The sequence below is a fragment of the Mustela erminea genome, chromosome 7 (assembly GCF_009829155.1).
Source record: "Mustela erminea isolate mMusErm1 chromosome 7, mMusErm1.Pri, whole genome shotgun sequence".
Taxonomy (NCBI): domain Eukaryota; kingdom Metazoa; phylum Chordata; class Mammalia; order Carnivora; family Mustelidae; genus Mustela; species Mustela erminea.
In genome coordinates, this window is record NC_045620.1 from 87,066,738 (window position 1) to 87,138,826 (window position 72,089).

At 41.3% G+C, this 72,089-nt stretch overlaps 1 protein-coding gene and 1 long non-coding RNA gene across 3 annotated transcripts; one reads left to right on the top strand and one right to left on the bottom strand.

Annotated features, from left to right (window-relative positions):
* Positions 1-20,297: 20,297 nt before the first annotated feature.
* On the bottom strand, positions 20,298-46,442 carry LOC116595686. The gene is made up of 4 exons (XR_004287821.1): positions 46,305-46,442; positions 38,781-38,878; positions 25,485-25,629; positions 20,298-21,670 (listed from the first exon to the last, which is right to left on the bottom strand). It is a non-coding gene; the product is annotated as an uncharacterized LOC116595686 (long non-coding RNA).
* On the top strand, positions 31,943-57,710 carry PLEK (pleckstrin). Of its 2 annotated transcripts, none has more exons than XM_032352304.1 (9): positions 31,943-32,101; positions 41,658-41,813; positions 42,062-42,243; positions 43,880-43,971; positions 47,000-47,184; positions 48,801-48,905; positions 53,688-53,771; positions 54,651-54,720; positions 56,023-57,710. In XM_032352304.1, the coding sequence occupies exons 1-9, from the start codon at positions 32,060-32,062 to the stop codon at positions 56,160-56,162; spliced, it is 1,056 nt and encodes a 351-aa protein (XP_032208195.1). In that variant the 5' UTR covers positions 31,943-32,059; the 3' UTR covers positions 56,163-57,710. The 2 variants fall into 2 exon arrangements, with proteins under 2 accessions (XP_032208195.1, XP_032208193.1); XM_032352302.1 differs by having other exon boundaries at positions 32,045-32,101; positions 56,026-57,710.
* The last annotated feature ends 14,379 nt before the right edge of the window (positions 57,711-72,089 follow it).

Genomic DNA, 72,089 nt, shown 5'->3' on the forward strand with positions numbered 1-72,089 from the left:
CCTTGCTTCGTGGTTCTCACCACACAACATGGCAGATTTCAAGAGAGAGAGTCAGAGAGAAAACATCTAAGGCAGAAATCACAGTCTTTATAACTACATCTTGGACGTGACATACCATCACTTATATTGTACGTTATTGTCACATGGGAGGGGGAAACACAAGGGGTGACCATCGGGAGGGGAGTATCACTGGGGGCCAACTTGGAGCTGTGTCCCACAGACACAAAAGTGTTCACTAAGACTGGTCTCCCTAGGAAATGTCAGGTTGAATCTGAAATCTTCCTAATAAGGAAGCCCAAAAACATACACATGTTTTCGTTTGAGCAAATAGTATTTTGGGGTGGGGGGGTGGTCCCTGTGCTACAAATATTTAAAACATGGGTCAGCAAACAATAGCCTTTAGGCCAAATTTGACTCTGCCTATTTTTGTATGGCCTGTGAACTAAGAATGGCTTTACATTTTTAAGTGGGTGGGGAAAAAAGAAAAAGAATAATCATATTTAATGATGTGAAAATTACATGATTCAAATTTCAGTGCCCATAATTAAAGTTCTGTTAGAACACAGCTCTGCTGGAATGCATGTGTGTGTGTGTGTGTGTGTGTGTGTGTGTGTGTGTGTCTGTGTGTAATGGGGGGGAGGCAACTTCCTAGAATTTAGTTTGATACAGTGCATTTTGCCTATCCAAAAATACAATATAGTAAGCAGTGTTTCCCAAATGTATTTTGACTGCCACAACCCTTTCCTCAAAACTAATATTAATATCATGGAGTATTCTCGTGTTGCATAAATGGGTGTTCCCATAAGTATTGAGAAATACTACATTGGATACACATTTGAGGATAATGCATTTTAGGTCTCATGTGTTGAGAGTACAGAACAGATTCACACCATTCACCATTAATTTTTTAAAAATAAACAGAATCAACCTTTGTTTTGCTCTAATTGTGTGTAATGTGCTTAGGGAGACTATGGCCTCCTGCCCAGTGTGGATTCCTTCTTCTCTCCCTCCAGTTGGCTCAGCCATCTTTGGTGGGGCAAGGGGCAGGAGGCAGCAGACAGCCACATTCCTTAGCAGCTGATGCCTGCTCAGTAAATCCACTAGGAGAAGGAGAATCAGTCCATGGTTTCTTTCTCACAGCAGTGGTGTTAGGTGTGGAGGCAACCTAAATTCATTAACACTTGGCTGTGACTACACAGGAGAGAGAGAAAACAACAACAAAACAATAACAACAATGTGGTGCAGCGGTTTGAAATGTTTCCTTCTATTCACCCTGATTTTATGTTAACAGAACTACCCCATACCCATTTGTACTGGCTACCTGGCTCTGCCCCAGTCCATGCAACCTTAGTGGGATTGCTGAATACAGTGCTTTGTGCTAACCAACACTCAGGACAAAAAGTAGTTTGGAGATGAGTCAGCCAATGGCCAAGTTCTGAGGAGACTGTCCGTGATTCCTGTTGCTGGAGGCTGAGAGCCACCAAGGTTACTGTCGTTTGGAGGCCTGGGTGTTCTACCTGAATGATGGGAACTCTCCAGGATCCTTCTAAAAAATAGTTTTTACTGCTTAAGTAAACAAATGGTAGTGGAATTTGCCACCCCAAAATATGACACAATATTTTGGCATAATTAATTTGAGCCAAAGGTAACTGAGAGGAGGGGATACAAGGAAAGCTCTCTGCCCTCTCCCCATTTGCCTAAAAAAGCAGGACATACATTTGTAAGGATGTAACCCTTTCCTCTCTCTACCATGTATGTAGGTCAGGAGTTAATTACTAAGACAACTCTAGAAACTTACCAACCAAGAGAGGCATCCGAGGAATCTACACAGCAAACTTCACTGAAAATTGTTCTTTCCTAAGGTACTATAATAAACCCAAGCTCTAACCTCATCTTTGAGTTTCTCACCACTGGGTACTCCATGGGTTAAGTGTAGTGCCTATGTTAATAAACCTCTCTTTTCCTCTTGTTAATGTGTCTTTTGTCAGTTTATTTTGCAGGGCCCCGGCCAATGAACATAGGATGAGTAAGAGAAAAAGAAAAATTTCCTCCCTCACATAAGTCAGAGTCAGTTTTCCTGTCTGGCAAGGAAATAACAATAGAGTTGGGGTGGGAGTGTGGACAGTACAGTCAGAAGATATAACTAAGGTTTTAATAGTAATAGGGTTTTTAAAAAATTTTTCTTGCCTTTATTTCCTACAATAAATAATGAATATGTATTACTTTTATGATAGGAATGAAAGAGGAATCAAGTTATTGTTCTGAACAGAATCAGAGACAGAAATGGGATCTAGGATGTACTGGTTACCACAACTGAGCTCTTAGTGTAGATCTGATTTTTCTGGAAGTTAAGGGGAAAAGTTGAGACAGGAAACATATGGGTTATTTAGTCTGATAAAAAGAAGCAAACATATTTTTCTAAAGAGAAAGGTTTTTTCCTGGCACTGAATATAAGGAGAAATTTTTTAAATGTGTGGGTTCTTGTTTAAGGTACACTGAGTAATTTAATAGATATCTTCAAGTGTGGCTTTGCAAAAGACAGAATGTTCTTCTAGCCCATTTTTTAATATTACTATGCTCTATAAACTAAGAGGCTAACATAAAATCTTTTTTAAAAAAATATTACTTATTTATTTGACAGAGAGTTAGCAAGAGAAGGAACACAAGCAAGGGGAGTGGGAGAGGGAGAAGCAGGCTCTCCGCTGAGCAGGGGGCCTGATGCAGGGCTTGATCCCAGGACGCTGGGATCATGACCTGAGCAGAAGGCAGATGCTTAATGACTGAGCCACTCAGGCTCACTTGCTAACATCAAATCTCAATACGTTAAAGACATTTCTGCAACAGGCCAAAATAATAAGATCAAGGTAACTTTAATTGTTCAGATACTACTTAATGTAAGTTATTGACCCTAGCTCTCACTCTCATCTACCTCAGAGTCAAATTTAGAATTTCATGACCTCATCCATAGTAGATCCAAATCACATTCTTTTTTCTTCTTCTTCTTTTTTTTTTTTTAAGATTTTATTTATTGGGCGCCTGGGTGGCTCAGTGGGTTAAGCCGCTGCCTTCGGCTCAGGTCATGATCTCAGGGTCCTGGGATCGAGTCCCGCATCGGGTTCTCTGCTCCGCGGGGAGCCTGCTTCCTCCTCTCTCTCTCTCTGCCTGCCTCTCTGCCTACTGGTGATCTCTCTGTGTCAAATGAATAAATAAAATCTTTAAAAAAAAAAAAGATTTTATTTATTTATTTGACAGACAGAGATCACCAGTAGGTGGAGAGGCAGGCAGCGGGGGTTGCGGGTGGGGGAGAGGGAAAGCAGCTGCCTGCGGAGCAGAGAGCCTGATGTGGGTCTCCATCCCAGGACTCTGAGATCATGACCTGAGTCAAAAGCAGAGGCTTAACCCACTGAGCCACCCAGGTGCCCCCAAATCACATTATTCTTAAAAATGGATATATTTCTGGTCAGTTTATGATTCACATTTTTTACCAAACAGTGGAAACTTAATAAAACTCATTCAGTAGAGTTTGTTTCTCTTCCCCAGTTACAAGGGTAACTTCTCTTCTCCAAATCACTGCAATTCCTATGAGGTCCAGACAGCTTTTGTCCTCAGCTGAGGACAATCTAGCTCCTGTCTATTTTATTTAATAAAGTAAAAGCCTGGTTTTGTTCATGGAATAACTACTACTTATTATTCTCAAATAAGACCCTTTTTTAAAAAAAGATTTTATTTATTTATTGACAGAGATCACAAGTAGGCAGAGAGGCAGGCAGAAAGAGAGGAGGAAGCAGGCTCCCCGCGGAGCAGAGAGCCTGATATGGGGCTCGATCCCAGGACCCTGGGATCAAGACCTGAGCCGAAGGCAGAGGCTTTAACCCACTGAGCCACCCAGGCACCCCCATCAAATAAGACCCTTAATGCCTTACCATCCTATCAAAAAATAACATTTGAAGGAATTCTGCCTTTGATATGATGTTGGACCAGATAGTTTTGAGAGAGTCCTCCTCTTACAAAATAACTTAAACTTGCATCAAACACAACTTTTATTACATTGCTTTTATCACAGCAAATAGGGAATTTTCTGAAGGAAAGAAACCAGTGAAAACCCAATGAATCCCAATGCCTCTAAGAAGGTAGAGTTGAACAGGAACACATGAAATTGCATTATCAACCCTGCAATCCAGAAACTAAGTTCCTAGGCCAGTGGCAAGATGGAGGGGAGAGGACTGAGGAATAGGTCTGGGGCTCTTTGTGCTCCAAATAAGGGTTGAAAGTAGTTGTGGATTTGTAGCAGTCCCTGGTTTCTTGAAGAAGTATATAAAAATCATATCTAGAGGAAGCATGCTCGACTTAGACCACACATGTTTCAACAGATGAATATCAGCCAACTATCAACTCATAACCAGAGATCTACAAAACCGTATAGATTAAAGAATGAGATTCCACACAAACAATAAACAGCCAACTTAGATCATGAAGAACTTCAAATATTAGAATATCAGATAGGAAATACAAAATGGCTATGAATGAATTGTTTAAAAACTCAGAAGATGAAATCGCAAAGATGATCTACGTTAAAATAGACTGTAAAAAATACTCAGGGGCTATGAAAAAGAATTTCAAACCCGATGATACTGGGTATCAGCAATCTATTTCCAAAAAATGCCATAGATTTTCAAAATAATTGAATATCTATCAGCAATAGAATGAATAAATTTTGGACAAGAGAATGCCACATTTCAGTGAAAATAAACAAACAGAGCTATGTGCAATAATAGAAATGCATCTCTCAATGCTAAACCAAAAAAAAAAAAAAAAAAAAAAACCAAAAAACAAAACAAAAAAAGCCCAACAAGATCCTCAAGAGTACAAATAGAATTCTGCACAGTTCCAAAATAGTTTGGTGTTGGCATAAAGGCAGATATGTAAAGCATGGCATAGAATAGAGACCCCAAAAATAAACTCTTGCATAGATGGTCAAATGGTTTTCAACAGGGTGCGAAGACCCTTCAGTAGGGGAAAGGACAGTTCTTTTCAACAAATGATGCTGAGAAAAACTGACTAGCCATAGCCAGAATGAGGTTGGAACTTTACCTATAGCAATCCAAAAAACAACTGAAAATGGATCAGAGACCTAAATGTAAGACCTGTAACTATAACACTCTTAGAAGAAAACATAGGAGAAAAACTCAATTATATTGAATTTGTCAATGATTTTTGGTTATGATGTCAAAAGTGTAGGCAACAAAAATAAAAATAAGTAAATTGGACTACATCAAAATTAAAAACTTCTCTGCATGAAAGGACACAACAGAGTGACAAGGCAACCTATGAAAAGGTAGAAAATGAGAATCATACTTCTGACAAGGGGTTAATATTCAGAATATGTAAAGAACTTCTACAACTCAATAACAAAAAGCCCCAGATAACTTCATTTAAAAAATAGGCAAAGAATTTGAATAGACATTTCTCCAAAGAAGATATGCAAATGGCCAAAAAGCATATGAAAAGATGCTGAACATCACTAACCATTAGGGAAATGTACATCCAAACCACAAAACCATATCACCTCACCTCCCTTAGGATGACTGTTACCAAAAAAAAAAAACCCTCCCTAAAACCAAAAAACCAAACAGAAAATAGCAAGTGTTGAAAAGGATTGTAAACAAGATGGAATTGGGAGGGAGACAAACCATAAGAGACTCTTAATCTCAGGAAACAAACTGAGGGTTGCTGGGGGATGGGGGAGGGGAGGGATAGGGTGGTTGGGTTATGGACATTGGGGAGGGTATGTGCTACGGTGAGTGCTGTGAAACGTGTAAGCCTGACGATTCACAAGCCTGTGCCCCTGGGGCAAATAATACATTAAATGTTAATAAAAATAATTAAAAAAAAAAAGAAAATGATTGGAGAAATGAGAACTTTTGTGCACTGTTTGTGGGAAGGTACCATGGGGCAGCTGCTGTGGAAAACAGTATGGTGTTTCCACAAAAAATTAAAAATAGAATTACCATATGATTCAGCAACACCACTTCTGGATATATACCCAAAAGAACCAAAAGAAGGGTCTTGAAGGAGTGATTGTCCAGTCATGTTCATAGCAGCAATATCCACAATAACCCAAAGGTGGAAGCAAGCCAAATGTCCACAACAGGTGAATAGACACATGAAATGTACTATATACATACAATGGAATATTATTCAGACTTAAAAAGGAAGGAAATTCAGACACATGCTACAACATGGATGAAACCTGAAGACATGCTAGGTGAGATAAGCTAGTCACGAAAAGACCAAATACCGTAAGATTTCACTTATATGAAGTATCTAAAGTCAGTCAAACTCATAGAAACAGAAAGTATGGTGGTGGCTAGGGACTTTTGGGAGAGGGGGGAATTGGGAGTAATTTAATGAGTATGAAGTTTCAGATTTGCAAGATGAAAAGTTCTGGAGATCTGTTGCATAACAATGTGAATGTACTTAACATTACAGAGCAGTACACTTAAAAATGATTATGGTGAAAAATTTGTGTTATGTGAATTTTAGCACATTTAAAAAACAGGCAAAATTGGTATACTGTTTAGAAATACACTTCTTTATGTGCATTTATGGTGCACATAAATTATAAAGGAGACCCAGAAAATGATTACCATGTGGTCTAGTAGTTGTGATCTCAGTGGGGAGGGAGAAATAGATGAAGGAGAAGGGTATGGGGTGTGTAGGCCAGGTTGTTGGGAATGTTGTATTTCTTGATGTGGGTGATGGTCACACATATATTTACTTCATCATTTTTCTTTTAAACTGCGTATATGGGGCGAGCCTGAGTGGCTCAGTTACTAAGTGTGTGCCTTCTGCTCGGACCCTGATTGGGATGGAGTCCTCATCAGGCTCCCTGCCCAGCAGGAAGCCTGTTTCTCCCTCTCCCACTCCCCCTGCTTGTGTTCTTCTCTCACTGTGTCTCTCTCTGACGAATAAATAAATAAACTGCTTATATATTTTATGTATACATGTGTAACTTCTCATCTTTTTAAGAAGTGTTTTCTTTAAACTGTACATATGTGTGTGTGTGTGTGTGTGTGTGTGTATGGATATATACATATTGGGATTTCGTTGAGGCTGTGATAAATTGCAACAAAGTTAGGAGCCTAAAACAACATAAATTAATTATCATACAGTTTGGAGGTCAAAAGTCCTAAAATAATGTGTTGGCAAGGCTGCAGTTCTTTTCTGATAGCTCTAGGGGAAAATCTTTCCTTGCCTTTTTTAGCTTCTAGAGATGACTTGCATTCTTGGGTCATGGCTTCAACTTCTGTCTTCAAAGCCAGCAACATGACATCTTCTGATCTCTCTCTGCTTCTGTCATCACATTGTCTCTGATCCCTCATGTCCCTTTTATTAAGAAAACTTGTAATTACATGGGGGCCAATTGGACAGTCCCCAATAATCTCTCCATCACAAGATCCTGAACTTAATCATATTTAAAGCCTCTTTTTCTGTGTAAGATAACATATACACAAATCCCAAGGGTTAGGATGTGGGCATCTTTGGGGGGGCCAATATTGAGCCTACCACAAAATATTTATTATTTTGGTTTGTCTTTTTGTTTTCTTCATGGTATCTTTTAAGGAGAAAAGTTGGTTAATTTTAAAGGATTCCAATCTATCAATTTGTTTTTCTTATGGATCATGAATTTATCTAAGAAATCTTTGTCCAACTTAAGGCCACAACATATTTTGCCTCTTTTTCTTCTACAAGTTTTCTAGTTTTACATTTTGCATTTATCGATATTACACATCACACAAGGTGTGATACAGATATCACACCTTGTATAAGGTGTGAGGCGTGTGTCTTTTTTAGGACTTTAAATTTTTTAAAAAATTAACATATAATGTATCATTGGTTTCAGGGTTACAGGTCTGTGAGTCATCAGTCTTACACAATTCACAGCACTCACCAAAGCACATACCCTCCCCAATGTCTATCACCCAACCACGCTATCCCTCTCACCCTCCTCCACTCCAGCAACCCTCAGTTTGTTTCTTGAGATTTAGAGTTTCTTATGGTTTGTCTCTCGCTCTGGTTTCATCCCATTTCATTTTTCCCTTTCTTCCCACATGATCCTCTGCCTTGTTCCTCAAATTCCACATATCAGTGAGATCATATGATAATTGCTTTTCTCTGATTGACTTATTTTGCTTGGCATGATACCCTCTAGCTCCACCCATGTTGTCGCAAATGGTAACATCTCATTTTTGATGGCTGCATAATATTCCATTGTGTGATATCTATCTATCTATCTATCTATCTATCTATTTATCTATATCAGGTATATAGACCATATCTTCTTTATCCATTCATCTTTTGATGGACATCTAGGCTCTTTCCATAGTTTGGCTATTGCGGACATTGCTGCTATCAACACTGGAGTGCAGTTGCCCCTTTGGGTCGCTACATTTGTATCTTTGGGACAAATACCCAGTAGTGCAATTTCTGGGTCATAGGGTGTGGGAGACCACGTTAAGGCTTGAGACGAGGACCAAACCAGGCCCTGACTTGTGCCTCCTTTAAAGGATGAATAGCCGAACAAAAGGCTTAGGTCAATAAAGTCGAGTAGCACTGAGAAAGGGTCTGTGCTATGTGTTGTGCACTCACCTACGTGACTTCCCACACGTTTGTTAGTCAGATAGAGATGATTTGGTCGGGGTCAGAAATTCTTGGCTGGTCCCTGCTGTCCTTGCACGGGCTATAGACTACACCACTGTAAGACTGTGCTGTACTTACATAAACTATGTCTCGAGTGGCCTTGAGGTCAGTGCATCTGGCGCTAGAGGGTCTGCTATTGGTGCTTGGGAAATAGATAATGGGAAAGCTTGAAGGATTTTCTGTACATGTTGCAAACTCTTTAGTAATCAACTAAAATTAGATACTTTTCTTATGATTGTTTCTGTTAACTATATAATGCCTCACAGCCTTAAATAAAATTGGCACTATTGGACATCCTCCTTGGTGCTCCTCCTGCCCCCATCTCTTTGTCTCTTAAGTTCTTTTCACCATCCTCTATCCTCACGTTCCTGGTCGATTTGTTGCGCCGGCCACGACAAGTGGCGCCCAAACAGGGACCTGAGCACATTCAGGAGGTGCACGCTTATGGGTAAGTAGTTAACAAATCCAGGTAAGAGGAGTCCAATTTTTCGGGGCCACAACAGGAGTAAAATAACATGGGGCAAGGTCAATCAGTGGAACAAACTTTCTTTTTGACAGCATTGCAGACCCTAATGAAAAAGCAGGGGTCCAAGGTTACTAAATGAACCTTGCAGCAGTTCTTTGACACTGTTTCAGTGTTATGTCCATGGTTCCCAAAGGAAGAGACTGTAAGTTTAGGTACATGGCAAGAAGTGGGACAAAAGGTTAAAAATCAATCAAAAATTAGGCGGTCATATACTTGCCCTAAAGGAACAATAAAAATTTGGGAGGATATCTGGGAGACTTTAGATCCACAATACTCTATAGATTTAATGTCTATAGCCTCTCGGGATTCCCCCTGTGATTTGGTAGTAGATGAGCAAGAGGATGTGTATGGGCACTTGGACACAAATATTCCTCCTCCCTCTCCTGAGTTAATCGCTGGTCTCACTGGTTCACAATCAGACCCTTTAGACGCCCCTGAGGATAGAGTGCCTTTAGTTGACAAATAGAATTAAATTATAAACATCTAGGTCTTAACCAAATGGAATAAAATGCTAAAGCATTGAGTATTTGATATAGGTTTATGCTTTTAACTTCTTACTACAAAAAAAAACTGAGAATAAACATGTTTTATGCTTAACTGTTTCATAATTTGCTTTCTAAAAAATTCTGTTGTAACTATTCACAATTGGTTTATATTTTGTCTTCACTAGAGATTAAGATATTTCTAAGAGTGCAAAATTCTGCTAACTGTAAGGCTGATGGAAATGAAGAAAGCAACCCTGTATGTAAAAAAGTAAAAAATATGTAAAAAAAATTTAAGAAATGAAAACACATTTTGTTAAAAGTAAAAAAAGGTAATTTTGTCCTAAATAAAAGGTTGTTTGAAAAAAAATGACTTGCTGTAACTACTCTAAGAGTTCTATACATTTTCTAAAGTTTTAATATTTTGATAAAGTCATCACCTAGTAATTTAACCATATCTATTTTGAGTTTAGTCATTTGTAATTGCTTTAATTCTCTTGAAAAATAAATTCTTAGAGAAAATTCATATGGGAAACTTTCAGAACAAATACAGATATTTGATATACTTAAAAATCCTAAAACTAAAATGGATAAAAATTTCCAAAACTAAAACTACATTCACCAGATTTAGTAACATGAAACTAAATAAACTAAAAAATTATAATGTTATATCTCTTAATGTTTTGTCTTATTTTATACATTAATGATTCTCTAATATTTACTCTTCCAAATTAGGGATTTTTTTTCTTAAGATGTCTATAACTTACAAAATGTAAAAATATTTATTTACAAACAAATCAGAACATTCAATGGACATCCCTTATAATTCACAAGGACAAGCCATTGTCAAAAAACAAAACAAAACAAAACAAAAAAACCAAAAACACGAATGGTACCCTTAAATCTTACCTCAAAAAATTAAAAGAAGGGGAGATACTACAGGGAACAGTGAAATACTCTCCTCATATGCATTTAATTTTAACTCTTCATGTTTTAAATTTTTTGAATGTCGACGATATAGGTCGCACAGCAGCTGAACGCTTTTGGCATCCAGACTTTTCTCCTCTTCCTTATGCTAGGTGGAAAGACCCCCTGAAGGGTACTTGGAAGGGTCCTGATCCTGTCCTCCGTAGAGGACGCGTTTTGTTTGTGTTTTTCCGCAGGATGAGGATACCCCATGCTGGATGCCAGAGATATGGTGCCCACTCCTCGCCCCTGTGACAACGAATTATAACACTAACCCTGAGTCGGAGAAATCAGCGGAGGAGAAGAAGACGTCTCCCCGCCTTACCGCCGGAGGGATGTTTCATGCAGAACTCTGGAAACTGATTATTGCCCTGGGACCAATCAGAGCACAAATAGCCAGAAATGGTTATACTGGCACAAAAGACTTCAATCTGACTTTGCGGGCCTGTGTTCCTAGACCTTTTTTACTGGTCGTGGGCTCGGGATCAATAGTTCTTACCTCTTTCCAAGGGGGACATCTATTGTATAATATCCACTGTGACTATTGTGTGTTAACAAATTGTCTACCTGTGTCCCTGCCTTCGTCAGGCTCAGGTCCCATGATAGTGTTTATAACTATACAACCTCCATATATGTTATTACCTGTGGAAGTAGAAGGACCTTGGTATGCTAATTATGGTTATCAGTTTGCCCTTAAAATGCAGTTGCAGCTCAAATGAGTCAAACGTTTTCTGAGTCTATTGATAGTAGGAATAGCAGCACTAGTATCACTCATTCTGGTTGTTTACTGGACTCCTCATTATATTATTTGCTTTTGTTTTAATATGGTACATTGTACAGATTCATGCAGAACAACAATGACTACATGCTCAAACACAAATTCACATACTTAATTTATTTAAAAAGGAAGGGGGAGATGTGGGAGACTACGTTAAGGCTTGAGACAAAGAACCAGGCCCTGACTTGTGCCTCCTTTAAAGGATGAATAGCCGAACAAAAGGCTTAGGTCAATAAAGTCGAGTAGCACTGAGAAAGGGTCTGTGCTATGTGTTGTGCACTCACCTACGTGACTTCCCACACGTTTGTTAGTCAGATAGAGATGATTTGGTCGGGGTCAGAAATTCTTGGCTGGTCCCTGCTGTCCTTGCACGGGCTATAGACTACACCACTGTAAGACTGTGCTGTACTTACATAAACTATGTCTCGAGTGGCCTTGAGGTCAGTGCATCTGGCGCTAGAGGGTCTGCTATTGGTGCTTGGGAAATAGATAATGGGAAAGCTTGAAGGATTTTCTGTACATGTTGCAAACTCTTTAGTAATCAACTAAAATTAGATACTTTTCTTATGATTGTTTCTGTTAACTATATAATGCCTCACAGCCTTAAATAAAATTGGCACTATTGGACATCCTCCTTGGTGCTCCTCCTGCCCCCATCTCTTTGTCTCTTAAGTTCTTTTCACCATCCTCTTATCCTCACGTTCCTGGTCGATTTGTCGCACCGACCGTGGCAATAGGGTAGCTCTATTTTCAACTTTCTGAAGAATCTCCACACTATTTTCCAGAGTAGCTGCACCAACTTGCATTCCCACCAGCAGTGTAGGAGGGTTTATCCACATTCTTTATCCACATTCTTGCCAACATATGTCGCTTCCTGACTTGTTAATTTTAACCATTCTGACTGGTGTGAGGTGGTATCTCACTGTGATTTTGATTTGTATTTCCCTGAAGCTGAGTAATGTGGAGCACTTTTTCATGTGTCTGTTGGCCACTTGGATGTCTTCTTTGCAGAAATGTCTGTTCATGTCTTCGGCTCATTTCTTGATTGGACTATTTGTTCTTTGGATGTTGAGTTTGTTCTTTATAGATCTTTATGGTTCTTTATAGATTTTGGATACTAGCTCTTTATCTGATTAAGACATTGGCAAATGTATTCTCCCATTCTGTTGGTTGTCTTTTGGTTTTGTTGACTATTTGCTTTACTGTGCAAAGCTTTTGATTTTGATGAAGTCCCAATAGTTTATTTTTGTCTTTCTTCCCTTGCCTTTGGCGATGTATCTAAGGAGAAGTTGCTGTGGCTGAGGTCGGAGAGGTTGCTGCCTGTGTTCTTCTCAAGGATTTTGATAGATCCCAGTCTCACATTCAGGTCTTTCATCCATTTTGAGTCTATTTTTGTATGTGGTGTAAGGAAATGACCCAGTTTCATTCTTCTGCATGTGGCTGTCCAATTTTCCCAACACCATTTGTTGAAGAGGCTCTCTTTTTTCCATTGGACATTCTTCCCTGCTTTGTTGAAGATTAGTTAACCAATAGAGTTGAGGGTACATTTCTGGGCTCTCTCTTCTCTTCCATTGATTTATGTGTCTGTTTTTGTGGCAGTACCATACTGTCTTGATGATTATAGTTTTGTAATAGAACTTGAAATCTGGAATTGTGATGCTGCCAACTTTGGTTTTCTATGTCAACATTCCTCTGGCTATTTGGGATCTTTTCTAGCTCCATATAAATTTTAGGATTATTTGCCCTATTTCTTTGAAAAAAAATTGATGGTATCTTGATAGGGATTTCATTAAATGTGTAGATCACTCTAGGTAGCATAGACATTTTCACAATATTTGTTCTTCCAATCCATGAGCATGGAATGTTTCTCCATTTCTTTGTGTCTTCCTCAATTTCTTTCATGAGTATTCTATAGTTTTCTGAGTAAATATTCTTTGTCTCTTTGATTAGATTTATTTCTATGTATCTTATGGCTTGGGATGCAATTTTAAATGACATTGACTCCTTAATTTCTCTTTCTTCAGGCACGTTGTTGGTGTATAGAAATGCAGCTGATTTCTCTGCATTGATTTTGTAATCTGCCACTTTGCTGAAGTCCTGTATGAGTTCTAGCAGTTTTGGAGTGGAGTCTTTTGGGTTTTCCACATAGAGCATCATATCACCTGCAAAGAGTGAGAGTTTGGCTTCTTCTTTGCTGTTTCAGATGCCTTTTATTTCTTTTTGTTGTCTGATTGCAGAGTTAGGACTTCCAGTACTATGTTGACTAGCAGTGGTGATAGTGGACATCCCTGCCATGTTCCCGACCTTAGGGGAAAAATCTCTCAGTTTTTCCCCATTGAGAGTGATATTTGTTGTGGGTTTTTTACAGATGGCTTTGATGATATTGAGGTATATGCCCTTTATCCCTACACTTGAAGAGTTTTAATTAAGAAAAATTCCATACTTTGTCAAATGCTTTTTCTGCATCTATTGAGAATATTCTATGGTTCTTGTCTTTTCTTTGATTAATGTAGTGTATGACACTGATTGATTTGCAGATATTGAATCAACCTTGTAGCCCAGGAATAAATCCCACTTGGTTGTGGTGAATAATCCTTTTCATGTACTCTTAGATCCTATTGGTTAGTATTTTGGTGAGAATTTTTGCATTTGTGTTCATCAGGGATATTATTCTGTAATTCTCCCTTTTGATGGGGTCTTTGGTTTGGGGATCAAAGTAATGCTGGCCTAATAAAATGAGTTTAGAAGTTTTCCTTCCATTTCTATTTTTTGGAAAAGTTTCAGAAGAATAGGTATTAATTCTTCTTTAAATGTTTGGTAGAATTCCTGTGGGAAGCCATGTGGCCTTGGACTCCTGTTTTTTGGGAGATTTTTGATTACTGCTTCAATGTCCTTGCTGGTTATGGGTCTTTCTATTTCTTGCTCATTCATTTTGGTAGTTTATACGTTTCTAGGAATGCATCCATTTCTTTCAGGTTGTCTAATTTTGTTGACATATAATTGCTCATAATATGGCCTTATATTTGTTTGTATTTCTTTGGTGTTGGTTGTGATCTCTCTTATTCATGATTTTATTACTTTGGGTCCTTTTTCTTTTCTTTTTGATAAGTCTGGCCAGGGGTTCATCAATCTTATTAATTCTTTCAAAGAACCAGCTCCTAGTTTCATTGATTTGTTCTACTGTTCTTTTGGTTTCTATTTCACTGATTTCTGCTCTGATCTTTATGATTTCCCTTCTCCTGATGGGTTTAGGCTTTCTTTGCTGTTCTTTCTTCAGCTCCTTTAGGTGTATGGTTAGATTGTGTACTTGAGGCCTGTCTTGTTTCTTGAGAAAGGCTTGTATTGCTATATACTTTCCTCTCAGGACCACCTTTGCTGTGTCCCAAAGATTTTGAACAGTTGTGTTTTCATTTTCATTTGTTTCCATGAATTTTTTCATTCTTCTTTAGTTTTTTGGTTGACCCATTCATTCTTTAGTAGGATGCTGTTTAGGATCCATGTATTTGAGTTCTTTCCAACTTTCCTCTTGTGGTTGAGTTCTAGTTTCAAAGCATTGTGGTCTGAAAATATGTAGAGAATGATGCCAATGTTTTGGTACCGGTTGAGAACTGATTTGTGACCCAGGATGTGATCTATTCTGGAGAATGTTCCATGTGCACTAGAGAAGAATGTGTTCCTGTTGCCTTGGGATGAAATGTTCTGAATATATCTGTGATGTCCATCTGGTCCAGTGTGTCATTTAAAGCCTTTATTTCCTTGTTGATCTTTTGCTTAGATGATCTTTCTATTTCAGTGAGGGGGATATTATAATTCCCTACTAGTATTGTATTATTGTTTTTGTGTTTCTTTGATTTTGTTATTAATTGATTTATATAATTAGCTGCTCCCTTATTAGGGGATAGATATTTAAAATTGTTAGATCTTCTTGTTGGAGAGAAACTTTAAGTACTATATAGTCCTTCCTCATCTCTTATTAGAGTCTTTGGTTTAAAATCTAATTTTTCTGATAAAAGGATCACCACCCCAACTTTCTTTTGATGGCCATTAGCGTGGTAAATGGTTTTCTACTCCATCACTTTAAATTTGAGGTGTCTTTGGGTCTAAAATGAGTCTCTTTCAGACAGCATATTGATGGGTCTTGTTTTTTTTTTTTTTTTTTTTTTTTTTTATCCAGTTTGATTCTCTGTGTCTTTTGATTGAGGCATTTAGCCTTTTTACATTCAGGGTAACTATTGAAAGATATGAATTTAGTGCCATTGTATGGCCTTTAAAGTGACTGTTACTGTATATTGTCTTTGTTTCTTCCCCGTCTATGCTGCTTTTAGGCTCTCTCTTTGCTTAGAGGACCCTTTTCAATCTTTTTTGTAGGGCTGGTTTGGTGATTGCATATTCTTTTAGTTTGTTTTATCTGGAAGCTTTTTATCTGTCCTTCTATTTTCAATGACAGCCTAGCTCGATATAGTATTCTCGGCTGCATCTTTTTCTCAGTTAGAACCCTGAATATATCATGCCAGTCCGTTCTGGCCTGATAGGTCTCTGTTGACAGGTCTGTTGCCAATCTAATGTTTCTGTCATTGTAGGTTACAGACCACTTGTCCTGAGGTGCTTTTAGTATTTTCTCTTTGTCTCTGAGATTTATAAGTTTTATTATTAGATGTTGGGGTGCTGACCTATTTTTATTGAGTTTGAAGGGGATTCTCTGTGCCTCCTGGATATTGATGCCTGTTTCCTTTCCCAGATTAGGGGATCTCTGCTATGATTTGCTCTAATACACCTTCTGCCCCCTCTCTCTTTCTTTTTCTTCTGGGATACCAATTATTCTAATATTGTTCACTTTATGGTACCACTTATTTCTCAAATCCTCCCGTCATGATCCAATAGCTGTTTATCTCTCTTTTTCTCAACTTCTCTATTCTCCATTATTTGGTGTTCTATATCACTAATTCTCTCTTCTTCTTCTTTTTAAAGGTTTTATTTATGTTTGACAGAGAGAGACACAGTGAGCTAGGGAACACAAGCAGGGGGAATGGAAGAGGGAGAAGTAGGCTTCCTGCTGGGCAGGGAGCCTGACATAGGGCTTGATCCCAGGACCATGGATCATGACCTGAGCCAAAGGCAGACGCTTAACAACTGAGCCACCCAGGTGCCCCCGTAATTCTCTCTTCTGCCTCATTCATCCTAGCAGTTAGAGCCTCCATTTTTTATTGCACCTCATTGATAATTTTTTTATTTTGACTTGATTAGATTTTATTTCTCCAAAAAAGGATTCTCTATTATCTTCTATGCTTTTTTCAAGCCAAGTTAATATCTTTATAATCATTATTCTGAATTCTAGTTTTGACATCTTACTAATGTCCATGTTGATTAGCTCCCTGGCAGTTGGTATTGCCTCTTGTTCTTTTCTTTTGAGGTGTTTTTCTGTTTTGTCATTTTGTCCAGAGAAGAATAGATGAACAAGAGAACAAAATGCTACAAGGATAACAATGGCCCCAGAAAAATATACACTAAACAAATCAAAAGGGACCCCAAACTGGTGTGTGTCTCGTGGGGGAGGGGAGAAGAAGAATATGATTAGATTGGTGAATAGAATAGAATAGAATAGAATAGAGACACACACTAGATTTTGGGTGTATTTGGTCTGTTAGAAGAAACTGCCTCCCAAAATTTTAAAGAAAGAAAAACATATATATACAAAAATAAGGGTAAATACAATGAAGGGATGGAATATGACTGTAAAAATGAAAATTAAAAAAGATTTTAAAAAAGGAATTGAAAAGATAAGAAGGTGGTTGAAAAAAAGAAAGAAGAAAAATTTTAAAAAAGAGGAGAGAATATGATCAGGTGGGTGAATAGAACAAAGGCATACACTAGATTTAGGGCATATTTTGCTCTGTTAGAAGAATCTAAGATTTTAAAAAAGGAATTGGTAAGAAGTTGGTTGAAAAACAAAAGAAGAAAAATTAAAAGAATAAATAGAAAAATAAAGAAATAAAGAAAATTTAAAAAATTAACTTTGGGGGCACCTGGGTGGCTCAGTTGGTTGAGCCACTGCCTTTGGGTCAGGTCATGATCCCAAAGTCCCAGGATCGAGTCCCACATTGGGCTTCCAGCTCCGTGGGGAGTCTGCTTTTCCCTCTGATCTTCTCCCCTCTCACGCTTGCTCTCTCTCTCTCTCTCAAATAAATAAATAAAATATTTTAAAAGAAAAAAAATTAACTTTGAAAGACTAAAGAATCATGAGGGGAAAAGCCATGAGTTCTATGGGTTGTATTCTCCTGGCACTGGAGCTTTGCAGTTCTCATTGATCAGTAAACTTTGTCTTCACTGGATGTTCTTGCTGATCTTCTGGGGGAGGAGCCTGTTGCTGTGCTTCTTAAATGTCTCTGCCCAGGAGGGATTGCACCACCCTTGCCAGGGGCCAAGCTAAACAATCTGCTGGGGTTCGCTCTCAGAAGCTTTTGTTCCCCGAAAGATTTCTGTACAGCTTTGGAGGGTGAGAATGATAATGGAAGCCTCCTAATCTCTGGCCTGGAGGAGCTGAGAGCTCGGGGCCCCTCTACTCAGTGCGCCCTGAGAGAAAAGCAGCCAATCCTTCCCGTCTCATTGGTCTCCAGTCACACTCCATGCTGACCTGGCCTGTGACCGAGTGTTTCTATCTCTGGTGCATGGCCCCATTTGGAGTCTCCAAACCCAGCAGATTCCTGCAGTGTGCTCCTGTGCAGCTCCTTTTGGGGGAGGAAGGGGAGTCTCCCCAGATCTGCCACTTATGGGGTCCCACTCGAAGGGTAGTGGCCCAACTGTGCTGCAGATCATTGTTTATGGCAACCCTGAGCTGAGAGCCAACTCCTCAGCTCCATCTTTGCAGCTGGCTTCCCTGCTTTGATACCTGGGAGCTCTGTCACTCCCGGGCTTCCTTGTCTTTCTGTGCCCCTAAGAGTCCTGTGACTACACAATCCTAGTGAGGGCTCCCCCACCCCCCAACTTAGCCACTGTAGTGGTGTCCCTCAGTGGAGCAGACTTACAAAATTTCCAGTTTTGTGCTCTGCCACTCTATCACTTGTTGGGAGCTAGCCTCTCCCCCTGTGGTCTATCTTCCTATCGTCTCGGATTCATGTCTCCATATATCCTACCTCCCAGAAAGTGATCACTTTTCCATTCATATAGTTGCTGTTACTCTTTTCTTCAATCTCCTGTTGAGTTTGTAGGTGTTCAGAATGGTTTGACAATTATTTAGCTGAATTCCTGAGACCAGATGAAATTTCCATCTCCTACCCCTCTGCCATCTTGAGCCCACCTAAATGGGATGTTAAATCTTGAATGAATAATGCAAAGACTAAAATATAGTTAGAATTCACTGGTGGAAGTGGTGGCTCATGGGGTATGTTCTGTAGCAATAGCAGCCTCTTGGCTGTGTTCCTTCCAGAGTACCCTTGATTTCTCTCCTGAAGTATGACAAGGTAAGCATGCCTGTAGATAAAACTTGTATTTGTGTTCAACAAAACATGAACAAGATCCCCAAATAACATCAACACCAAACAAAAACACCTTCCTTAAAAACCAGTTTGAATTAATAAATACCCTTTTATCTACCACATTAAAAAATGTTCAAATAGAGAATTTATTTTAGGGACTGAACAAGAATAAGGCTGATTTACACTGCACTATTTAAGAAGTTATGTGAGGAAACCTGAACAGAACAGTATAATTTTTATTTATCCCAATGATATTTAGATTGACATATAGATTTATGTCCTAAAATATTGCTTGTTTAGCCCATCTCTGAAAGCAGATCTGTAATTACATGTCTCTTCTCAGGTTCCCATAAGGGAAAGAGATTTCCCCTTTACTAGTATAGTCTAATAATATGTTTCTATTTGGTTGAAATTTGGGAAAGGACGGGGAGGGCATATGAGTCTTTAAAACACTCTGGACCTTTAAATGCTTAATTATGATTTCTGTGTTTGCCTTTATGCTGTTGTTTATTCTGTTTATTTTATAATGGAAATATAGGTTAACATGGATACTCTCTGTATGAGAACTCACAAATGATCAATGTTCCTGTATCAGAGATGGGAGAATGTGGGCTTTGGCACTAGGTAGATCTGGGTTTTGATCCAAGCTTCGGCACTGTCTAGACTTCAGGGAGTTTCCTAGTCTCTCTGAGCCTAGTTTTCCCTTCTGCAAAATGGACATGATGATACCTTCCTTGGATGCACAGATTCTGTGCTTTAAAAACACAGCCCTATAGAAGAGGCCACTGAGGTTCTTACATTCTCCAGAGCATTGACTGAAGAGGGCTTCGGGCTGGGTCCTGAGAGATGAATAGACTGCTTTCTCTGACTTTTGTTTTTCACCTACTTTTTTTATCCCTGTGACAAAGCATGCATCCCCCCCTCACTGCCTGTCTTTGCTATTAACATAGCAGCAATAGAACCCAGGTTCTATTTAGTCAGAGTTTGTGGCAGGACAGATTGGTTTAGTGATTTGTGAAATTTCACTCTCTAAAATAGGGATGAAGCAGTCACAGAAGCAGTAACTACGTGGTGTGGGGCAGAGCTTCTGGTCCCTCTCACAGTAGGGGGAGAGCCTGTTGCTAGTCTGGTCCTTGGGGTTATCAGGGAGGGCCGGTACTTGGACTGATAAAGATATGGTGTTTGAGAACTGTCCTTCACTCTTCAGTTTCCCTTCCCTGAAGTTTCTCTTTTTACACTGCCTGCTTTCATATTCAGCCACCAAACCTCTGTTCTCAGATCATTCATTGTTAGGAACTTGACACAGAAGTGATTTAGTGGGCATTAAACAGAGTTTCTTATCATTGATTTCAGAAAACATTTATTATGGGAAATTTCAAACATAAAAAGTAGGTAGTATTCCTCACCCAATTTCAATAATTATCACTTCATGACCAGTGTCTATTCTCATGGAATTTCACCCTCACCCATACTTCTGAAACAAATTTCAGAAATTATATCACTTAGTCCTTGAATATTTTAATAGAATTTCTAAAAGACAAGGATTATTGTTGTTTCTGGTGTGTGTGTGTGTCTTTAACATGACCACAACATCATTTAAATTGACCTTGGAGATAGTTTTTATCCTTCTTGGGGAAGGATAAAATTATTGACTTATACCTCTTCCCATGAAGGTTTAACTGCAACAAGAATTTCCCCCTTGTAATAAAAGCTAGAAATTCAAACAGCAGGAACAACTATTTTCAGACAGTGGACAGCAGGTAGCATAGACTGTGAACATGAGAGAAGAGAAATAATTAAGAGGAGCCCTCTGATTTTCTCCACTGTCTGAAGCCATTTCCAGGCCACGGAGCGGGAAGGAGAACTGAAACAGAGCCCAGTAGCCCCACTGAACTGAGGAGCAGAGATGCGAAGGAGGGGAGACTGGCTAGAGTTTGTAGGGCAGATTGTGAGTGGGGAGATGTGGAACGGCGAGATTGAGAATGCTCTAGGTATCTGCAGAGCAGTCCGCTTGTCTGCGCAGGTATGCGGCAAAATTCTATAAGGCCAGGAAAGAAAGCAATGGGTTGAATCATTCCCAGCAGCAGGGCTGGGAACAGTTTACATTGCTACCAGCCAGAGTGGAAAGATTTACAGTATTTGCAGCCTGTTTGTTGGACTTTAATGGGCTAAAATATATAGAAGACATATGTTGATAAATATTGTTTTGATAAATATGCCTGATACAGAACCCATGCATAAAAACCAGTTAGCAGGAATAGGAAACTATTAAATCATATGATAATTCTGAGTGGTATAAAGATAAGCAGCACTATCCATCTTTATTTCTTAATAATTTTTAATAGTTCTTGGATTCTCTGTAAGCTTCTCCTATTTATTCCATTTGTTATGTAAGGAATGAAAATGTATTTTTCTTTATGCTTATGTATATGCTTATTTCAGTTGTTGTGAAATAGGAATGTTTACAGATATTTAACTGTGATCAGAAAGCTTAATATAAACTCCTTATAATGCAAGCTGTTATTTTTTTAGCAGCCCTTAGCCTCAAAACCTATTGATTGATTTTCAGCCACTTCATCGGGAAGATGAATGTGACCAATATCTTTAGGCTTTATTATTTTCCAGCCTCTCTTTTCTGAGGGGATGAGTAGGGATCCACGCGCGACATCTGCTGATCTACTGCATACCACTTCCAGCTCTTCGATAATGTCTGCTTGATGATATTCCCATTCAAAAGCATTATTGCCTATGAAATACAATCTCAATTAATCATTTATACCTTTATATATATGATAAAGCAGACCAACAACTGTTTTCCAATTAAAAACCTTTCTTTTTTAAAATTAAAAAAGAATTTCTGATTTATTTGAAAGAGAGTGAGAGCAATCACAGAGGGAGAGGGAGAAGCCAACTTGCAGCTGAGCAGGGAGCCTGACACAGGGCTTGATCCCAGGACCCTGAGATCATGACTCAAGATGAAGGCAGACGCTGAACTGACTGATCCACTCAGGTGCCCCCCAATAAAAACCTTTATAGAAATCCTGTAACCACCAGACATAGAAGTGCATTCATTTATGGAGGTGCAAATTACTTGCGCCCTTGAACAGACTTAGCCTGTGCCAATGGAAGCAAAGTTAACTTTTTACACAAATGGTAACATGCAGTGTTACTGTTGTGTACCTTGATCTTTTTCATTTAACAATATTCATTCATCCATTCATTTATCATTTGACTTTTGCCTACAGAGTTGCTCCTCTGTATCAGGTCCTGTCCCAGTGCTGGGGATGCAGCCTGCCTTCTGGTGCACTGTCCTGCCACCAGGAGTAATTCCAGGCTCAGACTAGCAAGGCAGCTAGTAGGACTCAGTTGGACCAAATCTAGCATGAAGTTTATGCCACAGATGGAAACAACAGCATGCGAAACCTATTTGGTGTTCGCAGTGGTCCAGCAGCTGCAAGTGGGGAATACAAACATAGTTTCTGTGAACGAGGTCAAGGTATGTGTGATTCATTCTGAAAGAGAGAATGTACTGCCCTAGTTCCCCACCTGCCTATGTAATTCCATTTACATAGGCTCAAAGCTTGAGAGTCAATTTGCCGCTCTCCCAGTAAACGGGACGGATAACGAACTCATGGTATCCGCATTTACACAAGGAAGGGGTGCTGTGAGAAGGCAAACTGGGATCACCTCCCCAAGCAGGTCTGCTGCTCATCCTTAATGCACAGACACACTCGTGTGGAGGAGATGGTCAAGACCAATAAGTGGGTCCTAAGGACAGTCTGAGTGTTATCATGACCAAGAAAGGAGAAAGACACAGAGGTACTTTGTACCTTAGTGAGGGGAATCCTTGTATCTTGTTATTTGCAAGCAGGTAAATATATCCAAGGATTTTTGCTCAGAAGCAGATTTTCTGGGTCAAAGATATGTGTTTTCTCTGTAATTTTGATAACCATTGCCAAATTTTCTCCTGTCGAGTTTGTTCTACTTAATACCCCCACCAGCCATATGTCTATTTCCCTGCACCTTCATCCACAGAGTGTGATCAGAGTTTTGAATCTGAGCCATCTGATAGATAAGGAATATCATCTCATTCTTTTGTGCATTTCTTATTATTATGAATGGGTTCACACATTTTTCATATGCTTAGGAATCATTTGGCCTCCCTTTTCTATGAGTGTTGGTTCGTATTTTTTATGCATTTTCTGTCTTTATCTTATTTGTTATGTGTGTGAGATTTGTGTGTGTGTGTGGTTATATCGTCATTTATTTTCAATTTGACATTTACTTTTTTATTTGTTTGTGGTGTTTTTCTCATATGTAATTTTTAACTTCTATGTAATTTAATCTATCAATCTCTTGTGGCATTCCCATTCTGGAATTATAAAAATAATTTTATTTTCTGTTTTCTGATAGAGCTTTCCCAATATTTTTAATATTTACATTTTTGGTCCATCTGAAACTTATTTTGATATAAAGTGTGAGATGTAGAATCCAAATTTATCTGTTTTCTTTCTCATAGGCTATCCATTACACCACAATTTATTGAATAACAACATGATAATATTTCAGAGTATATATCTGCTAATAATTAGCCATTAGATGGGGTGCCTGGGTGGCTCAGTTGGTTAAGCAACTGCCTTTGTCTCAGGTCATGATCCTGGAGTCCTGGGATCGAGCCCCACACTGGGCTCTCTGCTCAGTGGGGAGACTGCTTTTCCCTCTGACCTCTCCCCTCTTATGCTTTCTCTCTCTCTCTCAAATAAATAAGTAAAATCTGGAAAAAAAAAATAGCCGCCTAGAATATACACATTTCAGGCCTTTGCCAAAGACCATAACCTCAAACTTTTTGCTGCTAAACTTTTATCTTGAGCACTGTGATGAGAAATGATCTGTAGGGAGGACTGTTCAAAGGATATTCATCTGAGGGACGCCTGGGTGGCTCATTTGGGTAAGCGTCTGCCTTCTGCTCAGGTCATGATCTCAGGGTGCTGGGATCAAGCCCCTTGTTGGGCTCCCTGCTCAGCAGGAAGTATGCTTCTCCCTCTCCTTCTGACCCTCCCCTTGTTCATGGTTTCACTCTTGCTCGTGTGGGCTCTCTCAAATGAATAAAAACTCTTAAAAAAAAAAAGAATATTCATCTAAGATTTTATGTGTGTGTATGTGTGTGTAAATGCTTATGTTTATTTGTCTATTTATTTATTTATTCCAGGTTTTATTTCTGGATTAAGACAGATGATTAGATGATTATTGTTTTAAACTCCCTTCAGAAGAGACAACTTTTCAAACTATTTATTTCCTTACCTCAGATTTGTCAAGAGACTTTTAAGAAATCGCATTTACTGCAGGGATATTGGATATTGGATATTGGATATTTATTGGTGCCTATATAAAAATACAGAGTGAGAGGGGCACCTGGATGGCTCAGTGGGTTAAGCCTCTGCCTTTGGCTCAAGTCATGATCTCAGGGTCCTGGGATAGAGCCCCACAACCGGCTCTTTGCTCAGCAGGGAGCCTGAATTCCCCTCTCTCTCTGCCTGCTGCTCTGCTGCTCTGCCTACTTGTTATTTCCCTCTCTGTCAAATAAATAAATAAAATCTTAAAAAAAATACACAGTGAGTTTTTTGTTTTTTGTTTTTGTTTGTTTGTTTTTTTAGAATGAAAAATCAAGGAAGCTTTGTTTCCTTGTGGAAATGGTGGCTCCCTTTGGGATTGATGTGAATTTAATTGATTTATCTTGGCTGCCAGGAACCCCAGACTAGAGATGACCATATTACACTATCGTATGGAGATTGCAGGTTCTGGAATGAGACAGACCCGGACAAATCCCAGCCCATTGTCCTTATGAACTCAGCTGACATGGGGAAGTCATTCAATGTCTCCTTGCTTGCTGCCTCATCTTGAAGACAGGGGTAATAATAATATAATAATCCCTGACTGGGTAAAGTGGGAGGATTAAATGAGTTCAAAATGAAGGATTTAGCACAGTGCCAAGACATGGTAAACATTCAGTAAATGTAAGCTCTTATTACTGTGGATTCACACTGATTGAAGTGTTATGTTAAAAAAAAATGCCATTTTTAAAATAATCTACAGCATTTAGAAAATTTACATAAGCCTTAGATGCACGGACATTTGTCCTCTCATAAAGAGGTGAAACACGTGTATTTGTTATTGTTCTTAATATCCAGAAACCACATTCTAGAAACTCTGAACTTGAAAAAAGATCAAACTACCCAAAACCAACCAACTAAATATGGGCAAATCTTACTTATTTCATAGAATTATAGAATCTAGGTGTTGGAAAAGAACTTAGGTGTTGTCTAATCTGGCTTCTCTTCTTGGGGCTACTTGGTAAATATTTAAGTAAACCCAGATTTTACTTTTTCTTCCCTATAAGTGAGACTAAGTAATCTTTGAAGGAAATTGGAAGTCTGTTTGAATCAGGATGAAATATATACCTATTATTTCTAGAACTTTAAGTGTCAAAATATTTTCAGAACCAAATCATGATCAGATATGTCATTTGGTTTAAATTCCGCTGGGAAAAGAGTTTCCCCCACCTTTTATGGGAAGTTGGCTGCTAGAGGGTGCGCGGTTTCACCTGGCTGCCAGTGCTTCACCTGCCTCGGTCCCCCGCTGTGTCCCTTGCAGTCAGGCGGTCATCAGCCATGAGTGTCGCTGCTGTAGGCAAGACGTTGTGCTGACCTAGAAATAACAGCTCAGAGCCGATGATGTCAGTAACTTTTAAAATAGCTTATTTAAACATCTCTTCAGTGACCTCAGCTACACTTAATGCCACTTAGCTCATCTGAACGTAGGCAGGAAATGTTAGAAGGAGGGGTGACAACTGGAACTCCAAGCAGCAGCTGTATCTTCAGATGCCTGTTTTAGGAAAGAACTTGTTGGAACAAGCTGAAGATTGAAGATACCCTTGGGGTCAATGACCGGGATGCAGATATAGAAACTGCGTGTCCCCAGCCCCGCAAGTCTGGGGGAAAGTCTGGTTCACAGCCTCAGTTGCACTTGGTACTTTTCAGCTGTGCACAGAACTTCCAGGATGGGAGCTCTGGTCCTCTTCTCTGGGCCCCTGTGTACTTTGAAGATGCTGCAGGAGATGACTCACGTGGACTCATGGAAACGGCCTGTCAGTTACTGTGGGCTTCCCCTGTTGGTCTTCTTCGAGTCTCTCCTGCAACCCCTGAGGCCACCGCAGCGGGTGATGCCCGGTCTGTCTGCTGCATCAAGGCTGGGGATGCCTGACATCAAGGACGCTGCTGTCTGCTCTGTGAGCATGTCGCCTGTGGCAGAGCCCAGCTGAGAGTGGTGCTGTCGCCCAAACTCCTGAAAAGCTGTGCTTGGTCTTCTGGAACCTTCTGTGTGCTAAAGCTACACCAAAGCAGTGGGTACTCTGGCATTTTTTAATGCCATTCCTCTGTTATTTGGACACCAAAGCTATACCATAAAATCTCCAACATGCTTTCCCTATAACTACTGAGATGTTTATGGCCGTTATTAGACAAGCCCTTGTTAACCCTTTGACAGTATATTCCTCAGCACCTAGATCATCACAGGACTTCACCCCTTTTGAGCTTAATAAAAGTTCCATGTTTGCTATATAAAAATTAGCACATAAAGTCTCCAACTGTTTTGTGTCCTGCTTTTTCCACTTATTCCTATTGAATCCCATTCATTTAATTCTACATATGCTTCGTAAATCAGTTAACCAAGTTTTTATTCTTGCATATTTAGATACCCCCAACTTCTCATTATTATAAACCATATTGCAAAGAATTATGCACTGCATTAAAATCTTAAATTTAACCAAGGCACACTCTTTAAAAAGAGGTCTTCTCTACCTCCATAATCCTCAGAGGGGGTGGAAGAACCGGCAAAACAGTACACCTGCAGTAGTAACCACCACAGTGGCTCAGTGGCTTAACAAAACAAAACTTAAAAAAAAACAAACCCAAAACCAGTTCCCACCACAAAAACAGTTCTTACTGATTTAAAGCCTTTCCTTTTTTATATAGAGGTATAATTGACATATAACATTAGATTAGTTTCAGGAGTACAACATGATTCAATATTTGTACAGTTTGAGAAATGATCACCACGATAAGTCTAGTAACATCCATTACCATATGTAGTTACGAAACTTTTTTTTCCTCATCATGAGAACTTTGAACATTTATTCTCTTAACAACTTTCAACTGTGCAATACAGTAGTATAGTCTCCATGCTGTGTATTAGATCCCCAGGACTTATTATTATTATTTTTTAATACCTGGAAGTTTGTGTCTTTTGATTTCTTTCCCCCATTTCACACCACCCAGCACTCACACTTCTGGCAACCATCAGTCTGTTTTCTGTATCTATGAGCTTGGCTTTTGTTTTGTCTTCTTAGCTTGTGTACGTAAGTGAGATCATATGGCACTTGTCTTTCTCTGATTTATTTCACTTAGCATAATACCCTCGAAGTCTATTCATGTAGTCAGAAATAGCAACTTTTCATTCTTTTTTATGGCTGAATAGTTTTTCACTGTATATGTATATGTACACCATACCCTCTTTATCTGTTCATCTGTTGACAGACACTTAGGTTGTTTCCATATTTTAGCTATTGTAAACAATTCTGGAGTCAATACAGGATGCAAATACCTTTTCAAGTTAGTGAATTGTTTTGCACAAATGGAATGTGGACATAACTATATGGAAATTGTTGCATTGGAATCTCCATCTGCACATTATGGAAATGAAGAAGATGGAGATGAATGAACCAATACCTGTACATTATTATCAACTAAAGTTCATACTTCTTAAGATTTACTCAGGCTTTTCATAATGTGCTTTCTCTGTTCTGGGATCCCAGCCAGCAGCTCACATTACATTTACTTGTCATGTCTCTTAGCCGTGATAGTTGCTCAGACTTTCCTTGTTTTTGATGACCTTAACAGTTTTAAAGAGTGCTGGCCAAATTTAGTAGAATGTCCCACAACTGAGGTTTGTCTAATGTTTTTCCCATGATTAGGTATCACGGGTACATAGAACATGACTTATCACTGTTGATTTTGACTTTGATCATCTCTCCACCATAAAATTACTCTTTTTCCCTCTTTTCATACTGTACTCTTTGAAAAAAAGTCACTGTAAGCAGCTCACAATTAAGGAGTAGAGAAATATGCTCCATCTCTTTGAGGAGATAGTATTTACGTAAATTATTTGGAATTCTTGGAATAGATTAATCTATTCTCCTTCATTTATTTATTTATTCATTTACTTACCTATTTTATACCTTGAGAGAGACATATATATGCATGAGGTGATGCTACAGTGATGTAGCATTATTTATAATAACCTAAACATAGGAACAACCTAAATGCTCACTGATGGATGAAAGAATAAAGAAAATATAATATACAGGTAGAGTGGAATATTATTCAGTAATTAAAAAAAATGAAATTCTTGCTATTTGCCACAACGGTATGCTAAGTGAAGTAAATGAGGCAGAAAATGATAAATTCCAATCTAAAAAAAAAAAAAAATCTAACTACCAACCTAAAAAAATCCCTCACAAGACAAAACAAAGAGACAGAGCTCATGGATATAGAGAACAAATTGGTGGTTGCCTGGAGCAGGGTTAGGGGTAGGTGAAATTGGCAAAAGGCTCAAAAGGTACAAATTTCTAGCTATAAAATGAGTAAATCATGCAAGGTGATTTGTAGTTGATAAATGGTGATTATAGTTGATAATACTGTACTGCATATTTGAAAGTAGTTGGGAGAGTGGATCTTGAAAATTTTTGTCAAAAGGAAAAAGTTTGTCACTATGTAAAGTGACAAATACTAACTGAATTTATCATAGTGATCATTTTATATGGAGTAAAGAAATGTTAAAGTCAATTTACAAATGGGCGAAAATCTGGCTTGTTTTGGTGGGGCTAGGATGGGGTGGTGGAGTGGAATAGAGTCTATTGAAGAAGAAAATAGAAAAAATATATATATATAAAAAATAGAATATATTTGTATATTTATGGACAAGAGTTATTTGTATTACTATCAATTATCCACAATTTATAGAGTTGTAAAATAATTCAGATACAAGGAAAAGCACAAATTCCATAGAATCAGATAACCTGGAATGGTGGGCTGTAAATGATGCATAGTTTTCCACTGGAGACATGCAGTAGTCTTTTTTTGCTTATTCCAAAGACTTAAATTTTCCTTACACAGATACAATGTCCTCTAAGTATGTTTCCAAGGTATTAGTCACATGTGAGAATTAAAAGGAGGAAAGAAAGTGATTTTTAAAAGTTATCTTAGACACACATACATGTAAAAGATTTTGGAAGAGGTTGTAATTATTTGATCTGGGAATGAAATCTGACAACTGAAGAGCATTTGCTCAAACTGGTAGGCGAAGAAAGTCCTAAATAAAATGTCATTGATTCCGACAGTTCCTCAACTGACCACTAGGTGTTGCTAACCAGGCATGATGATCTGCAGCAGGAGGAGGAGAAGCAGGAGAGGGAGCCTCCAACCCATCCGAGGTACACTCAACTGATCAACAAATTTGGGGTGCCCTTGGTGGCAAGACATTTTTACCTAGTCCAGCACTTGGCACATGGTAACCATTAAACACATATTTCTTGAAATGAATTGTTCAGGATGCAGAGGTGATTTTACATTGTAGGCATCTGAATGATATATGTAAGCGTTCTTCAAGGCCTCTCACCATACTAGGCAAATGGAGAAAGCATCATAAATTAGAAGTCACTTGATGAATTAAACAAAAGGAGATCAATATAGCCATGACATCAGACTTGGTAAATCCATGAACTATTTCCATCGCCTGTACAAACACAACTGTACCAAAATACTTGTTGAAATGCAGATGTGGCAAATCATCACTTTATTGTTTCTGTTTCACTCCAGTGCCGTCATATGTTGATTCTTCCACTCCGCCTCCCACCAGTTTTTGAGTAATTTTGGTGCAATGACAAATGGATGGCAAGCCATCTATGATTCTCCATAATCTGTATTAGCAAAAAGTGAGAAACAGAGAGGCAGCAGACACTGACTATATAAGGAGCTGGAAGGAAGGAGGAGAGTGAATCAGGAGGCTCTTAGAAAACCTCAAGAGCAGATCTTCTTCTCCCTCCCAACTCCCTTGTTCCTCAGATGCCTTCTGTGGACATCAGTTGGTGTTGCCTGCCGAAGGACCTTTCACCCTTCTACTGTTAATAGCGCCCAGGGATGAGCCCCTGCACAATTGGATGCTGTCCCGAAGGGCGGTCAGTTTGCAGGCTCCCCCTTCAGGTGGCGGAGAGGTAAGCACGAAGCCAAGGGAGGCTAATCAAAGGCTCCATCCCTGGGAAATGACCAGCCTGAAATCCATTGGAATTCTTTTAGCTTGGTGTCTCAAAGAAACCATTCATTCATTAGTTTTCATTTCCTGGAACCTCACAGTTGTCCTGGTTTCTGTTTTTCCAAAGACCTAGTTTTCATTTTATCTTCAAGTCTATGAGCCGCCCCATATTCTTCTATCAAATTAGCTAGAGCTGGTTTCTATTGACAGCAGTCAAAGAGTGGTGACAGGTGGAATGAAGAAAGGGAGCTAGTAAAAGAACCTAGTGCGGTGATTACTTCTGTAACTTCTGCTGAATTTACTGAAAAAGATCAGCCCTAAAGTAATGGATACTCCCCGAAAATGTGGAATATGACATTTATGAACACTTATTTTTTTTCTGGACACGTTTAAAAGCACTTACAGGTATTATCTTATTTAATTTTCAAAATGACTCAGTTGAATAGATGTTACTATGCCCATTTTGTAGATGAGAAAACTGAGGTATAGAGTGATTAAATAACTTGCCCGTTTTCACATGGCCAAATTAACTTCTATAGAATACCAGTTTTTGAGAATTGTATTAATTTCCTGGGGCTGCTCTCACAAAGTACAGCAAACAGCACTTAAGACAGCAGAAATGTATTATCTCACAGTTCTGTAGACCAGAAGTCTGAAATCAAGGTGTCGGATGTCAGTTGGACCAGCTGTCTGTGACTACTCTAAGGGAGAATCCATGCTTGCTTCTTCTAGCTTCTGGTGTTTGCCGTGTTTGCCAGCAATTGCTGGCATTCCCTGGCTTATAAACCTGTCACTCCGGTCTCTGCCTCTGTTGTCACGTGGCTGTCTTCACTCTTCTTATAAGAACACTAGTCATATTGGATCAAGGATCCATCTACTCCAGGATTACGTCATCTTAACTAATTACATTTATTTACAAATTAGAGTAACATTCTAAGGTACTGGGGGTTAGGACTTCTTTTGGGGGAACACAATTTAACACATAACATGAATGGTAATAGACATTATTCAGAAAGGAATTCTGTAGCCAAGTAAGTTTGGGAAACACAGGATTGAACGCCATTTCAGTAGGATTCTTTGCTGTAATATTTTGGGAGGGTCTTTAATTTGTTCAGCTGAAGGGGAGTCACAAAGCTGGTACTATTATGGACTATTTCTCAAATATGTTTGCTTGTGGACTTCCTTTTATAGTTCTACTGTGGGCTACCATTCTGTGTGATGCCCAGTTCTCAGGCCAGATGTGAGGTAGCAGACCTGGTGAGGTCCCTCCCTACTCTTCTGGATCCACCTCTTAACCTGCTGTATGACCTTGAGTCAATTGCCTTCTTCTCTGAGCCTGAGTTTCCCTATAACTAAGAAAAAGACAGTAATATAATTTCCCTACGGGTTTCTTCTAAGAACTAAACAAAATGAGGTTTTCTTGCTCATTTTCCTCTTCCTTTCACTGTTCTGTTTTTCTACCCTCTTTAGGAGAATGTTTTTGTATATGATAATAAAATTTACATGGGGTAAATAGTCACCCCATCTGCCTTCTTAGTAAGCCTCCCATCTTAGTAAAGAATGGGGTTTTTTTCTGTCTGCAGTTCCTCATTCTGTCTTCCACCCAGTGAGGGGAAGAGGATGTGATCATGCGATCGCCAGCAGATGGGAAATTGTGAAAGGGACCTCACTCTAGAAAAGCGGCCCACAACTGCCTCAGCTCTCAGAGGAGGCTGGGCTTCTAACAGGACTTGTCTGACGGTGGACTTGGCTGTCTGACTGTCCAACCGACATGGAACCAAAACGGATCAGAGAGGGCTACCTTGTGAAGAGGGTAAGCAGAAGTACCACCTACAAGGGTATCACTGAAGATAGGGTGGGGGAGGATTGGTGCCCAGCTTTGGACTCTCTACCCACTCTCTTTAAGAATGTTTTATGCTGAACCTATTGGGGTGACCCAGGAGAGCACGACAGCCTGTAGAGTGTTGGGAGGGAAGCCAGCACACATTCCATTGTGTTCTGTTTCTTAAAGGTAATCTAGTTCAGCTCAGGCATCAACACAGCTTGATCTTCTGGGACTGATTCGGAAGGTGGGGACCTCAGCAAAATCGAAATCATGATTTAGAGCATTTTTGTCACTAGCCATATGTGTTTATTATGCTAGAAGACTCACACTCTTCTGCTGTAGAGGTTACTCAATGAGATTATTCCTTATTCCTCCTCTTATTATTTATTTATTGAGGAGAGGAAAAAGAAAAGGATTAAATGGAAGCTGATATGACACGGTAACTGTATCTTGTTTCTTGGGTCATCTAAAAATGCATGAAAAACCTTATCTCTTTCTTAAATTGGGCTCAAATCTCTTCATTCACTATTCTGAGTGAACTTGTATAATGTACTGCTAAGGTCATAATTTTAAAGATTAGGGAATGGGGATGCAAGCTTACTCAAAAATGCTTAGTCTCACTTGTATGATCAAAAAATGGAATTTTCTTAGCACTGCTTGTTTTTCCCCTAATGCTGGGTGTATGTCATATCATCGTGTGAATTCACACACAGGGCTGGTTGGCATCCTGTGGGCAACACCTCTGTGAACAGATATTCTCACAATGAGCCATGTGAGCTCAGCTTGTCGGAAGTGAACTGAATTCAGGACATTCGTTCAGATGCCCAGCTTTTCAACTGAATGAGCACCTAATGTCACTGTTTTAGGTCATCTGTTGGCTTAACATTTTGGCCTAAAATGTTCTACTTATGAGGGGGTTAAGCAGCACACATTGTTGCCTGATTCTGTTTTGGTTTAAAGCTGGAAGGGGAGTGCACCTGGCTGGCTCAGTTGGTTGGGTGCCTGCCTTTGGCTCTGGTCGTGATCTTCGGGTCCTGGGATCAAGTCTTAAGTCAGAGTCACTGCTCAGTGGGGAGCCTGATTCTCCCTCTCCCTCTGCCTCTCCTCCAGCTTGTGCTTTCTCTGTCTCTCTCAAATAAACAAATAAACCTTGAAAAATGAATTAAAGCTAGAAGGGACTTTAGACCACCTGGCCTCATTCTCCCATTTCCAGGAGAAGAAACTGAGACCAGGAAGCTGGGTGACTGCCCAAGGTCACATGGCTGTGACAGTTGACACCAGAAACCCACTCGCTGGCTTTGGTTTCTGACTCATGGTGCTGAACTCTGTCCAATACACCAAGATTTTCTTAGAGTCAGTGTAATGTGGGTTAGGGTTTGTAAAGTATTTGTGGCAGCGAGAGTTGTAAGTGGGTGCTGGAGAATAAAGGAGCCCACAGCTCATTTGCTCTTTAGCTAGCATAGCATCATTAGCTATTTTGAAACATGCTTTGAAAAAGACGCACATACACACACACACAGGTGTATGCGGATTCTTTGCAATAGATACCAACATTCTCTTTAAATGTTGAGTAATAATTAATGGTGGCATTTCTTTCCTGATTGCTTGGGCTAGTATCTGGAGAAGAGCAAGTGAATGGAACCATTTTGCTGTGAAAATTGCTGTTGTTTAGTTTGTGTGTTCACATTTTAAACTCCATAAATGATAAAAAATATAGAAGACTAAGTGAGATAAGTGAGGCTGCCCCACTAGAAACTGGGGATGAATGAGTTAGGTTTGTCAAGCTTACAGATTTATGTTAATAGTTTTTAATCAGTGTGAGTAATTCTCTCAGATTATGGCTTATAAAAGCCAATTTAGAAAATGTACCTAGAGAAAAAGCATAGTGAAATTTCATATTGATATTTCCACAATTTCCATCTTCCTGATTCTCATGTCTATAATTTACAATGAAATGTAATGTAACATAATGTAATTTTTACATTTTTCTCTGGAAACTTTTGAACAGTCTTTGTTGTAATGTGTTAAGACTCTCTAATTTATCATTTTGAAGAAATGTCTGATTCAGAAATATTCCCTTCGTTGGGGAACTACACCTGAAGCAGAATTTCCCAGTAATGTTTTTAGACACTAAATTTCTTCCAGTTACCTCATATATATGGATTAAAAACTATGTATGTCAGGAACCTGGCACACAGTAGGTGCTATATATGTGGCAATGATTATTTATATCAGTATTGACATATACTTCAGTAGGTAAGGGTCCTTTTCTAGATGCTAGCAGGGATATATGTACTGATGCCTGGGTTGGTTGTCAACTTAATAGTGAAGAAAGGACCATGGAAATCTTTCTGTGGCAAGGCTATTAGATGGTTTAATTATAGTAGTTGATGTTAGAGCATGACAAGCAATGAATCTCCCTTCATTTACTTTTTTCTCTTATGCAGTTTAAAATACCTGGGTAGTGATAAAGAGTATCTTTTTCCCTGTCTTGTCTTGTGACAAGAGAGATAAGATGTTTTGGGTGGCAAAATACAATATTAGAAATGCTGGTGGAAGGATTTTGTCAAGCCAGAAGTCTTGGGGTCAACAGTCAATGGCATCGACTATGAAAGGTTCCTGCTTTTCTTCAGTGCAAGATAACCATACAGAGTCTACAATTCTGGTTTCCTGCTTTGCCTCCTGCCTAAGGTCTTTAAATAGAAATGATGGCTAGAGAAGGAGGGAAAATACATGATTCTGTCACTTTGCAATTTTTCATTCTTAATAAGACCTAGATTTCCTTGCCCCAGGATCTTGTCATTTTTGACTTTAAGGGAAAAAAAAAGAACCCTTTGAGCTGACCATATAGCCGTTAACGACTGTATGACCATGATCTCATTCAATCCTAATCATCCTCTGCGATAGTATCCTTATCCCCATCTTACAGATGAGAAAGCTGAGGCTTGGAGACACTGTGTGACTTGCCCACAACTAAACCACTGCTAAGAGGATGACCTGAGATTCAAATCCAGGCTTCCTAACAGCAAACCCCACCATCTCATCAATCCACGTAGCATTCTAAAAGGCAGGCTTACCCAAGCCAGCAAAAGGGAGGTTGGACAAACTTACCAGAGCTAGAGTGGGGCCTGGACATATTGCACTGGGGGCAAGAGTGGGGTTAGTAACCTCTACCTCCCTTTTTCTCTGATGAGGAGTTGATTCCATCCAATAAACCCAGACATCTTTTGAATGTCCTTGAAACCATGCTAATAATCTGGGTATGTTTATAATCAATCATAACTTTAAAGAGAGAGAGAGAGAGAGAGGAGCAGTCTTCATGCAATGAATAAGCTAGACTCCACTAAGTCATGTTCCAAACCAACGTCATTCCTAGTGGTTTCTGGAGCAAACTGCTGTTGACAGATGGACAAACAACCAGCAGGCACTTGGTGCAGCAGGGCAGATCCCAAGAGTGACTTCGGGCTTGGGGTGGTCTGTGAGGCTGGGCGAAAGCTCAGGAGTTGGGGTGGTGGGAGAGAGAAGGATGGGGGTGCTTGGGCGGGAGAGAGAACGACCGCAGAAAACTGAGGTGGAAGGAAGAGAGCTGAGGGTGTGAAAGAGCAGGAGAGTCAGGAGCCCCAGCCCGGGAATTCTTTCGCACAGCGACCTTGTCCCAGCCCGGGAATTCTTTCGCACAGCAACCTTGTTTGTCTTCCAGATATGCTACCGCGAAATAAATCCCAGCAATTTGCATTTGTCCATTCGTCACCATTTGTAATAGCTCACCCAGGGGGTCCTTTTCCTGCAGCAAAGACAGATGGAAGCATTGAATGTATTAAGACATGCGATATTTATAACAACGCCACAAAGTGGGTGCAACTATGATCCTTACTTTTCAGAAGAGGAAACTGAGGTACAAGAGAGGCAAAGGGCCTCCTTGCCCAAGGTCACACAGCTCTTAAGTAGCAGAGCTATTCTGCAACTCAGCAGTGCGGCCTCAAGGTCATGAGCCATGCGCGTGCTACTTGTGGCCCTCATGGGCTCATTTTGCAGTGATTTTCTTCTCCGGAACTCTGTTGCTGTGATGATGGGTGGTGCCCAGGACAGCCTTCACACTATTGCCTATAAACTGAAATCTTCCCTGTCTATGTGGTTACCATTTTTTTGAGTAGCTCCTCTGAGCTAGCCCCTGTGCTAAGCCCTTTCGCTTAAATATGTATCTCCCTTAAATATAGTCTCGCCTTTAATCTTTGCAACAATGGGAAGTAGGTGTTTAATTACTTTCATTTTACAGGTGAGGAGACAAAAGCATTTGGAAAAATTAAATAACTTGGCTAAGGCCACACAGCCTGGAAGAAGCAAAGTTGAGATTTGAATGGGAAGCCCTGAGACTCCAGAAATCATTCTGTTGAACACTTGGTGCCATTCTTCTATTGCTCACCTCATGTTTTTATTGAGAAATTGTTCAATTTAGGAGGGTTTACTTACATAAAAAAATATGCTCCTGAACAGATTAGTTTCCTTGCCTTGGAAGAATTTAGATAGGTATAAACGGACCATTTATCCGGTACAAAATCAACATGTTATACAAGTGATTTCACAGATCAGACTGGAATTAGATGATACAATTGATGAGGTAGCAGAAATCGGGACTTTAATACAACAGCAACTTAAAATGACACGTCCCATGCGTCTGGAAGGATAGATGATACTTACTCACAGTTCTGTTTTAGTTGGATACATAGTTTGGCTCATAATAGGATTGCCTTTGAATTCCAGCGAAGCCACAACATATGAGAAGAGAAGTCTGAGGGGAAGGGGAAGGAAGTTAAAGGAGGTGTCTGCACTCTGTGGGAGGTGTCTCGGAGGGGTTCGCAACACCAAATTCAAATTGCCCCAACCCGCAGCAGTGAGTGGTAGCTGCTTTCGCGAAGCTATACAAAGCATGCTTCACTTTCTGTGTTGGTCAAGGTCCTTCCCCCTCCTCCCCCACCTTAGGGTGGGGACAGACAGCCTCTTGGTCAATTTTATACCCCAACCCCCAGGCCAGGGTCTGAAGCACAGGAGCTGTTTTATCATAATGTGTTGAATGAATGTGTCTCGAAGAAAGAAATTTGCCAGAAATAGACCCAAGAAATCAGGGCCCCATATTATAGTAACTTTTAAAGTATTAGAAAACATTTCCAGTGGAGGATTCAGTTTTAGATGATCGTGTTAAATGTTTTTAACATGTGTTTGTTTTTAGCTTGTAGGTGACACCCAAGGTTTGGCAGGGCATTGTAAATAGAAGACTCAAGGACAGAACAGACAATAGGTTTTTTTGGAATAGTGTGTAGAACCTGAGGGTTGAAAGGCATATTGAATACTTCAATAAGTATTTCATTGACCTTTCCCATCTGTGGCTTATATTTCTTTTACCAATTCACTAACAAGCATGCTGGAATACCTCTTGTGATGGGGAACTCACTAATTTAAATTTCTCCCTTAAGTTATGCAACAAACTGTTTTTTTGTTTTTTTTTTTCCTTCCCCTGAAACCTCTACCTGTTAGGCTTCCAAACAGTCTATGATAATGTTTCACACCTTTGAAGACAGTCCTCATCTGCTCTGCCTGTCCCCTTTTGGGCCCAAACCTTGCTTCTTCCCCCAAGAGAGAGATGCCAGCTTGTCACGCTCTTTTGAACAGGCCCCGGTTAGCTGCAGCTTTGAGATTTCCTGAACTCAGGATCATTCTCCAGGTACACTTATAAGCGCAGAATAACAGGGAATAAGGAGTATTTATTGGGTGCTTATTATGTTCTAGATATTCCCCTACGCAATTTACATGGACTATTTTGTTTAATATCCCAATAACGTTAAGAAATAGATAGTAGCATTATTCCCATTAGCCAGATGTAGAAACTGAGGTTTAAAAACTTGCTAAAGGTCACATTACTAGAATGTAGCAGAGCTGGGATTTGAGGCTCGCCTAGTCAGCTCCAGATCCAGTCACCTACTGGTTATACTCCATTTAAACTTAGAATATTACTTTCATCACTTTAGATCCTATGCTTCTATTTATAGAGCCTAAAATGACTTGGATTTTTTTGACAGCCCACATCAAACTGCTGACTCACAGAGCTCCTTTTTTTTTTTTTTTTTTTACATGCCCCTTTCCCCACATCTTCACCAATACATTTTATAACTCTTTTGAAAAATTTTATCTATTTGACAGACAGAGATCACAAGTAGGCAGAGAGGCAGGCAGAGAGAGAGCAGGGGGAAGCAGGTTCCCTGCTGAGCAGAGAGCCTGATGCGGGGCTCGATCCCAGGGTCCTGGGATCATGACTAGAGCTGAAGGCAGAGGCTTTAACCCACTGAGCCACCCAGGAACCCCTTTTTTTTTTTTTAAGTATAAAAGTATAATTTTTATATGGCCAAATATCTTGTCCTTTAAGATTTCTTCCTTTGATGTCATGTATTGTCAGACTCTTGTGCACAAAACTACACCAGTCCCAGGATGATGAACATTTTCATTTAGATTCTGGAATTGCTCACAGTTATGTAAGAAGAGTAATGAAGATGGCATCTGAGGGAAAATGGAAAGAGCATAAAATTGAGACTCAGACCTGGATTCAGATCACAGTCCACATGGATTGAGCAGATGAACTAGGCCCAGTCACTTCACTGGGCCTCCATGTTCTTACCTGTATGATGAGCATTGGTAGATGATCCTAAATGCCTTTCTGGCACGGGCGCTCCAGGATCACACTCCCAGGTGTGCTACTGAATGGGCACCAGGAAGCTTGGGGACAGAAGGGGTAAATACGGGGGTGGTCAGGGAGAAGTGCTGTCAGGTTACTCCAGCGAGCAGCGGCAGAAATAGCTGAAGGGAGAGAGGGCCCACACAGTTTCGCCACCCTAACCTAACTCACCACTACCAAGCCTGGAAGAAAAGTTTCGACTTTATAAATGGTCAGATTTCTTTTGTTTTGTGGAACTTCGGCCTCCTCTCTGTGCAGGAGCCTGAATCTCAGGGGACACGATCTCCTCTGAGGGACCTGCCTGACCCAGTCCCTAAGGCTACTATGCTTGAATTAGGAAAACCCAATGGCTCCGGAGTAGCTTTATTTTAATTGTCAAAGAAGGAATGCTGTGCAGGCTGACCTCTCCCAGTTTCTCTCCGTTCCAAGGTCAAAAGCTCTGAGTGACTATGGCCATGATAAGTCTTTGCTAGGCTTGAGGTAGGATATAAAATTCTGGACTTGAAAGGCACTTTTGCAGTCATCTAGCCCAACTTCTTACTCCTACTTCGGTGAATATGTCTTTGATTATTTTTAGTTATTTTGTTTTTTTATTAAGATGTACCATATTTTTCTAAAATTACATCCCAAATTTTAATATATAGTAGTGTCATGGGTTGTTCATTTATTTATTAATTTTGCCCAATTACTTCAAAAAATTCCAAGCCCACAGAGAAATAGGAAAAATAGCACATTGCCTGGATTTACCAACTGTTAACACAGGGGTGCATTTGCTTTCTCTCTCTTTACCTCTATATCTCTATATATAGACACACCACACACACACACACATACACACTCACTCACTCACTCACTCATATTTTTATGCTGAGGTCTTTGGGAATAAGTTGCAGACATCATGCTACCTCACACCTAAGTACTTCAATATATATCTCCTAAGAATTAGGACATTCTACACAGTTTCCAAACTGGATGGGCCATTTTGCACTCATGTATGGGGGTTCCAGTTACCATCCTTGCCAAATCTTGCTTTTCTTAATCTTTTTAATTTTAGATACTTTCGTGGGTGTGTAGAGGTATCTCATTTGGTTTTAATCTGCATTTTCCTGGTGAAAAATGATTTTGGATACCTCAGAGGCTTTTTGGATATCCTCTTTAATAAGAAGTCTCTTTCAGGTTTTTGCCCATTTAAAATAGATTGTGTTTTTCTTACTGATTTGCAGGAGCTCTTTATATTCTGAATAGGAGTTTCTCTCAGGTAGATGTAAAACAGAGAAGTATTATGATTTCATGTGTTGGCATGGGGTCTGACATTGCCTACTTTTTACAAAGATTTTTTTAAAAAAATTTATTCATTTGAGAGAGATTCAGACAGAGCAGTGGGGAGAAGCAGAGGCAGAGGGAGAATCCGACTCCTCGCTGAGCTGGGAGCCCAACATGGAGATTGATCCCAGGACCTGGAGATCATGACCTGGCTGACCCACCCAGGCCACCCCCACCCTGCCACTGACATTGCCTATTTTTTAAACAGGGAAATAATCCAGTGGTAATACGAATAGTTCTTCTGCCTGTGCAGAAAAGAGATAGTGTGTTCTAATTTAAAATTACTTTTTCAGTAACTAAAACAAAGGAAACACTTGGACAAGCAAAACGATTAGTCCCGCAAGTATTTATCTTCATGGCATAAATAGTCTTCCTTTTGGGCAACTGGACCTTTATATAGAAGCTCTTTGTATTTTAAGATAAGCAGCAGGATCTGCTGGGAACTGGATGATAATCCTGTTTTGTGGTAGTCATGACAAGGTGACATCGTGGGTTCAAAGATGAGAAGCAAAGAACCTCTTCCTTTTCCAAAGTCCTCCCAAAATATAGAGAAGAAAGAGACCTTCTTGATGTAGTCAGAACAGTTAATTGATTGCTCTAAGTGTGGTTGGCATTAATCCCAACTAAAAACATTCTCAGTAAGGATTTTCCTCATTCACTCTGTCTTTATAGGGCACTTTGCAAGTGATTTTCATACAGCTTCTCCATGCTCATACACAAGGCCGATCTCAGAGTTTCTTCTTGATGTTTGTATTCAGATAAAATCTGATTAGGCCAAAGGACGGGAGTAACTGCAGCTACCATGCCGCCACTTACGGCTTCCACGCCCTTGGTCGAAACAGCTATTCGACTCTGACACTTTTCCAGTGAGTCTGGCCTCAGGCATCGGCTACTATTCAGTCTGAATTGGCACTTGAGATCTTTTTGCAATCCCTAAGGGGAATGAACACAGTGGGTGGAGTTGGAGCAGAAAAGAAGCTGCAGAAAGCCAGCCTGAACTGTCCAAGAAAGAGAATAGAGAGCCATACCATATTCCTTTGGTAATGGCCCATGGGAAGCTCAAGACCTGCTTATGGCTATGTATACATTTTATCTTAAAATTTTTTCTCTTTTTAAATTTCCATCTGAATGGCCGTCCTCTTCTCTCCTGAGGGCTGCTTTCCTACCAGCCTGGTCACATCAATATGCATCACCTGCATCCACACTGGTTAAAGCTAGGCTGTTTATCAAGTTATACACCATCTATAGAAGAGTTTTAGAAGGGGCGCCTGGCTCAGTGGGTTAAAGCCTCTGCCTTCGGCTCAGGTCATGAACCCAGGGTCCTGGGATCGAGCCCTGCATTGGGCTCTCTGCTCAGCTCCTCTCTCACTCTGCCTGCCTCTCTGCCTACTTGTGATCTCTCTTTGTCAAATAAATAAATAAAATCTTCCAAAAAAAAAAAAAAAAAGAACATTTTTAGAAGACATTGTTGCATAGCTCCTTTTGTTGTCATTACAGGGAAGTATGTTCAACACCTGGAAACCTATGTGGGTTGTACTATTAGAAGATGGAATTGAATTCTATAAGAAGAAAAGTGATAACAGCCCCAAAGGAATGATTCCCCTAAAAGGAAGCACACTGACTAGCCCTTGTCAAGACTTTGGCAAAAGAATGGTGAGTCAACATCACTAGCCACGGTAGACACCCTGTCACGCACTGACCTTTAAGCCTATGCACAGCCTACCATGTAAATGGTGCTCCCTGGGTCTGTCCTTCTCACCACCACCCACACTCCAACCCGGGCATTTGGGTTTCCGTTGGCCAAGCACTTCCAGAATGGGGTTGGCTGAACTGCTGTGCTTCATAAGGGACTGAGCCCTTTGAAAGGGATCATTCCTAATGGGATGTGTTTCGATTTTTAGTTTGTGTTTAAGATCACTACGACCAAACAGCAGGACCACTTCTTCCAGGCAGCCTTCCTGGAGGAGAGAGATGCCTGGGTTCGGGACATCAAGAAAGCCATTAAATGCATTGAAGGAGGTCAAAAGTTTGCAAGGAAATCCACCAGGAGGTCCATTCGATTGCCAGAAACTGTTGACTTAGGGTAATTTTCTGTGTTTGCTTCCCTCCACCCCTTCCACAACACACCCATGCCCCCACCTCCCCATTGTGGAAATCTCACAACAGATCCTGCTGCATGGCTTGCTTTGGTTATCTCTGAAGGCTGAAACCACTATTCCAAGTTGATACAGTCTGAAGCAGTGATCGTAACCTCTCCAAGACCTAGCAGCTGAGGAGAGGAGGCTAATGGAGTATGAACTCCCTCATTTTGGGTAACCTTGACAGAGGGGGAGTGAGAGAGAGAGAGAGAGAGAATGCATAATTGTATTTATGAAGTGGCCATAATAGCTTAGTCTTGAAAGTAAAGTTCAGAATTTCTAGATAGGTAGGAAAAGGCAGGGACTATGTGTCGAAGCAGGTAAGGTTTCAAGTTCAAGTTCATGCACTTACACAGCCAACAAGAGCCAGTCAAGGCGAACACCCATTCTGGGCAGAAGCCCGTGATGTCCTGACTCGGTTTAATGGTCTTATATGTTGGCTGATTTGGAATTGCAAGTGGTAGTTGCAATTTAGATAGTGTAGCCTAAAGGTTTTCAGAGATTCACAGGTAAATTCAGCACCTGCCAGGGGTTAGGAAGAGGGTTTCTTCCTTCCTGCATGTTTTACATCTCCTACCACATGAGCCTGTTTCCCCAGAGTCTCTTCACTCCTTGCTAGTTTTGTTTTTATGTTGAACATATCCGGAAGCAGGAGCCCTGCCTGGAGGAATTCCATGTTAACATGTCCAACAAGCACTCTGTTTACAAAATGGGGAGGGGTTCTGGGATGGGAGTGAAGAAACCCCTTCTGCAAGTCCAACACAGGTCTTAATCATAAGACAAAAACAAATAAAATATATCATAGGGATTTAATAAAGTTTGCGCTTTGAGCTAGGGGACAATAAGCACTTCCCCTCATCAAGAAAGCTTTTTGGTAAAGACCCAAGAGGTAGTGCCCCGTTCAGATGTAGCTGCTGGGGGGCATCGTCAGGTGACCATGTTTCTGGCCACAGCTGTCAGTGCTAAGTGGGAATGATGCCTGTGCTCCTTGGACCTACGGGATCCATGAAAGTGGCCTTCTATTTTGTAGTCTGCAATTTCTCTGATAAGGCTATCTTTAATTTATTACCTCAAGTATAAAAATGAGAACTTTCCATCTCTCATAATTTTTAGAATAAGAAAAAAGCTTAGTCAAAACATTTACTTTCCTGGAGACCATTATCAACAACAGATGGTCTCTTGAAAGACACTGAAAGAACTGAGACATGAGGACTGAGGGCAATCAAACACCTAGAATGTATATGGACAATTGGCCCTGAGAACCTCTCATCTTGGCACCTAACTGGGATAATTCTCTACCTCGGGCACTAGGAATTAAATCACCAAAGAGCTTAATGAATGTAAGAGACTTAGAATATCTTCCTGTGCATTTTGCTCACTGTTGTAAGTCACGGAGTCACCCAAATATGAACCCAACCCCTTACTTATGATCCCCCCATTGGAGAGACTAGGCTCAGGAACCACCTGAGTATGGGGGAAGCCTGTGGTCATGGTCAGCCTCTCCAAGATGGCGACCCCCAGAGAGGACTCACCACTCTGAAAGGCTCCTCACTCACCTGTCTGTTTTTTATCTCTGCACAGTGCCTTGTACCTGTCCATGAAAGATACAGAGAAAGGAATAAAAGAACTGAATCTAGAGAAGGACAAGAAGATTTTTAATCACTGCTTCACAGGTAAAAGGCCTTGCAAGTCTGAAATGGGGTACCCGGGGAAGGCAATATGTATTTCTCACTCAGCCTTGTGTGTGGGAGTGGGTGTGAAGCCTGGTGAGTGAGTGGGATCATAGAACACAGATAGATGAACATGAGACTTGAACTTCCTCAGGGTAGAAACCAAAAGAGAGGTGGAAAGGAACTCTGTTGTTCAAGCTAGAGTTTTTGAGTTCAAGCTAACTCTGACTCACTCCCACACCCCAAATAATTGACATTATGTTGAAATAGACACTGAATTGAACAAGATAATAAACAGGCACACAATGTAATATTTAAGTGGCAATACTAGAGATGCCTGAGGCTACGCAGGGTCAGGTACTAAGTGGCAAGAGTTTAGGTAGATGGCATAGACATTAAAAGATGTTCTTTGGAGCCAGACTGCCTTAGTTCAAATCCTGGCTCAGCCACTCACTTGGCGTAAAACCTTAGACCAATAACTTAGCCTCCCTGGGCTTCACTTCCCTTGTCTATAAAATGGGGTAATCATAGTGCATCTACTTTATAGGTCTGCTAAACAAATAATGTGTTTAGGACAGTGCCTGGTCACACTAAATACTATATGGTGTTAAGAGGTCACATGTCTGCACAGACAATTCTGAGTTCAGAAAAGAAAAAGAACTCAGGGGTTTGTTGGGATCAACAGAAGTATGAGCCTAAATTTTACACAAAGAGATGGTCGCATTTCATCTGGTAAGGACAAAGTTATGGGGCAGAGATATCCAGAATACACATCCAGAAGAAGAAAAATGACCAGGTTGGTAGAGCTCATGGTTCACTGGGGGGCTAAATGGGAATTGCAGTTTGGGACCAGGTTGTTAGAAGCTGGGCATGCCTTACTTATGACAGAAGAGATCAAGAAAGGAAAACTCTGAGAAGATAGAATAGACGTAGAATCTGAGGGGATGTGCAATCAACAGATAATTCATGAAAATGGTTCAGGTCCAAGTCAGGAAGGTGGAGGTGTGATCTGCAGGAGGATAGTGTATCCCATGGAAATCAGCCTTAGAGAGTTAAGGTTACACCCTAATAGCACCAGAAAAGTCAGGGCTGAAATTTGGGATCAAGATACCAAGTTGTGGACAGTAGTAAGGGAAACTGACAAAAGCAAGGCAGGGCCCTAACTGGAGCAGGAATAATGTCACTAAGACAGACCCTCTAGCAAAGGAAGGGAATAAGGACGAGGTTCTGAAATAGAGGTTCTGGGCACAAGGTCCAAGCCATACTTATTCCCTGTGTAATGTGTTACTGAGTCCCAGAGTATAGGACTAGAACTTCTGAAGTCCTGTCCACCAAAGGTCAGGGTAGGTTCTAGAAATTTCCGTGGGGTCAAGTTTTCATGTGGGGGCCTGGTGGTTTCAGTGGAGAAACAAGACTGTGGAAGAGACTGGGACTCAGGCACTGCTGACAAATAAGGAAAATCTTGAATGTTGGGTGTTAGGGAGATGGAAATTTTCCTGGTTTCAGCATGCCTGACTGAGCAAATATGAACTCTAGGGTTAGAGCCCTTGAGTAAAGGGCCATTACTGGTATAACTCAGGCCTAAGGTCATTTAAACTCTCTAGGCCTTAATTTCCTCATTCTTAAGTGGGGTCTATAACTACTGCCTTAACTCTTTCATAGGGTTGCTATGAGGATTAAGAGCAGAAAGGCAGTATTTATTAGTTTATCCTTCAACAAAAGGAAAGTCAGTAAAAAACCTTTCATATATGAAATTCATGGAAGGCTTACTAACCAACTCCTGTTTCAAAGATAGTATATCCTATTACTCTTGTTTTGATGACCTGGAACTTTTTTGCCAGTTACCCTGATACCCTGGTTGGGTACATTTGTACAGAATATGCCATTTTTATTTATTTATTTTTTTAAAGATTTTATCTATTCATTTCACAGAGAGACAGGCAGAGAGGCAGGCAGAGAGGGGAGAAGCAGGCCTCCTGCCGAGCAGAGAGCCCAACGCGGGGCTCGATCCCAGGACCCTGAGATCATGACCCGAGCCTAAGGCCCACTGAGCCACCCAGGCGCCCCCAGAATATGCCATTTTTAATATAAAGCTTCCCTGTAGCCTGCTAATAATCCAATTGCTGGGTCAATTTCCTTTTATCCTTTGCAGTCCTCGCTTGAGGCAGAAGTTTGGTGAGATGCCTTTTCAAGGTCACTACTAGACCCTGCAAGTGACGTGATCAAGTTTTAATTTAGGACCATGCGTGTCTGATCATGTTCTCTTCTGCTAAAAACTTGTCACTGGTTCTTCATCGCCGAATTTCTTAATATGCCATCAAAGTGCTCCCACTCACCTTGTGCCGTCCTCTCTCTTGTTTTGTCTTCTTTTCACCAGCTCTTCCCTCCGCCCCCCAAAAGGGACTGCTTCATGTCTGTGTAGCTCTGTTCCCACGCTGCTGCTCCCTCAGCCTGTGCTGGTTGCCTGTTTCACGTGCTTGGCAAACATTTGCTCATATTTTAAGCCTGAGCCCTGTGCTACTTCCTCTATGAATCTTTTCCCAGCTGCGCACACCAGCTCCCCTCCCCTACCACTCCTTTCCACACCTTGCAGATTTGACCCTGTAGCTCCATGGCACTGCACTGACCCATGGCAGATGGCTTCTTACAATCCTTAAGTATATCCCATCTCTTCCTTTCAGTTCATCCGATGGAGCGTGCCCAGTATCCATCACTGCGCTTTGCACCTAGTAGACGCTCAATAAGTGTCTGTTCATTAATGGAGTAAATGAGGAAATTACTAAGACCTATTTCTTTGATGCATGCATTGCTTCTGAAGGAGTATGTCGATGCTTTTAAAAACCTTCTACGAGGTGCCTTTTGTTTCCAAATATTTATCCCACTGATCTCATCTTTCCTTCTTGGAATAACAGGGAACACGGGACAAGTCAGACCCGGGGGTCCTCTGGAACTTTTCAGGGGTGACTGTCAGTGGCTTGTTCTTTGGTACTATGGTAAGGAGCACTGACCTCCTTCTGATGATCCCATCCAGGGAACTGTGTCATCGACTGGCTGGTGTCCCATAACTCTGTTCGGAATCGCCAGGAAGGCCTCATGATTGCCTCCTCGCTGCTGGGCGAAGGGTACCTGCAGCCCGCGGGAGAACTGTCTAAGAATGCAGCAGACGGCATCTCTGAAAACCCTTTCCTGGATAACCCCGATGCCTTCTACTACTTTGTAAGTGAGAAATGCTACCCATTCATTCGTCCTGTAGTGGGTGCTGCCCCGAGCAGATTCTATGTTGATATTAATTTATATTGGAATGGGCTAAGCACAGGGCCCAGCCCTATGGAGAGTAGTGAGGTATCTCTGACTTGTCTTCCTCTGCAGTGCCTGCTATATCCAGTGAATCAGGTTAGAGAAAAATGGTGTTTACTTGAATAGTTGTTTCTTTTTTTTCAGTTTTTAAAAATAAATTTGTTTATTTATTTAAATTTTATTTATTTATTAAAAAAAATTATTTGACAGAGATCACAAGTAGGCAGAGAGGCAGGCAGAGAGAGGGGGGAAGCAGGCTCCCTGCCGAGCAGAGAGCCCAAAGTGGGACTCCATTCCAGGACCCTGAGGTTATGACCTAAGCTAAAGGCAGAGGCTTAACCCACTGAGCCACCCAGGCGCTCCTACTTGAGCCTTTTTTTAAAAAATTGACTTTTAAAACTGTATTCTTATTCTAAGCAATAATTCATTTATAAAATGTTATTGGGCCCTAGTACAGTCCAGGCCCTCTCCTGGACAAAGGAGATGCAACAGTGAAAAAAAAAAAGAGGGGGGGCAAAATTGTGACCCTTAGGGAGCTTTTTTTTAGAGGGAGCTCTATGAAATCACAATGTACTAGTTGTATTTTCCCGAATGTGTATTACAATACACTACTAACACAGAATGTGTTCACCCACATCCTCTCCCGAGTCATCTTGTTTATCTCACATGTATGCTTACCCCAGATTGGGAAACACTACATTGCACAAAGGACCTAATCTTGCACCATATGAGAAAGCCAGGAACCGTGGGTTTCTAGGGGGATTTTGGCAGTTTTGTTCCAATTTGGGGTCTGAGTGCAAAAGTTAGGAAGCTACTTGAGAGAACCATCTTCTTACAAAAATGAAGTGAATATCCCCGAGAGAGTTTCATTTCACTTTGGGGGAAGTTCCATTGTCAGTTTCTGGTTTTTTTTCTTCCAGACCTTCAATCTGGTTTTTATAGCCATTTAAATGTGGGATTCTAAAAATACCCCCCAGAGTGGGTTCTTCTTCCTCTATATGATTCATTAGTTACGTATAGTTGAGCGAGTCCCAGTTCCCTCTTGACCTTAGAACATGAGGCTGAATGGCCCATCATGCTCTTGGCCTTCTCAAAGTAGAAGGCGCTAAGTAGCAAAGCTCCTAATGGAAATTGTGTCATGCAGTGTCTTATAAATGAGCCAACTCTGCTTTCAAGGACGTGACCTTGAGGGGCCAAGAGAAAGAAGACTTTGAGCAAGCAAGAAATGTGCTGAGCCAGACTTAGAGTATGGCTTGGGGAAGCCAAGAAAATGAAAGGATATTGACAAGCTGACACTTGAGTGGAGATGAGGGAGAACATCTAGCAACAGGAAATAAGCAGCTAGAGACAAGAAATGGGGAGGGAGATGTGCTCACCAAGGAAGACCTTTAAAGTTTAGTTTGGGGTATGAACCATAGTAGAAAGGAGAAAAGGAGCCTACTCCAGGGGCTGGAAGGGAGAGAGAGAAAGGGAAAGGTACAAGTAGCCATCTGCCTTAGACCAGTAAACAGACTTGCTGTCTGGTTTCCCAACAGCCAGACAGTGGGTTCTTCTGTGAAGAGAATTCCAGTGATGATGATGTGATTCTGAAAGAAGAATTCAGAGGGGTCATTATCAAGCAGGGATGTTTACTGAAGCAGGTGAGTGGTTCCCACTATCCCTTTCTTGTCTTTTTCCCCTTACCAGATTCTTTTAACTTCTGTGTTACCAAATGGTATTTGTTCTGTTTGTCCAATACTCAATGAGAGAATGAACCCCGCAGAGGGAAAGACAAAAAAAGCCAAGGAGATGATCAAAGTGGCATTAGGACAGGAGGACTGGGGCAGGTAGAGTACAAGATACACCTTGAAATCTGGACATTCTTCTTTTATCAATACCGTGGGGGAAAAGAGATGTTTCAAGAAAAATACTGACCTTTTCATGAGCTGGGAGAAATCCATTGGTGAAAAGGAGCCATCCGGAGGACCTAGAGTTTTCATGGGAAAAGTACTTCCCCTTTAGGGGACAGGAAAAGCCTATCCCTCTTTTTTGCAAAGTGACCTGGAAACAGGAGCAAGCCACACTCAGGAGAGGCTCATGTACGACTGAATGTCATATTCCAGACTGTGGGTAGGACATGGGTTTAGAGGACAGGTCTCCACAGGCACAGGCCACTGTCAGTCTGGGAGGCAGTGGCTGGGGTGGACTGAAGAGTTCTAGCTGTTTACCAGAGGCTAAGGCACAGGATGTCAAGAGATAAGAGAATGCAAGGGCTGGGGCTAGGTGGGGAAGCCAGGGCTGGCACCTGGTAGAGGAGAAAGCAACAGGAAGACGTGGGAATATTCAGGGTAAGAAAACTGATAGTAGCACATGGTATCATAAAAACCAAAGCTGTGTTCTAAAGCCAGGGTTTTACCTTCCCGGCTGTGTGGTGAGCTGTCTTAAAGGCACTGCTTAGTATATAAAGGATGGGACTGAGATTTAGCTTACCTCATAAAAGGGCTCCAACTTGCAGGGTGAAGAGGAAAGAACCAAAGCTGAGCCTATAGTCATATTTAAAAAGAACTTTGGACTAGCTGAGATGAGATATACACACAGATTTTGAGTTTCACTGGGGAAAGTGGGGCATTCATGTGAAAAACTGATCTTAACATGAGGTTTTAAGAAAACAGGCTCCTAAGAGATACTACAGCAAAGATGTAGAAAGAATTAATTCACAGATGATTCTAACAACTTTTATGACAGAGCGATCACCAACCAGATTAAAGCCAAGTATAGGAGCGGGGCTAGTCTTTGATAGGGAAGGTTCTGGCAGTTTTCTGTTTTGCCCATTGCCAGCTTGCTCTGGTTCTGCCCTGTGTTCCTGGCTCTTTGATTATAGGGGCTGGAAGGTGGATGTTCAGAAAAGAGGAACTTGAGAAGGAATTTCATTACTTCTTTATGTTGTTGATTTTGTCTAATTCTATCTTGTTATCAGTTGTAACTTTTCTTGACTTAGTTGATCTGACAAGTGTTAGTTTAGAGTGGAGCCCTGAAAAAACTAAACATGAAGGTTGAAAGGGGAGACAAAGTCTGGGCTGGACTGAAGTCATGTCTAGGCAAAGCATTCCCAGTGGGTGTCCTGGATGGTCAAAAAATTGGCTGAGGTTATCATTATTAGGTTATGAGGTCATCAACATTAGCTAAGGCAAATAAGTGGTTCTCTGATCTAACAGATCCTCTAAGGATCTGTTAAAATTGCACCCCACGCCAATTAAATCAGTCTCTGAATTTTACAGCTCTGCAAGTGATTCTGATGTGTAGCCAAGGCTGAGAAAAACAGAGCTGGCCTTTTTCTTTTCCTTCTTTCTTTTTATTTTCCTCCTAAGATTTTGTTTATTTATTTGACAGAGAGAGAGAGAAAAATCACAAGTAGGTAGACAGGCAGGCAGAGAGAGGCGGGGGGAAGCAGACTCCCTCCCCAGCAGAGAACCCAATGTGGGGCTCGATCCCAGGACCCTGAGATCATGACCTGAGCTGAAGGCAGAGGCTTAACCGACGGAGCCACCCAGGCGCCCCTAGGTTTTTCTTAAAAGCGAATTTGTCTTATTATCAAAATACCACTATTTAAATAGTCATCCATCTTAGCCTTCTTTTAACATAAAGAAAACAAAAATCTATGTGTACTTAGGAACGTTGTTCACTTACAATATTCTTTCCTCCAATTGTTGAGGGAGGGAGAGGGAAGAGAAACTTCTCCTATTTTGATTGATGGCTTCCCTTTAATGTTTCCAACCTTAGTTGTTTATAACCTGGTTCATATCAGAATCACCCGAGGGAATTAGCAAAAATTTCTTCAAGTGTCACAAAGCTAAACCATTCTCTGTCAGCTGCTGGCATTTAGCCAGGGTTAATGTGAGTAGAGGCTTATCATGAAAAAGGATACCTGTGTCCCACACCTCACAGGCAGGAAGAAGCTGTGTCCACCTGGAGATCAGTCCTCCCCTATTCTTCCCACTTCTCCCATCCAGAGAAATAATTTTGCTTGGCGATGCAGCCAGTTTGAGCATGAATGATTGTGAATTATATTCAAGATAATCCCTTGAATATAATTCATTCTGTTGTGACAATGAATAAAATATCTAATTTTTCTACCATGTGTAAGCTTTTTGTTGAGGAGGGACAATATATTATATGTGTTTTTCTCATATCTGTTGCACAGTCCAGCATCCTTAGTCTACAATAGATAATAAAACTTTGTAGATCAAATGAAATTGAATATAAGTAACTGGCAGATCAGCAACAATTCCAGGCATGCACACATTCCTTAAAATCCCCCAGGGAATACTCATTAAATGAAGGATGGCCGGACACCCACTTAAGAACACTAAACTTCTCAACGTATCACATTCTAATGTCAGTGAGGGCTTAAAGGCAATAGGTAGCTGGCTAGGGTTGGCTGATTTCACATCCTCCTCTTACCTTCCTCTTCCACAATTCATAAGAACTTGTTATTCACCCAGTGGTTGCATGAGAGGTCCTGCGATGTGTGTCCCCAGGTCAGGAGGAAATGGTGTAGGGCAGAAACTTGAGTATTCTCAACTAGTAGGCAACATTAGCTAAGGCAAAGAGCAAGAATTCATAAAAAGAATTTAGAAATTGATGCTTTGCAAAAGCTATTTTAGATATGATATCCAGATAGAAATATTCTCTGTTCTCCCTTATGACTCTATAGGGTTCCTGGCTTTCATCTTTCAGGCAAGTAAAAGCCTCTTTGGAGATGAGCTCCTTGACCAAATGCTTGGCCAAATAACTTAGACCCATTTTTGAAAGCTCTCTTTAAACTCCTTTAACTTGACATTATGAAGAAGGCACTGTTTGCTAAAACCATAAATGTTTCACTGTTTTCCACATGAGCACAATGAAAAATACTGGAAAATTTATATATGTGCCTGTCAATATTTGGTGCTTTAGAATTAACAAATACTATGATTTATATTGGCAAGTTGGAACTATATATCTTTTAATGTAATATATATATAGATATCTATTTTTGTTACTAGAGATATTTTAGTGATTTGAACTTTCCATGGGAAATGTCATTTACCATGACATTTAAAAAAATTCTTACAAGCTAATTAAAGAAACTGGGTAATTCAAGGCAATCACAAACAGATATAAAGCAGTTTCTGGGGCGAGATTCTCTATACCAGGCACAGGGCCGGGGACTGGAGGAACAAAGGTTAAACAAGACACAAATCCTGCCTTCCAACCTTACAGTCTGAATGACATCATTCTGTTGCGAAAGCCCACGTCCTATCCTCTTTCCTCGTATCTGACACAGTGCCAATTCCTTCCCATTTCCATTGCTGCTACCTGATATTAGTTCCTCGTAATTCCATGTGTGGATTGTTGAAATCATGCCCTAATGACCTGCTTTTTACCTTATTTTCTTTCCCCTGGCTGATCAGTCCATCCTATATATGGTCACCACATTCATCTTCCTAAAACATGATTGTGATCTTTTCCCAAAAACTGACTCAGAAGCTATCAGCAATGATCCTCACCTTGTATTTGAAGTCTCTTTCCACTCTCCCAAATTTTCCTCTGCTGTTGCTCATGAACTCTGTGTTCTAGCCAGACTGGTCTTAGTCACCAATGTCTGCATACGCCTGGTATGTTCCCACTGCTCTTTTTTGTTGTCAAGTCTTCCTATCCACCTCTTTCTCACCCATCTGACTCCTGTGTATCCTCTGTGGGTAAGTCAAGATCTTTATGAATCTCTCTTCGACATCCCAAACCCGCAATTGCATATCCCACATATAATTCCCCTGAAATCCATTATCCATAATAATTACTTGATTTGGACATTTACTATTTTATATTTCCATGTAGGTTATAAACTCTTTGAAGACTAGGGCTATGTGTTAATCTCTTTATATCCCCATGTTACTCAATAACATACAATGTATGTGCCTTGTATATAGTACCATCTTGTATAATAGTAGAGCTGGAAGATAATCTTGGAAATAAGTAATCCATGGGGCATCTGGGTGGTTTAGTCAGTTAAGCGTCTGACTCTTGGTTTCCGCTCAAGTCATGATCTTTGGGTCCTGGGATTCAACCGCGTGTTGAGCCCCAAGTTGGGCTCTGTGCTCAGCATGGAGTCTGCTTGTCCCTCTCCCTCTGCTCCCCCTCCTGCCTGTTCTCTCTCTCTCATAAAGAAATAAAATCTTTAAAAACAGAAAGTAATAATTAATCCATAATATCATAACATCCAAATTGTTCACTGGCCCTAGTGCTGTCTCCCTGACAAAGACCTGGGTTGGGTCCTGGTTCTCCTGGAGATAATAGTTCATCTTCTTCTTTTTTCAATTCAACAAAGACTCACTAGGTAGATACTATGTGTACAGAGTGATGCCAAGAACTCACCATTCCTCTTCTTATGTTGATCCTGGATACAGGGGCACAGGAGGAAAAACTGGAAAGTGAGGAAGTTCATTCTGAGAGAAGACCCTGCGTACCTGCACTACTACGACCCCGCTGGGGTGAGAGCCTGGGGCCCCCAAACCCATCGCGCTCAGAGCCTCCACTGCTCTCTGGGCCTCCTGTTCTCCTTTCCGCCTGGTTTCTCTCCCCGTTTTCTCTTCACCCCCACCCCCACTCCTTTTCCTCCTGCCCTCCTGTCCCTCTTCCTCTCTCTTCTCACTGTGAAGATGTGAAGTCTTAGGCCTTGAGACCAACATAAGCTCAGGGATGAAAGAAAATATCACTCTATTGTCATTTACTTGGTCAACTCAACGTAGTTTTTGTTTGTTTGTTTGTTTGTCCTGATCTGATAGTTTCAGAGCAATTCAACCAGTCCGATTCATTGTTCTTGGCTTAATATCTTAAAATCACACAAAAAAGTGATAATCCCTCCTCTGGGCCAATTCAGATGAGAGCATCGGGGAAGTCCAGCCATGTGGGCTGTGGCTATTCAGAAGGGGCTTTTTCTTTAATAAAAAGAACCATCCCTGCAGTGTGCAGATAGCTCTGTCTGGCCTGGGTGTTTAGCTTCCTCTTGCAGCTCTGGGCTCTTTGATTCCGTCCTGCGAGGGTCATGGTCCTGTGTCAGTAGCAGGGGGGCCAAAGAGCTCCGGAAACATGCACCGGTTCTCTCATGGGGTGTGGTGAGGCAGTGTTTCCCCCTGCCCTGGCACTCTACTCCAGAACGGGAGTCCAGATTGACATGTGTCTCCTTGTCCAACCTCCTGGAGTAAAGTGGGGGGTGGATGCTCTGGAAGGGGTTTTCTTCCATCTCCTTCCGCTCTTACCCATTCGGGTGCCCTACTCCATAGCAGAGAGAGTTCGTGGGGCTTTTGTGCCAACGGGATAAAGTATATTCATTTATTGGGAACATCATTAAGGACTCCTCTCTTCTCCAGGGTGAAGATCCTCTGGGAGCAATCCACTTGAGAGGCTGTGTGGTGACTTCCGTGGAGAGCAGCTCAGATGGTAAGAATGAATTTTTGTTCGAGAGAGGTGTGTCTGCTCAGGCTTCCTTCTCACACCTGGGCGTCCAGGGCCAACAGCTATTGGTCACTTAATCAATCAGCCTAAGCAGGAATGAATTTCTGCCTCCACATCTTGGAGATGCCAAGATATTTTCTCCCAGATGCTGCCCTGGTTCTTTGGGCTTTGGAGAGGAAGAGTGGCTTTCTAGATGCCTCAAATAAATCCTGGAGCAATGCTGAGAAGAAAACCTTCCCCTCGGAACTGGCTTAAATGGAGAGACTTGTTAGCTCCCGAGGCCTGTCATTGAGCCATGACTTTCCTTAAAGGGGACCTTTGTCATATCCAGACCAGAAAATCTCCCACAGCCAATGGAACATTTGTGCACTGAGTGGAAAATGCTCCTGGCTGATAGTCACGTCTGTGCTAGTCTTGGGTGAATCACTTAATGAATCTGGGCCTTAGCGCCTCGTCTGGAATGAGGGGTCACACCAGTGACCTCTGTGTCCTAGGTCACAAGTCGATGATGTGTTGCATGGAATGACCATACAGGTGTATGCCAACTTCACAGATGCCGGAATGAGGGCTCCCAGGGGAGAGGTGGTTTAGACAGCCCAGCCCTGGATTTGCCATGTCATTTTGAGTTTATAGATTATAGAGGCTGATGGGGAAAAGCTACAGCTGCAAAAACTGGGTTTTTACTACTCCTTGATCTGCTCACCCTCCTCTCCTCATAGAATGATGATTTTTTATTTGATGTCAATGTTTTAAGTTTCACTATTGGCCAGTTTACTATTTTTTGCTCTTTCGGCAGAGACTGTAACTTAGCCTTTGCAAAAACAAGTCCAGGCTATAATGGTGGTAATGGAAGTAGGTTTGGGTTTTTGGTTTTGTTTTTCATTTTAATATATTAGAGCCAGCTCTTGGTTCATATTATGAGCAGAGGAAAAGTACTCAGTAAGCACTATTAGAGGTACTCATTAGGCACAATTGGTGTGCAAAAGTGAGAAATCTAGTTTGCTTGTAAACTATAAAAGAAAACATTTGTGCCTGAGTATTTTGCTTCTTTCTTAAGCATACACACTCAAACACATGCACAGAATCATATATGTACTTATCGATATAAATACTATATATATAATTATACAATAAATATATATGATCATACAATGATGGTAAGTTTGAAAACCACATATTCAATTTTCTTAGAACACTAAAAAACTTAAAATTACCCTCCTTGCAAAAGGAAGGCGAATCGGGTGGCCTTTCCGGAGCACACGCGCTGTCATTCACTTTCTTTTTCAGCAGTCAGGAAGAGTGAAGAAGAGAACCTCTTTGAGATCATCACTGCTGACGAAGTTCACTATTTTTTGCAAGCGGCCACCCCCAAGGAGCGCACTGAGTGGATCAAAGCCATCCAGGTGGCCTCCCGGACTGGGAAGTAAAAACATTTCTGCCGCTTGTTGTCACTCTCCGAAGGGAACCCCACAGAGAAGCTCGGTCCAGGACCTGTCCACTTCTGGTGACACATCAATGAGAAAGGGCCCAGGGTTGGGAAGTTTTCGTCTGCAGAGGTTCTGAATGTAACTAACCACATGCTGCGTCCTGTTCACCTGCACCGACCACACTGCTCACTGATGCCTCTCTGTTTTCCCCCAAGCCGATGTAACAAGCTGTGTGGCCTGGCTTCTCTGCTTAATCTCTCCAGGCCTGAGCTTCAGAACCCAAAGCCCTGTGATTCTAATACCGGTGGAAGTAAAAATGTCTCTAGTCGCCCAGTAAGTAGTAGGTGTCATTGCTGGGCTCCATCTTGGCTTTTGGAGCCCGACGCATTCTTCCCTTTAAATCTGTTCCCAGTCTGTACTAAGGGGGCTAGGTGTAAACCTCTTGTTCTCGTTTGCCACCTTCTCTTGCTCTTGGTCATTAGATCATATATCATGAAGGAGAGCTTTCTTCTTCCTTCCTCACTCGGACCAGAAACTTCCTGAAAGCGAGTGCCCCAGTGGCAGCTTTTGGATTGAAACCTTCCATCACTTTCTACAGCCTGGAAAGTTCTATCTTCTGGGAAAATGACCCAAGGAAGCCAGGTGTAGCCGAGGGTCTTCTCCGTGCCCTGAAGCTACCCATAGCAGGCATTTTTCACTCCCCTTTGGGGCTGATCTGAGATGCTCGTATCTTTGCCCCTTTCCGGAGCATTTCTCTACCATTGATTATAATTAGGAAGGGGAACTCCAATTCTTTGAGCTTCTGTTTCGATTGAATGTTTGCAGGAAAAAGTGGTCAGATGGGTTCCCTCGATGGGTGAAGGGCCCGGGGGCTGGCAGGTTGATGTATAACCCCCAGTTCCAGAGGCTGCAGGGGCTGAGCTGAAGGCTGGCAGACTGGTTGATGGGCTTAGACAAAGCATTGAGATGCCTTAGGTCTAGACAGAACTCATGGAGGTGGCCATCCACACTGCTGCGCCTTCAGTTCCCCAGTCAACGGTACTCTGGTTGTCCTTGAGCTCTAGGCATAAGCTGTAGCTAGCTGTTCCTGCTTGGCCTCTGCAGGGCCCTGTGAACCCCTTACCAATCAGAGTGATCTGAGCTACATTCAAATTGGGTGCCTGTTTTCAACTTCTGACCCTGTCCACCAACTAGTGATTCTAACCCCAAATTGAGAAAAACCTCAGGTATGCCTGTCAAGGTACATTTTCCAATTTCAGATTTCTGACTTTCAGGCTCCAGTGAGTAAAGGAGAGCAGAAAATTCTTCCTGATTTTGTCACCTTCTCTCTTTCCCTCCCCCAATTGCACACAATATCCTTGAAGCTATTCCTACACCCAGATTGTTTTCTCAGTGGCCTAGGGGCAAAATATTACCTTTTCCCTAATTATTTTGTAAGCTGTCTTCTTAGAGCATGTGCATTAGTTTTTTCTACATTCAGTGTTACAAGTATTTATTAATATGGAGTCAACTTTATGTTTTGAAATAAACATGACCATGTTTAGCGTTTTTTTGGTGTGACGTTTTGCTTGCCAAAGATGACTCTTTTTCTACAACCCACTTTCATTTCCTGAGGATAATACCACCTTTTGTCTCTCAAGTCATCTCAATGACTTTAGAACATTTTTTAAAAAACAAAATCAGTTTATTCCAGGGAATAATGCAAATATGGGGACAATAAAAAATAAGTATCACTAATTTTTAGTTCACAAGACCTTGATTATAATGTTCAGGCAAGCAAAGTTGTCTATAAACCAAAAGTTTCTATAACTATTAAGGATACAGAAAACTATTCACATTAGGGGAAAATAAGTTTCCTACTGAAGGGCTGCTATGTATGGTTGAGTGGAATGTGCACTGCTCAACACCAGAAGGCACTATTCACACTGCAGTTTAGGTGACTGTCACTCCTTGGATTTGCTTTATACCATTTGCAAATGTGTACCCAGTGGTATGTAGAGAATTCTAAGTGTCATTATGGCTTCCTAACACGGGTAATTGATTGTTCCTGGTGAAATGGAAGTGTCACTTGGCAAAGTGGATATTTAGAGTTTAGGCATAGATGCTATGTCTGACCCTATTTGGTTAAGAAATCATGCTCAGGTCCTTTCAAGCATAGTAATAGGAAAATCCTCATGAGACTGAGCCCCAGACTGATGGACGTTTCCCTCAGTGATATGGATGAAGGAATGTGCAAACTGTCAATTCCATTTGAAAAATATTTAAAGCTGGAAAGAAAGGCTGCTCAGCATTTACCCAGGATTCCAATTTAGAGTGGGAGAAATATAAATTGTAACATAATCAATTGTAGAAGAGTTAAGAAAGTATATACGGAGGGAAGGAAATGTCTCCTTGCATCATGTGACCAGCAGCAAGTCAGAAAAATAAAGCATTGGATCTGAAAAATCCAACACCTGTTTGGGAAAAAAATAGGAAGATGCTTTGTAAGGTGAGAATCTTACATGCAGGAGGAGAATACAGTACTGACTTAAGATGTGAAGTGTCTCTTGTAGCCACACACAGACACATACACACACAGTGGCTAAAGTTCTGCCAGCAGAAGCTTGCTTTCAAAATGAGGAACTTGCTTAGATTAAAATAATGAACAGTTTCCCAGTGCTCTAATGTCTAATAGTAGACATTAGAAAAAACGAAGGGGCGCCTGGATGGCTCAGTTGGTTAAGTGTCCAACTCCTGATTTCAGCTCAGGTCATGATTTCAGAGTCATGAAATTGAGCCTCGCATCAGGCTCTGGGCTCAGTGCAGTCTGCTTGGGATTTTCTCTCTTCCTCTCCCTCTGCCCCTCCCCCCCTTTAAATAAATAAATAAAATCTGAAGCAAAACAAAACAAGGAAAAGAAAAGGCTAAAGAGAGCATCAACATCCTTTCCTTTGGATTTTGTGTGAAATCTATCGTGGACAACCCTCCTCCCCACTTCTTTGTCACCTGACATCAGCTTTAAGGTAAAAGAAAACCACAAACGGAATTATTTAAGATTTCACGTTCCACTTTATGTTTTACTCTGAAAATGAAGAATATCAAAACTCCGTAGGGTGGATGAGGGGACATCGGAGAAAAAAGGTTGGGAGGAGGAGAAGGTAGGAGAAGCCTGCTTTAAGACACAAACTCAGTTTCAGGACACAGGGAAGGTAAAATTTAGACACCATTGGAGGAGAGAAATGAGGATGGGGGGAGTGTTTACGAGCTGCGGTAAGTGTCTGGGGAAAATGCACCCGGGTGGTTACTGGGAGGTTTGTGTGATACGGTAGGAAAGGTAGTGGAGCCTGGGACCCGTGTTTGCATGCCCAGTCTGGGACATTCTGCATTTGCAACATGTCTGAGTTATCGGCTTTTTTAGGCCTACGGTAAGAATAATGATGTCCTTCTCATAGGGTTGTTGCTGGGACTAACTGAAATCACAGCTCTGAGTCCCCTGGCATGTGTGGGCACTCACCAAATCCTCATTTCCTCGGAAGCCTCTGCCATGGGAGCTGTTTGCGGTCATCCAGGTTTGGAGGGCTTTGCAGCGGAGAGTTTCAGCCTTTGGTCAATGTCACGATGGGCGGTGGCTTTTTCCACTGCACACGTGCCTGAGCCTCAGCATCAGGGCTTCTGACTTCATGTGTGTGCAGATGGGCTCAATGTTTGCGCTTCGACTTTTTTTTTAAGTAGATGTGTAATTTTTGTCAACATTGAGGTTTAAAACTACCAGAAAGCTATTTGAATCTCTGCTGCCTTCAGTTTAGACACTGAGGCTACGAGCCCAGGGTGAAGCCCTTCACAAACCGGCCCCCACCTACCCCTTACCAGATTATTCCTTTGCCTTCCTTTCCAGACACACGGTCCTATCCCTGGTCCTTGGGGTGGCCATCACACCGCAGTAACTGCCTCTTGTTGGCACCCGTCCAAGGCTTACGGCATTCTGTTCGATGTCTTACTCTTCCAGCAAGCTCCAACTTAATGTTTTTGCTATTGCCTCTCTTTGAACTTCCCTCCACTACCAGGAAGCCCCTGTGTCTCAGAATTTCTTGTCCATCTATTTGTACCATCTAGTCACATATCATGTTCGTTGATATTATTAGCCATTCTTCCTGTCTTAGGGTTTGTGGTCTTTGAGGGCAGAAAAGTGTTTGTTTTTTCAGTGTCTCCTTAACATCTCATTCAGTGCTCGTGCTGACAGGTGCTCTATAAATAGCTGGTTCGTAGATGAAGTTATGGCTAGTCACAGTCAGAAGCCTCCTGTATGCTGACTCGAGCCCTCACTGCAGCTGTGACAACAAACTCTTCCCACCTGTCTGCTATCACCCACCATTCTAAGTACTTTGCAGATAGGAACTGAGCTAACACAGCCCTGGGAGATGTATGCCATATTATTCCCATTTAATGGAAGAAGAAATCGTGGCGCAGAGAGGTGAAGTGACTTGTCCCGGGTCACACAGCTAGGAATGGTCTGGCCCGGTTCGGCTGGCCCCAGAGTTCAAGCTCGTAATCCCCACTTTAAACTTCCCTTTTGCTTAATTAGTTTAATTTTAATTAATTAGTGCTGACTCTGAGTGCCAGGAACTTCGCTACATACACACAATTTTCCTCCCTTAATTTGTACGACAATATTGTACTTAACTGTACAATGATGCAAGGCAGCTTCACCCCCATTTTGCAAAGGAGGAAAACAAGTTTGATCAAATTGCCCAGGACCCTGGGGCCAGGAGCCAATTAAGATTCAAGTTCAGATCCGAATGGCTTCCGAATTCCTGTGCTAAAGCGCTTTGCTCTGTTACCGAGGATATTATTTGGTTCTTGCCCCTGTTTGGCTCCCTGTGTGATCGAGACAGGAACAGCCTGCTGATAGCGCCCACCACTCCTGCTCTGTCAGCCGCACTCACATTTCCCGTCAGGCCAGGCCACAGCCACAGCCACAGCCACAGCACTGGGCTCTAGGCTTTTCTTTGTTTAAAGGAAAACCTCCATGGTCAGATACAGGGATAGAAATATCTCTGCCCTGCTGACGTTGGTTTCAAGCTTTCTGAAGATTTTATGCTCTGACACATATATATGTATATATGTATGTGTGTATATATGAACACGGATATACACTTGTGCACTTATAACTTTCAAAACCTTGGGGTTCCTGGGTGGCAAAGTTGGTTAAGTGTCCGACTCTTGGCTTTGGCTGGGGTTGTGAGATTGAGCCCCGTACTGGGGCTCCAAGCTCAGTGTGAAATCTGCTTACATTTCTCCCTTTCCCTCTGTTCCTCCTCTCTGCACATCTGTCTCTCTCTAAAATAAATAAATAAATCTTTTTTTAAAAAGCGGGGCACCTGGGTGGCTCAGTGGGTTAAAACCTCGGCCTTCGGCTCAAGTCATGGTCCCAGGGTTCTGGGATCAAGCCCCGCATTGGGCTCTCTGCTCGGCAGGGAACCTGCTTCCTCCTCTCTCTCTCTGCCTGCCTCTCTGCCTACTTGTGATCTGTCTGTCAAATAAAATGAATAAAATCTTAAAAAAAAAAAAAAGAAAGAAAACCTAACTTTACAGATAGCACTGGATGCATGCACAGGAAAAAACACTTGCAAAGGGGTGGCCAAAAGCCAGTTCTGCAGCCCTTCACTCTTCTGTCATCTGGAAGGTCTAAGAGTTCAAGAGATCTGTTGGAAATCGGGGAGATTGTTTCTTTGGGGAAAGCAGTTGCCATGCAATGGAATTTTCCTTTCCACTCCATGGGCGAGGTGTGGGTACTTCCCTTCATCCGAAACACAGTAGGAAGGGCTTCAAAGAAGGTTTTGACCTTGACCTGTACCTAATGGAATCTGTGTAACCCAGAGGCTGGTGGTAGATCATGGCTGGAAAAAAGCCTAAAACCCAGAGACTGTGGTTCATGGGTGCCCTTGTGGCAGAGGCAAGGAGAGGGGGCTGCACTGGAAATGGCCTGTGCTCCTAGATTGCCAGGACAAAGGATGCCTGAGTATTTCCCAGTAGGGCCCCAAGGGGAGAGGGCCAAGTAGGCTTTAAGAAATCCTGCCATAAGGATTGCCTGAACAGGGGGTATATGAGCTTGACAAACGTGGACCATCAGATTCCTAGAGGCTAAAGGGGAAATTGTAGGCAGCAGCACCATGGGAAGGGCGTCCTAATGTTGTTGGGGGGAGGGTGTCTCTGAAAACCCTCGAGAACCTCCCTGAAGAGGCAGCTTTGAACTTGGGCAAGGTGAGAGGAGACCAACGAGGTACCAGTGAGGTGAAAACTTTCTTGTCCCCTTGCCTCCCCACTCCTCACTCGACTTCTGGAATAGCTGAAGGAAGTGGAGCCAGAGGCACAGGGCAAGGAAATGGAGAGGTTCTTACCGTGTGGGTGCCCTTTCCCTCTACAGATGTCTCCAGCCTCTCAGGCCTGATCTATGGGAAACAGACTCCCTAACTCTAACTGTGGTCAGAGTATTGTATGGAATGCTACATTTTAATTAGTCAGTTGAGATAGTTGATTTGAAATGACTGAGGACTTTTTTTTTTTTTTACCTCAGAGAGACTGGAAAGTATGATGGGACCTGTCTGAGGGCCCGTTGCAGCATGGGAAAGACCTAGATCCTCAGAACAGATTTGAATGGATTAAGGCTTACTCTGATTGCCTTCTAGAAGGCTGGCTTTTCAGCACAAGGGTTACAGTAGCTATGGTTACAACAGAGATATTATTCACAGAGGCTTATGGGACAGTCCTGGGGGCTGCTCACGGCACAGTCCCAGCTTGCTCCCAGGAACCTGGCTGGATTGCACTTCCCAGCCCGTGGGGTTGGGTGTCGCCCTGTGACCGGTTCCATGCTGAGCATCTCACTCTAGCTTTACAACCCTCCTGAACTCTCTTTTCTCTGTCAATGTCCACATCCTCTCGGCAGCCACGCTGTGGCCCCTGAGCGCTTAAAAATGGTTAGTCCAAACTGAGATTTGCCTTTAGTCAAAGGCTTCATACCAAAAAAACAAAATGCTTGTAAGTACTTAATATAATTAAGATAATGATGTTAAGATAAAATATTAATATATTTTTTAATTTATTGCTTGTTGAAAAGATACTATTTTTTAAAAAGTGGGTAGAGCAAAAGATATTATTTAAAGTAATTTCTTTATTTCCTTTCTACTGTTTAAAATATGGCTCCTAGAAAGTTTAAAATCATACATGTGGCTCACATTTGTGGCTTACGTTATATTTTTATTGGGTAATGTTGTTCCAGAGAGTAGTTCTTCTATCAGTCTGGATTATTCCTAAAGTGAAGATGTCAAAAACATGGAGCAGATCCTACAGTTAATTCATGATGGATGTACAATGTGAGCAAGAAATACACGTTTGCAGTTTAAGGCACTGGGGTCTGGGGTTGTTTACTGTAGCAGTATTAATGCCCTCACTATCCTGACTGGGTCAGTGTGGAAAAAGAAAGGCAGCAGAAGAGAACCTTCTGAATAGTCTATCCTCTGAAATCTCCATGAATGTCTATTCCTCCCCTTTAGAATCCTCATCTCTGTGACCAATAACCAGAAATAGCAGAATCTTTTAGGATTTTCCTTATCCTTTTTAAGGGACTCTGGTCTAGTAGTAATTCAGAAGAAGAAAGACAAATCAGATATCACTGTGGATTTTTCTTTTTTTGCCCATGTCTTGACACCCAAGGAAGATAACTTTCTGGTTGTCTTGTCTTTGCAGATGAGGCTAACCTACAGCCAGAAGATTCATGCCCCAGTTTGATCATTTGCTTCCTGTCACAGTGACCCTTCCTGTTTCTCTTGCTCCCTGGCCCTCTCTACAAAGTGTTCACGTTTGGGTTTTACAAGCACATTCTGGGGATGGTGTTGAAGAGTATGCAGAGCTAGATATCTGCGGGAGAAGAACAGCAGTCAAGCCTGTCGTCAAAATGCAGGGAAGACACGACGGAGTCACACCAGTGAGGATGAGGCTGATAAGAATCCATTTCAATCACCCGTCGAACAAATATTTACAGAAGGTACATCATATGTCAGAAACTGTGCCAGAATAAGAAGTGGCTAAGCCTTCCTCTCTGCCCTCAAAGAACTCTTAGGGTGATGTCTTCAACATGCTGTGACTGCTGAGTGCTGCGATGCACAAAGAAGGGGAAATGTCCTGTGCCCGAAGCCTTCCTAGAAATGCTGACAACTGAGCAAAGGTTCGTTTTTGTTTGTTTGTTTTGTTTTGTTTTGAGTGAAATATTGAAGGACAAATAGGATTTACTCGGCAAAGAGGGTATGAGAAAGATTTGAAAGATACTTAAGGAGAAGAGTCAACAAGAAGAAGGAATCTCAGATGATTCCAAGTTTATGACTTAGCACTGAGAAGATGGTCACTTCATTGACAAGTGTAAGGAATAAAAGAAGAACAGCCTAGTTAGTGGGAAAAAAGGATGCACTTAGATAAAAAACAAAAATAATAACAAAGTTCTAGTTAGGAATCTGGGAGTGACTGCTGACTGGTTCTTAGGGACCTACAGACTGGAGCAAAGAAGAAAGGTCAAAGCTTTTAGATTTCAGAGTCAAGAGCTTGTCTGGGGGTATTTGAAACAGTAATAATAGATGAGAATGCCCAAGGGGAGAAAGAGTCCATCCATTCATTCACTCACACATTCAGTATCTACTGAAAGCCCCACAATATGATAAATGAAGAAATGTGAGATCAACCTGCGTAGACGTATACTTTCGGAAAGAGCAGGAGTGTACTTTTCTTTCAAGAAACTTGATTGTTCAGGGGAAGTGATCGATAGCTGATAATTAGACAGAACAGAAAACCAAGAGAACATTTTAAGGATGAGACTTCCTAGAATGGAAAATTTAGTTGAATCTTACCTACGTTTGAAAAAAAAGCTTTGCATCAATGAGAGAACTATAACAAAAATTTCAGTTGATTATACACATAGCTGTTAATATTAATAAAATTAGCAGAAATTTCAATCATATTTATTAATGTAACCTTTCACTTCTCCCACCTGTTATCTGATTCTTCTGCACTGCAAGCAATGAATCTTCAAAAGAAGTTGATTGGACCAACTTTAATTGACCATACCCTCAGGGGTTATGCATGCACAGAAAAGCCAAGACTTGATCATGCCCCTGGGACTTAACATCTGTTTATAAAGATTAATGCCCATGAACCACATAGATGATCACTGTGAGGAGATTATACTTCCATTTGTAGAAAATCTCTTAAAAAGTGAGAAAGCGGAAACGTTGAGGAAAGTCTAGAAATCTGACTTGAGGCACTATTTGTGCCAAAAAGCTAAAGAATTTAAGCTTTCTCTTTTTCCTTGTAGGCAATGGGAGGCATTTATTAAAGGGGGCCAGGACAGAGGGACCTTACAGGACAGTGACTCAAGGGACAGGGTAATCAGCTGGGGACTATTATAGTTTATCTGTATGAGAGGTAATACTGTGTAGGTAGTAGAGATAAGGTGAGCACAGTTATTTCAAAGAAGAACCCACATATTGTACCCACCGAATAAGATGGTGAGCATTATGTGTACTCGGGGAGGACTGTAGAGTCTTGATCCTCTGAGGACAGGAGTTGCTTAAAAGAAAAAGGAAAGTCATATAGTGAGGGCAGGTTTGGGACATGAGTTTGAAGATAAAGGAGTGAGGGGGAGATGCAGGGATCTGCTTAGACTCCTGAGCAAAGAAGTAAGAGCTGAGGTCTAAGGAGATGCGTTCACCAGAGGCAAATATGTAGAATTAAGACAATACAGCCTTATCTCATGGTGGAGATTGGGAACAATCTTTCTAGATGACGATTGTCAGAAGCCTAGGGAGAAGGGTGATTCTACAAGAAAAAGGAAGTGGTCAAAAGTGTCAAATGTGTAGAGCTTAAGGAGGCTGAGGCCTCAAAAAGGCAGCTGGGTTTGGTGATTAAAGCACCATGGTGACCTTCAAGGGAACAGTTTCAGAAGGAGGTCAAGGGGAAAAGTCACAGCACAGAGACAATGGGGAGGGAGGGTGTGAAAGGGGGAAGCAGTAGCTGCAGACTGTTCATTCTAGAAGTTTATTATAGTGAATTATAGAGTAGAGAACCAGTTTGTAGCTTCCAGGAATAATAGGTAACTCATTCATTTATTTGTTCAACAGGACCATATTTATTAGAGCCCACTACCTGCTTGTTCACTGCTAAGTGAATAAGGCGGGCATGATCACTGGTATTCTGGAGCTTGCTTTCTAGTGTGGAGGGGACAGTCTGTAAGCAATGAAGACAACTTCAGATCTTCAAAGTGCTATTGATGAAAATAAAACAAGGCATGAAATAAACACTTTCCCATCTATGTAAAGAAAATGTTCATAGATCCTGAAGCAAGATTGAGTGAATATTCAAGGAACAAAAAAGACAATGTGTTTGGTGCTTGATGAATTACAGGGAAAGTGATAGGAGACATCCAAGAGATATAGGGAAGGACTTTGGATTTTATTCTACATGCAAGAAGACAGACACCAGTGTGGATTTTATACAAGGAAGCGACACGATCAGATTTACAACTTTGTGAAGAATGGACTGCAGAAGAAAGCAAGAGTTCAAGCATGGACACAGGAGAAGAAGCTGAATAAGTTAGGGAAGGGGTAAGCATGGCTTAGACTGGACTGGTAAGCCTGAAAATGGAGAGAAGGGGTCAGATTTGGGGCGTGTGTTGGTGGTAGAATCACAACAGGATGTCTCCTAGGTATTTGGCCTGAGTGACTGCATAACCAGTAAAACCACTTGCTGTTATGGGAAGGCTAGAGGAAGTGCAGATGTGGGGTGAGGGGTGGGGGTCAGGGGTTTCGTTGTGCTCATATGTGATGAGTTTAGAGCCATCCAGGTGGAGGTGGGGTTTAGAGGAGTGGTTAGAACCAAGGGCAAGATTTTTCTCCTACCGAAGGACTGTATGTTTGTAAGTCATAGATTGAGGACAGGAATATGCTAGAGAGAAGAGAGGAGGAAAATGAGGAAGGAGGGTTTTAGAGAGGGTGGGGATGGTTTAGATCATGGGGCCAGACAGAGGGTTGCCATGGAATGCAGGAGGGACACCACTGATGCAGAAAAGGACATACAGGCACATATAGCTACAGAGTCCTTTAGAGGTTGATGGGAGAGAGAAGACAGCTTAGGTTGCATACCTTCTGACATCTCTCTCTCGAGCAAGTGATGAGGTCACGCAGGGGGATTTGAGTGAGAGGAACAGTTGGAGCCTGAGGACAGAGGAGGTTTGGAGTAGAAATTTTGGAGGCTCAGTTGAGAGTAGAGAACATCAGTCTCAATGTAGTGCAAGGAGTAAGAAAAGCCTTTGACATCTGTCAGAGTCCGTAGGGACCGTAAAGTGAGGACAAAGGACCTGAAGGGAATAAGTCAGGCTGGGGTGGTGGCTCCAGCAGTAGGAAGAGGGCACATGTGGGATACAGAAGGACACCAGTGTCCCGAGTGGGGCTAAGAGGTTAGGTTCCTGGTGTGGGTGGAAGGCTGGGTGTGTGTGTAGCAGCATAAAAGTATGGAAGTGCAACTGAAAGTGGGGTCCCCAGACCACAGGGTCAGCAGCCCCTGGGAGTCTGTTCCAGAAAGCCAATGTTCCAACGCTGATTCCCAAGTCAGACAGTGAAATTTAACTAGATCCCTGGGTGATGTCCTATGTGTGTTAAAATTTGTAATGAGCTGTTCTAAAGAATGAGGCTTTCAAAGGTTATATACTTCTAAAAATAAGAATGGTGCAGTTCTGCCAGAGATCTGAGGATCTTTCTTATAGATAAATTTACTACATTTTACTTTTTATATATTTTTATGTTTTCCCAATTTTAAAAATGCATATACACTTGTTTCAGAAGTGGAAATACAGGCATGTTCGAAGAGGTTAATGTTCAGCCAGATTCTTAGGGTCTGTTTCAATAATAGAAGGAACTGAATGGACTCCCATAAGAGTATAATAAGGAAGGTCCAGGAGGCTCTCCTGGAGTTCAGTCTCCTCCAGGGAATGATCCAGCAGCAGAGCATTTTACTTCCTGGTTAGATGCCCTTCAGCCAGTTACTTAACTTAGCCTCTGTTTCTTTATCAGCAAAATGGGTATGAAAATACTACTAGGTAGGGTTAATATGAGGATTAAATTCAAAATCATGTAAATACCTGAGGACAGTTCCTGGCACATAATAAAAGCTTAAAAGATTATTATTATATATTAAGATTGTACTAGGGTGAGAAATCACGAAGCAAAACAACTTTCAATGCATATAATATAAAAGTTCTCCTGCTTGGCGGTCTTTGGGCCACTTCAGGTAGACACTGCAGTTTTGAGGATCCTTACCTGCGTGACAGTTCAGGAGAAGAACCCTGGAGGACTGAGGAGATGAGATACACTCCCAGTCTGAGGCAAATGGTCAGGGAATGGAAACCCAGGTCTGTGCAAAGGGGGACAAGATGTGAAGGTTCTGATGTAGGGAATTAGAAACATCAGAGCAGAAATCCTGGTCCTGGGATGGAAAACACGTTTCTCCTGGGGCTCCTTCCACTTTCTCACTGTGGCTTGTCCTCATAATTAAATAGGCTCTGATGAGACGCTATGATACATGTTCGGCATAATGATGTGTGTGGGGGGTATGTGGGATGTATAACTTGCCATGTGGCACGTACAGGGTTGAAGGAGTACCTACTCTCTAATGTCTTGGGTATGTCCCTCTTTGCGAAAGTTCCTCTAACTACAAGTTCTGCTTGAGTATCTATGTGTGAGGGAGTCATGAAGAACCCTAGTCTTGCTTCTTTAACATCTTTTCTCTTTCCTGGGGAATGAGTGGGAGACTCAAGTTATTTTTACGAACAGTAGGTTTGTTTGCAAGGGCAAAGATGGGGCAATTTGGGTAGCACAGTTTCAGCCATATGTTTGCAATTCTTCTGGGGAAAAATGCACACTATCATTTATTCCTTGAGGGGTGACACATGTGATATTGGTGCTTCCTCGGATTTAATCAAAGAATAACCATTTACAGAATTGGTAGCCTGGGCCAGGTGCTGTGCTAAGCAAACATTGCTTTCTTTCAACCTCACCTTAACCCTCTGCTATAGTTCCTTTCATTATCCCCATTTTATAGATGAGGGCATTGAGGCTCAGAAGGGCGAAATAAATTAGCCAAGCTTACATGACTAGAGCACCAGAAATGGGATTCAAACCCCGATTTTGCAATTTTAATTAATGTTATGTTTTCTCTTCTGTTCTCACGCTCTTCCTCTGTGTGTCATTTGAATCCATTGCTACATTTAGCACAGACTGTAGCAGGAATTCTCCAGCCTTCTGCGGTTTTCTTTTCTTTTAGCATCCAAACAAGATGACTCCATTCCTGTCTACCTGTACAGCTGGGAAATCTGACCACCTCACCAATTTTTCCAAAACTTCTGAAGGGTGAGGAGAAGACGTACATTCTTTCCTCCCTTCTCGTTCTAAATTCTTCCTCCTATCTTAGTTGTCATTGCCCATCCCTGACATGAAGCAGTTTCTGTTCACTCTTTTATATATATGTATATATATATGAAATACATATATCATATATAGATATATATCTATATATCATATATATAGATGAAACTTTTTCATATATATACATATATACATAGGGTTCTTTCATATATACACACACATATATATATATGTATAAAACACACATGCATACAGTTCTTCCTCCTTTGTTCCCCTGAAAACCACTCCTCTGAAGGAAGAACACGTCAGCTGGGTTCTCTGGAAAACAGACACTGAGACAGAATTAGGAGTGAAAGAGGCTTTTTGAGAAGAGGGGCGGGGGTCGTTAATCCCACACAAGATAAAAGAAAAAGGAAGTGAAGTTCGGTAGAGAAAGCCTTTTAGACTGTGATGTTGATCTGACAGGGGTGGCCTTGGAAGTCAGTGACAAAGGATAATCCTCCCGGTGGACAGAGGTTTGAGTTTTGTGAGGAAGGAGAGATGGCCCAGGACGGTAATACAGATGGACTCCTGAAGTGGCAATGGGCTATAAAGAAAAAGATCATAGCCAAGAAGTTCTGGGGTAGTGGTATATGGACATAATGAAAGTGGGCCTCAAGTATGAAGGTGTTTGTATCATTTGTTAATACCCCACAAAAAGCATTCACCCTAAAAGTTGGTCAGTTGATGTGAGCGAGTCCTTGGGCTACTACAGAATGGGCACAGGAGACGCACAAATAGAGTAGTCACAGTTGCAGAGATGGAGGCTATGACTAGTCCCAACGGAATAGACCTCCACTCTCCAAGGCTCTTCTAGTTACTGCCACCTCAGAATGCCCAACCTGTCAGCAACAGAGACCAACGCTGAGCTCCCTGTATGGCATTATTCTTCAAGGAGACCAACCAGCCACTTGGCAAGTTGATTACATCGAATACCTTCCATCCTGGAAGGGCCAGTGATAGGAACAGACGTCAATTTGGGGTGTGAATTTTCCTTTCCTGTCCATAGAGTCCTCAGGCAGCATCACTATCTAAGGGTTTATAGAGTGCCTGATCTAAGGCATGGGACCTATACAACATAGCATTCAAACAGCCAACCCACTTCACAATGAGGGAGGTGAGGAAATGAGCCTACTACCATGAGATCCATTAGTCATATGACATACTGTATCATCATGAGACTTCTGGAGTGGTAGAATGTTCTGGAATGGCCTACTGGATGCACAGCTAAAGTGACAGTTTGGAGCAGTACTCTGCAGAGATCAAGGGTGCAGTGTGTCAACTGAATCAGAGACCTCTATGTGGCACTGTGTCTGAGAACCAGTGGGTGGAAGCAGGAGTAGCCTCACTTACCATCATACCCAATGACGCACCAGGTGATTTGGGGCTACTGGTCCTTGCAACTCTGGATGCTGCAAGTTAGAGGTCCTCATCCCCAGGAAGAATAGTCTCTCGAGAGGACCCAGCAAAGTTGCTAGTAAACTACAAGTTATTGCTGACACCTGGGCTATTCGAATTCCACGTGTCATGGGATCGGCAGGCGAGAAGTGGAATCACTAACCTCAAACAGAATTGGTATGTATTTTTGGAAAGAAGCCTTTCTTGTATTTCAGAAATTGTCCTTACATATCTTATCTTAATATTTCCTTAGTGTCTAGTTAACTTTTAAATGAACTCTATCTGATCCTATAGCTTTGGCTCAACTGAACATAAAATTCCTTTCTTCTCCCAGTAAAACTTAGCACTCGCTAATGAAAACATTGGTTTTCATAACTATTTATCTCTAAAATGGTATCAATGCCTAGTTTGGAACTAAAAGTCAAGCAGTGTTTCCTTTTTTGGTAGCTGGGTTCTGCTCACCCCTCTGAACAGACTAAAGGAGCAATGCAAATTGCCAAGAATAAAAGGCGTTTCTGATAATATTTCAAATTGTTACCCTATATAGATTCTTCTCATGGATATCACATGAAACCAGCCCCTAAAGAATACATACTGCATGATTCCATTTATGTGGCTTTTAAGATCCAGCAAAATTAGTAGTTTTGAAAGTCAGAATATGGATTATTTAGGGGGGGCATGGGATATAATTTGGGAAATAGCAGCAGGGAATCTTGTAGGATGCTGGAATGTTCTATAACTTGATCGAGGAGCTGTGGATTAATATGTAGAATGCTAACCTATTACCTGTAAGTTTTACACACCTTTGTGTGGCTATCATTATGCATTCGTATATCGGTGCTAAATGTTCTCTCTCTCCCTGTGGATGCTTCTTCAGGGCTCAAGGTCTTATCACGAATTGGAAAAATATCTTTCCAGTTGATTCCCTCCCACATTCTCTATCTCCTCACTCCTCATTTGCATTCACCTTTGGGGGCTGGTTGCTTGTTTATGTCGTGAGTCAGCAAAGATGCAAATATCCCCTTACTTGATTTGTTTCATGTGTTTCAGC

What these genes read in the sequence shown, in the direction of transcription:
- PLEK (XM_032352304.1), top strand. Translation starts at nt 32,060, where the DNA reads ATGGAACCAAAACGGATCAGAGAGGGCTACCTTGTGAAGAGG. An exon ending in TTTTAATCACTGCTTCACAG is followed by an intron (nt 43,972 to 46,999) that starts GTAAAAGGCCTT and finishes GATCCCATCCAG; the next exon opens with GGAACTGTGTCATCGACTGG. An exon ending in AGGGATGTTTACTGAAGCAG is followed by an intron (nt 48,906 to 53,687) that starts GTGAGTGGTTCC and finishes TCCTGGATACAG; the next exon opens with GGGCACAGGAGGAAAAACTG.